This window comes from Platalea leucorodia (assembly GCF_965183815.1).
Source record: "Platalea leucorodia genome assembly, chromosome: 1".
Taxonomy (NCBI): Eukaryota; Metazoa; Chordata; class Aves; order Pelecaniformes; family Threskiornithidae; genus Platalea; species Platalea leucorodia.
The window spans coordinates 92160451-92232539 of NC_138823.1; the positions used below are offsets into that span (position 1 = coordinate 92160451).

Below are 72089 nucleotides of genomic sequence, written 5' to 3' on the forward strand. Positions count from 1 at the left end.
TTACAGCAGAGAAAATAAGTTAACTCATAATGAATCCAAAGGTAATTGCCTTTGCTTTTTAAAGGTTAGTTTCATAAAGCTAGCTGATGAGAGTGACAGCACGAGACATACATGGATCTCGACTGCTCTTTCTATTGATACTGCCTGTTGAGTGAGCAGCCACCACAGGGGATGTCCACTGTTTCTGACCAGGGATCTGATATCATGGGCTGGACAGTAGGTAAGTTTTGCAGCTTGAAGGAAGCTGAGCTATCAGTATGTTTCTTCTGGAGAAGATAATACATCCTTTGTAAAACTTCTACCGCCCAACAGGCCAGGCAGCTTTGGGGCTCTTCTCCACAACTCTTTTAAAGATCTTTTAATCAATGCAGTTTCCCTTTCTCACTGAAATTACACTTACTGTATTTTTAGTATGTTCTGATGGAGCGAAAGGTGTTACTTACATCCAATTTTCCATATAACCACTTCTGATGACTGTCCCTTTCAAGTCTTTTCAGCCTATCCATCCTGAATTAACTTTTTTGTAAGAAAAGGCCTTTCGTGGTTTATAAATTTTAATACAGGATGCTAGCTGCCAGAAAGTTTTGGATTGCAACCAAAGATTTTAACCAGTCTACCCAGCAGATGAAATGAGGTACAGCTCCTGCTGCACCTGGAGACAGTACTTCTTTCATTGCTCTGTTTCAGAGTTATGACACCTCTGCTTTAGCCTCAGAAAGTCAGGAATTTTCCTTTAAACAGGCTTCCTGGAAATAGAGTTTTAGGCTATTAATGGGTAATTTATCACACAGTATTTTTCAGCCTTAAGAAACTCTGGGTTTTGAGGTTTGTTTTGTTTTTAGTATAGTAAATTGGGGACAGCTAAGCAGAGGTGAGACTCTTGATGTGATATCTTGCCAGCAGGAGATGATGATAGTGGAGACCAACCCTCAGTGAAAGAACATCGTGCACTTTGATGGTGAAGTGCTTTGAACTTCAGCTTCAGCTGTTAAGCAGACAGATGCCGATTATGGTGGCTTTTTTATGTGCTGCGCAGTTCTTATTCACCCAAAGAAACCCATTAGCAGTGGGACGCCATGTGTGAGTGAGTTGTGCTTGACCTGGATAAACGCTGCACCGTGCAACTTGCAGTGGATTCTCTCTCCTGTGCAAATGCCTTTCCCCATGAAAGAGATCTGAGTATGCGGAGTATCACCCCCAGAATGTGGATAGTGTCTTCCATTATCATTTTCATCTTCAAAGATCTAGATATTTTCTACAGAGAGATATACAGCTCAGTTAACATTTTTTTTTCCTGCAAAAAGTGGTCATATGAATGCTTACAGAGAGGCTCAAAATTTGAAGGTGATAATATATCTAAAAGGCCAGTACATGGCATCTGCAGATTGATCACTGAACTGTAACCAGGATCTCTCTGTAGAACAGAGACTTGCTCTCTGTTCTTTCAGGGACTTTCAGGGACTTGCTCTCATCATTTATCACTAGGGTATCTCCAGGATACTTAGTTACCAGGGTCATTATAGTAAAGGAAGTCAGAATTCATAATTAATTAACAGGTCGTAGAGTAGTTGTATGCAGAGAGCCCTGTGGAACAGTAAATTCCCTAGTCCTACCTCATGAAGTTCAGTGCCAGACTTTTCTTGCTGTATGCTCCTGCCCTGTGTAAAGCTGTTTCCTTTTCTGACCTTAAGCAGAGTTCCAGACTAGTGTTTTGGGCAGACCCCAGGGGAGCCATAAAGGTATATCACTTATGACACAGTATGTCACTTAAGCATACAGTTATTTCAGCCCCCACGGTGAAAGAGTCCAACATGACTGCTGATGGTAGAAATGTATCGTTTTGGATAAATTCCCTGATCCATGTTGATGTGTCTTTTTTGGTTGGGAAGGATTGGAGGGAGGAGAGGAGGGGGAAGAGAATGGTTTTTCTATTCTGCCATCACGGACATCTGTGAACTCTCAGTAAACAGCATGACTTTCTGAATCTGGTTCATAGCTTTCATGCTTGCTTTTTAATCTCTTTCAGAGCTGTAAGCTTATATTGTTTCTCAGGGAGCTGTTGTTGTGTACTAGAGAAAGAGCAGACATGCTTTAGCTCTCACTTGTGCACTACTGTGTACAGTACTTTCTCTGCTTTGTGACTAGCACATAGCAGTCCTTTAATATTTTCGATAGTGGCTCTCCTCTTCCCAGAAGTCTAAAGTTGTTTCTTATTTGAGGCTTATTGAGATTTGAATCTTACTGTGATTTCTACAGAAATATTCTGTAAATGATATAAAGGTCTTCTTCAAAACACCTTATTTGCAAATGAATAAAGGAGGCGGCCTTCTTTGCTAGGGATGTCTACAGTTTATGACCACTGTCACAAAGAGGAAAAGTACAAAGACGTGACTTATCTGTAAAACACAATTGATGATTCAGATATAAAAGATACTATTGGAACTTCTCTGCTAGGTCCTATGGCCAGTCCAGCCACAAAACGTGCATCTCTCTGGCCAAACAGAATAAAATCTGCATGACTCTTGATCAGAGTTTCAGAAAAAGATTTTTTTTTTTTTTTTTTTTTTTGCTTATTTGTAAAAGGTACAGCATTAGAATGAAGAATTTGAACTAGAACTTCATAGAAGTAGGCTAACATATATTCCCTGCCCTTTCGTAGTTTATGACTGAGTTTTCATTAAGTGGATGAATACAGATCAACCGTAGGATAAAAGCTGAAGACAAGAAAGTGGTCAAGATTGCTGGAGAGAATTAATTTTTAAGGAATGAAGAGGAACATGGTAGTTCCAAATATGTAGGGCAGAGATATATAAGGAATGAAATAGACACTGAAAGGAATAAAAATAAATGAAAAGTCAGCAGAAAAGTAAGAGTGGTAGATAAGGATAATCTTACAAAGGTCTTAATTTAAGTAATTAAAATGTAAAGCAGTAGACAATAATTTTATTATTTGAGCTTCTGAAAAGTTGACTCCTGCTGTGTGTTTATAAATTGATGTTGTTCTTTCATCTGTCCTGAGATTTTATTTTAGGGATTTGAGCAATTTTTTTAATATAAGTGGAAATCAATATGTTCAAAGGAAACCCAAATCTTACATTGTTTTCTGGGCGATACAGCACAACATGTTGACTTGTACCATCTTCACAAAGGAATTTATTATATGTCACAGACACAGGCAGAGTATCTTCAATTTCTTTTCATATAGGAAGGCAACTTCTTCATAAAAATATTCAAGAAAAATTTTCCCCTTTTTTCTCAATACTGATCACTTCTAGAAAAATGTAATGTGTTTTTGTGTGCAATATAACTATATACTTGAGAGAATACTGAGGGGGAGATGCCATAATATACTTCCAATACATAAAAGGTATCAGCAAAGGAGAAGAGAATAAACTGTTCTTGTCATCCATGGATAGGACAAGAAGAAATCAACTTCAGTTGCACCAAAGGAAATTTAGATTATGCTTTAGGAAAACCCCCTAACAGAGAAAATTGTCAGCAGTGCACCAGGTTGCTTAGAGAAGTTATGGAAGCTCCAGCACTGGGAGTTTTTAAGGATAAGCTCAATGTATGAGGCAAACTTTCATACAAGTTCAAGAACTGTATTTGCTCCACGTTGCCTTTTAGCTTCATAAAGACAGCTGACTTTCCTCCAGATCTTCCCACTATTTTAGTAATAAATGTGAAGAAGATTCAGTACAGATATAACTTTAAATACATCATGCCCTATCCACTCTTACCTAGATGGCGCAAAATTTCATATAATGCATCTCTGAATGATCAAGGGAGGTTGTTTTACAATGTCTTTTTTTCTGAAGGTGGAGGTCACAGTGGCCCAGTCTAAATTTCCACGTGTAAGTCAGAGCTAATTGTTCACACTTCCCGCCCCGCCCTTAATATATACCCTATGCAAACCTGGTCCTTGCCAGGACATATGTACAGAAATGTCAGGAGAACATATGCTGCTTACACATACGAGTGAGCAATGGCTGGAATGTGGAGTGTGCATCATACACATGCTGCAAACTCATGCATGGCAGGCGGCCCCATGTTAATTCCAGGGGAAAAACACCCCAAGCCTCCACAGCAGTAAAATGTCAAACCAGACTTGCGAGTTTTGGAGGTATCTTGTCTAGAACGGCTCAAGATTGATGAACATGGTACCGTGTTCTCCAGATAAGGTTCAGTAATAGCCGTCTTCCACAAAGTGCAGTACATCCCAGTGCACTGCTTACAGCTCAAGAAAAGTTGGAATAAGACTCTACGACTCAAACATTTCCACTTGTGCTCTTGTTTATAATATTTGATGCCAGCAGCCATAAATTTACAAGGTGCTCTGTCTGGGCCTTTAGTGGTTAGGAAATATGAAGAACTGAATTGAACTGAACTAAATTGAAAAGACTCGGGCTAAAAAAGTGGGAGGAAAACTTTTAATGTGCGTCCAATAGAAGAAGATAAGGTAAGGCAGGGTAGTTAACATCTCAGCAGTACAATCAGAGGGCAAAGATTTGGTGAAAACTAAACAAACACTTTTCCAAACAGAAAGCAGGCTTTTTTTTTGCACTGATAATTTGTCAAGTGAAATTAAAAAAAGCAAGTATTGCCTCTTTTTACTGATCAGAGACTGTTTGGATGTTTTGGGCTATGGTAATTTTTTTAAAGATGTTTTTCTCTGATACCTATGAGACTGACATCCAAATGCTGTGGAACTTGAGGTCCTCCTGTGCTTCACAGGCTTTGGGTCAGAACATGCTGAAAGTTTGGTCCGGACATCTCTGAACCAGAGGCTTGCTGTTCAGAAGCAGACAGCTAACAGAGCTGGGGTAGCAAACAGACTTGTCTGTGTTCATTTCCTAACGCTAGCCAGCTTTCCATACTTGTGTGTGCAGAGAAAATAACACTGACCGCAGTTTGAGTTCAAGAGAGAATGCAAAAGGAAGACTTTACTTCTCTAGTCTGTCCAGTCTTCACCTTTAGCCCCTTTATCTGTGTCTATACAAAGTATGGAGTTTTATCACATTTCTTACAGACTCATTATATCATGTCTGCAGACATTAAAAATATGAAAGTCACAGTAGCAGCAACTTATCCATTGCTACTTTGTTGCTATTTCTGCCAAATTTTAGATGCCTCCATACTTTGAAAATTACACATGCTGCTTTAAGGCCTTTTTCAACTGAACATGAAATAAAAAAGAAATACCGGTTAATTTTTTTATATAAAAGCCACTTAAAAGAATTCAACATCAATGGAGCAGCAATTGTATGGAAGAAATAAAAGTCTTTTGGCAGATTATTAAATACCATCCATCTTCACAGTTGATTAGCGCTGTATTATATAGTGCAGGTGTTTGTTACACCTGTTTGCAAAAATTCTCAGGGTTCAGTGTCAGCCTTTGGGCTGATACTGTCACCACCATGGTGCAGTGGCCTAGTGTTAATATTTTGAAATATAACATTAGGCAAAGTTAGGCATATGGGGAATTGTGTCATCTTCAAAACTAGTGGAATTATTTTCTTTCTACAGTATTTCAGTCGGTTGTGTTTCTTTATTTTCAGTTCATGAAGGGTAACCATTGCTGTAGCTCATACTGTTAATCTCCAACAGACTTTTTAGCAGTTTTGGTGCTGGGCAAATCCAATGACTAGTCATCACTAAAATTTGTGAGATTACAATAAGAAAGCTGTTATATGGGCTTATTTTTTGTGTTAATGATAGGTACAGTTGCTAAGAGATTCTTTCAGTGACTAGGAAAAGTGTATGCAGGTATTTGGCTATTAAAAATATCTCAAATTATTTATGTATTATTGAATTCCATAAAGTAGCTATGGTAATAATCCACCCCACGAAGAAAGAAATGTTCAAATACAGACTTTCCCTTAAGTAATGCATTTTCACTGAATTCTTGAAAGGTATCTGAATATGTAAGATTATTTCCAGTTTACAGAGCAAGAGGCAGGGATCACAGATTGCCAGCTGCGAAGAAGTTACTGGCAAGAGCTTTCTGAGCCCAGAAAGCAAGCCGATGTTAGCTTTCTTTCATTTATTCCTCTTTTCTAGCCGCTACACAGCTGTTCTCTCTTCAAGCTCACTTCAGCTTCAGACAGAACTGCTAACACATACTGATGAGGTTTTAATGAAGCATTTTTATAGTTTGCTTTCTACGTTTTAAAAGTGTCTGGCATTTTTGTATGTCATGGCATAATATTAAATCAATAGGACTTTACAGATGATACTTGATAATAGGATCTTGCCTCACAGAGCTTAAAATTTTTATTAGTGTTTATAGTATTGGTTTGAGGTATTTCATTTAACGTTTCCCTGGGCAACTGTTAGGAGAGATTTAAATGTTTAACATATGTGGCTGTGTGCACTAATATAACACATGATTTTACCATTACTATCTGTATGTCCTTTTTTTTTTTTTTTTATCATTTCCTTGCTTTTACAAAATAATGTTCCTTTTGGAGAGGATCCTTGCAGCTGACAGGCTTTGCTTATGAAATCCCCCAGAGCAGGAGTCCTAGCTGGATGGGTGGCAAGGTCTAATAAACCTTTAATCTTTTTTTTGTGCAGGGGGTGTGGGTGACAGGGGTGAAGCTCACTGTGAACTCCTGCAGGGATGTTTCATCCAAGATAAATGGCTTTTCAAACCTGGCCATTTTACAGACATGTGAACATCTCTCTTGGAAGTTTGTGTCTAATAGGGGCTTCTGCAGATGTGAAACTCTCAGGAGGGTTTAGTTTATGTTTCTAACAGAGAGGAATAGAAGGCGGCAAAGGGGTTCAAACATAACTGCTCTCTGCTGGAACCAAAGTGATGTTCTTTCTTTGGTATTCTTTTCTTTTTTTAACTGTTGTCCTGTATATTATTTTTTCCATGAAATAGGGATCCCTAAACTCCCTCTCTTTTTTTTTTTTTTCCCCTATCCTGTTTCCTATTTTAAAATTGTTTAACCTTCTCTATCTGCTCAGTGAATATGCTATGCACAATAACACATGGTGGTCACCTCTTGGTAATGTCTGTTATGTAAAGAAGAGATTTCAATCCATGTTTTAGGGTCATGCATGGACATAGTTCACCTTTCACTCACAGTAACACGCTGCTCTCAGAAGGTGACAAATGTACCTTGGAAGTTTTTTCCTTTATTAACCTGTGGTAACCGGAGAACAAGCTCCTGAATTAGCTTATCAACACTGACTACATGTTGATTCATAAATGACTGTAGGAGAATGCCTTTGGAAACTTTTGAAAACTTCAGCAATGATTGACTCTAAAATACATCTTTGGCACCTAAAAATAAAGAGAAGACCTTTCATATTCTTCATTTTGTGAACAGATGAAATTTTGAAAGGCTATCTTTAGTGTGTTAGATATTCAGAACTTGCTATGTGCTTTACCTAATTATCCCTCACGCTCCCCATTTAAAGGGTGGAGAAACTGAGATTGGCAAAAGAAATAATTCACTGGGATCACAAAAGAAGCTCTTGATCCTTTGAGTAGAGCAGCAGTCTGGCTGTTTTGCAACCAGCTGGCTGACTTTACCTGTTGATTTCTGTAAGACGTATGGCACAAGTGCAGACTGACCTATGTGTGGCCAATCTATGACAGTCATTTGTCCAAGGTAGTCTTTTCTTTGTATTTCAGAGGCAGCCTTTCTCCATCAGGGTGATCCATACTGGTTTGCTTCTTGCTCATGTGGAATATAGTTGACTAGAAATGAGAAGTTCTGGGTTTATTCTTTCTTTTTAATTCTGTTTTTATTTTTCTAACCAACATGAAAAATGTTCAGCAATTCAGACCTACATCTAGGGGAATCCTGTTCCCAGTCGTGATGTTTCTTCTTTGTGCAATGGTGTCTGTCTGAAAGAAATGAAGGCCTTTTGCAAAAGCAAAACTTAAACAAACTGCTTGAGTTATGAATACTAATCACTGGTTTTGAGATGTTTACTGGCAGGCAAACAAAGCAAAGGACTGAGTCTCTCTATCAAACTTTGTATTTTGGAATTTGTATGACAAGATCGTAGTAAAACCTAAGAGCCTTTTCGTTTGTGGCAAATTAGTACAGTCTTGATAAATACAGAAGTAAATTAAGATATTGGCTATGAAGAGAATTGCTTGCTTATAAGGAGCTAGCTATGTGGTAGCTGAAATACGGGGTAGAGAAATGGGCTCTGATTTTTTCAAATATCTGCATTCCAGTGTCTCCTTCTTCTTTACTTCCTTTCATGTATTTGTTTTTTAACAACCCTATTGACTTCCTGCCTGGCATAACAGGCTTTTCAAGCAATAAAGGTTTTCATCTGAAAAGCTCACCTTAAGACCTAGTAATTTCAAGCAGCCACATGTAAGGTCCCTGTAAGGACCCTTATTCTCTTCAGAGCTGGGGTCACGTTACATACTAGGCTTTTGAAAAGCAACAACACCACTGCCAAAGTGTCTCTACCCTTAGAGACTTCTCACGTATCGCGTAGCCTTTTTGCTGTCAAATTCCATTGGAGTGCAAATAGTTCAGTCCGTGCTAGGGCTGATGTCACTGAACCGAGTGCATTTAGGATGCGCATCTCTATACTCACTTCATTTGGAAACATATATATATATATATATATGAAGAATGGATCAAGGCATTTTTCTTCCTATATAATTTGGGTGTCTCTTTCCTGTGTTTTAGTCAAATATGTGAGAGTAGTTTATAAATTAGTTGAGCTGGAGTTGCCAAACCTGGCTGTATATCTGAGCAGTCTGGATGGGAAGCCTTTGCAACTGATATTGTCCTCAAGCGGCTGATCATCAGAGCATTTTCCTCCCTTACCCAAACCAGCAAAATGACCACATCCAGCAGGCAGAGCTCTTCTACGTCTATGGTCAACAACTTGGCCAAAATATTCGATCCAAACGCATTGCAAAACCAAGGGCCTGATAATGGAATGGAACCCCACAAAATTCTTCATGTTGCAAGCAGTGATGTCAGCACATCTGAAAGTTTTAACGTCATGGATATGAAGTTTGCCTCCCTTGAACAGAAAATAGATAAGCTGTTGACTCTGCAAGACAATGTCCTTAAGAAGCTTAACAGCGTTTCCCAAGAAATCTCTTGCATTGAAAAAGACATTGAGATTGTAAAGGCGGAAACATCTGAACCTGGATCAAGGATGGAAAGAAACAAAAATATGAGAAGTAACGAAATGAAGAGACTTTGCCTTAAAATGAAAAAATCTCTTTCTGATATAAACAGGAATGCAGAGCGGCAGGTTAAAAGACTAGATGGAATGGAACAAAGTGTTTCAGGATTACAGAAGCTTGTAGGGCCTCTGGTTGAGAAGGTTAAAACATTAGTAATTCATAATTCAAGTGTAAAGCACCATGTTCAAAAACGTAAACTTTGCAAGGCAGATGATTGTACAAAAGAAGCTGGACATCTTTTTAGGATGCACATTTTCTCAGAGACAACAGCTGATGCCCTGCTCAAGAAGAAAAGTGAAAAGGTGAGCCCAGGTTTGTGTTTCATCTTGTCAGGAATCATTGCAAGCTACAGATATGTTCTGCTATATGCTTAGCTTTTTCATTTTGTTAACATTTAAGAGAGAACAACCGATATACTCTAAAAATGAGAAGTATTGGAACAAACTGAGCAAGTTTCAGTGGAAACGATATAGAAAATCTACTGAGTGATAAATACCTTCATTTTTTTTCTGATGATTTCTGTACAGTTGTGAAACATAACTAAGGGTCACTGACATGGGTGACAAAGATTGACACAGACTTCAGGAGGCTTGGGTCCTGGCCATACATTTTACTATCATCTTCTCTGGATTTATAATTATCTGGGGGAATCAAGTTGCAGCAGTCATGTTATATGCAGTGGGGTCTAGAGCTTAGTGAAACTGGTAAAAATCCTTCTTGGGTCAGGGCAGGTACATATGTATGTCCTTTATTTCAAAGAACATCTTAAGTGTGCTGTTCCGATCTGGTATTTCTGCTGACATTGGGGGGGAGGGGGAGACTTCTAAACTGGGATCTGAGGTAAGGTTACCGTAACTGGAGCTGTGGCTTGTGTAAACTTCCTCAGGGGAAAAAATGCCTGTGTCACTGTAACGGGAGTTCTGTTATGTTCTTTACAGGTCAGATTAAAAGACCACAATAACCTCTTGAAAGGCTGCATTGATTATAATAGGGTCTTGTAAGGTAGTTTAACTATTCTTTGTTAAAGAAGCCCAGTAGCATTAGAAAATTAAGGAATTTCTTCTGACAAAATGTGTTGATATTTAATTAACCTACAGTGAACCAAAAACGTTGCCTTTCATACTTTTTTCTGCTTTTTTTTTTTGTCCAAAATAGTTACATACAGGCTTTACTTTTTGACACATTTAAAGAGTAGTTCTTGGGTTTGTTTTTCTAAAGTTTTTGAGCAGGAGAAACATCGTGTGAAGGTATTATTGCAAATGCCATTCCTTGAAAAAAGAAGCACCCAGTATTACTCAGACTGGTCTGGTCAGCAAACCAGGTGTTTTTCAGCTTGGTTGCTCTTACACAACCCCACTTCACAGGTAGACAAGAAGCGTTTGAGCCATCTTAGGAAACTATAAAAATAACAGACAGTGCTGAGTAGCAGCAGCAGAACATCTTGTAAAGCTCTGTCAGCTGAACTGGCTGATCTGCTACTATGTAAGGATATAAAATGTGCAGCCCTGTTTCCAGAGCATCGTTAACTGAAGGGAAAAGTTGCTGCCCTGCTGAAGGAGACTGACAACAAAAGTGTGTTTTGCAGGCCCTTCTTGAACATCAGGTTGGACTGGTTTCAATAAAGGAGTTTTAACAAAAGAGAAGTTTTCTTCTTTTGTACCATTACTTCAATGAGAAAAGAGTGCTTATTTTGAGCATCTGAGTTTAGGGCTTCTTTTACTTTTCAAAACATCAATGAAAACATCTGTTGTAAAAGCGCCATCGCAGTGACACCAACAGGTCATCTCTGTAATGCTGTGATCATTGCAGTTTGTGGCAGAGCTCTACCTGTCTTGGTGAAATTACATATTCATCTAAAGTATTTATAAACAGAATCAGGCCTAGGATGTTAATGAACTGGCAGCTCCTGGAGGCCCGAGTAGGTGCGAGGCGCTCTGCGCTAGAAATGCAGGGTAAGAGAGAGGAGGGGACCGTGTGGGCTTTGCTGGTGAGTTTGTGGGAGCCGGTGGGTGTAGTGGAAGGGGCAGGTCAGAGGAGGAGGCCGTGCTCCCAGCAGGCCAGAGGGGAGCCGGGATGGCAGAGACGCAGGTGCCCAGTGGAGAGTTCAGAGCTGGAAGTGGAGGGTAGGGGGCTTGAACATGATGGCAACAGAGGCAGCCTACTGACAAAGACCCAAAGAGGAGAGTGGTGAGTGGAGTCTCTGTCTTTTTCCAACAGCAGCTCCATTTGTAATCCTCTCCCTGATTAATTTTTGTTTAGGCAGACTCTTGACGATGTTGAATGGACTTGGTAGGAGCTCGTCTAGCATGAGGGCTTAGGAAAGGCGGCACGAGCATGTCTGGAATCATGCTGGTGATATTATTACGTTGTTAATATTTTGTTTGTTTTATGAGATAGCATACATATGTTAGCTTGTCATTACCTTCCTCTCTGTGTGTTTGATTTATTAGTAAAGAACCATCATAAAATTATCAAGCTATCCTGTGAACAACAGCTGGCTTTAGTAAACACTTAGTCATCTTGGGTTTAAGTAAAAACAGACTTGAATTCAGCCCTGCATTAAGAATAATAGAACATAGTATGATATCCTTCAGCAGACTGCTGAGCTTGGCTGTCAGCTTAGTAGGAGCCAGTATTTACCAGTGTTCAGGGACGACTCTCCTTTGCCTGAGGGGTTAGGAACAGCATCTCTGAGCAAGTTAGGGAAAAGACTGGTCTATGAGACACTGTAAAGTTGGTTGCATGTGCCTCTGTCTGCCGTGTATTCAAACTGGGTTTACAAGTGATGTTTCAAATTGTTGTGACAAAAGCAAAAAGAAAAGCAAAGGAATAGAGAAATAGGGGATCTCACCCTTGCAGAGTTTTATAGCTAAAATGTACCACTGATACCTGGTGGCATAGCAATGAACAAACCTACCTGATTATGCAGAAATCAATCTTTGCTTCTGTAAACACAATCCTTATCACTGTCTCTGGTCCTCACCTGATGACAATTTTGAACAATGCTGACTTTGCAGAAGTGCTGGCTGCCAGACAGTAAGACCAACATCTCTTTTATCCTGGGTGGATTCTGTATGGCAACACTGAGCAACCCTGCAATCACTTTAGACATACAGAGTCCTATTCTGTTTCCTTACGGCTATGAGCAAGGTGATCCATTCACTACAGCTAATTTGGAAGGACAGTACCCGCTTTTGTGCACTGCTGGAGATGGTCAGATGTTTTGGATGATGTGCCTATTTATCATCCACCCTGCCCTAGCTACAAGTAAATGCCACCTCTTAGTTCTAACTGCTGAGCTGTCTGACAAATACTTGTCTGCCCCCAGCCTGGTTCTGCAAAATAATCCAATCATTCTTAATTACTCCTAGGTGGTGCAATAGGTGGCCATGGATACATCTGGATAAGGCAATGGATTGTGTTTAGATACTGCTTAATCACCTGCCTTCCCATCCTTCCCTCTTTAGAGGGAATAAAGCTCTTTGCTTTATTAATTGTAGGATTGTTTTTTCATTTTTCATAACTGGCTCATTTTACAGAACCAGATTAAGCAGAGAGCAGTGGAAAAGGCAGAACAACAGGGAAGGAAGAGGGGGAATGGGAAAAAGGTAAAGAGGGGGTGATAAGCAGCTGGGGTGTGTAATCCCTCTTCTGGCTTCAGCAGCAGCTGGAACAGTTTCCAGATCACAGGCTCCACAGGGACGTTTTTGTGCTCTGCAAAATACAGGGATTGCTCTCCTCTGAAGCAAAATTTCTGCTTTCCTGCCTTTTATTGCCATCCTGAAATACCTCCGCTGCCTCATACAGGAGGTTAGTTTATTTCTGTTTTGGGTTGGAGTTATAATATTGTGTAGCCTGCAGACACTTCATGCTTTGTCAGTGCTGCCAAATGTCTTGCAGCCGTTTTCCTCTGAGTGCAGCGTGACCCTATCACCACATGGCTGAGAGGAGTAGCCTGTATTACTTGTCATTTTAAGTTATTTTCTCACTACTACCACCCAGGGAAATCAGCAGTTCTACAGTAAGGGTCTTTAAAAGTCTTGAGGTTTTCCTCAAATTCACCTTTCTAAGTAGTCCGTGATAATCCTGTTGCGGAATGACTCTGTAACTCCATTTTCTGTCCTATTCCTTCCACTTGTAAAGAAAGGGAGTAAAATAATATTTCACTTATTTCCTCCAAATTAAACAGTTTAGAGATTCTATACTATTAACCTGTGAATACTCACCTGGAGAGTCAGAAAATCCCTTTTGTTGCCATCATATGGTGGTGTTGAACTTTCTGCAGTTGCCTGTAGGTTGCCGTAACTTCAATCTCCTGCCATTTCTACAGGCTTTGCCATAGGACTAATAACTATTAGCAGTTTGTGGCAGTTTTCCACACTAAAAACATGCCAGCAGTGGGAGCTGTGCTTTCTGTTTGAACCCTCTGTCCCTCCCGTGCAGGTATCGCACTGCAATCGCAACCCACTGGCTGCTTTAGTAGGAGTCTGCAATGAAACTGTTGTTTGCCATGTGTGTTTTAAGATCCATTCAGCCTCAGTCTATAACCATTCTTCTGATTCCTTCATTTTGCCTACAAATACTAATAGGTCCCTTATGCATTATTTAAATTCTCCCCAGATTGGCCATGTTCTGTGAATTTTTCATATTCCAGACGAATTGTTTCATTTTCTTTTCTTCATCTGTCTGCAAGAGTTTCTGCTGTCCTGGGTGGTTTTGAGGGTGGAGGCTTCCTGCAGAATCTCAGGAGGTGGGTTGTCCGCTGCTTGGGCCAGTCAGCGCCTTTGTCTGCTGTTATACTGGGGAATGTTCTTCTTCCCCTCGGGACTGATGCCTATACCTAAATATGTTCTTGGTAGAGGTATTCCAGTTTTTCAGTGAGCTATATTAGAGTTATAATTCTCTCTCTGACTTTCTCTGTCTACAAAACCGGTATCTTTTCTCCAGACAAGACATTTTCACCTTGTTTTGCCCCATTTTCTCCCTTACTGACAGCCATAGGAGGTTTTTCATGCCCTTCCAATTCAGAATGCTGTTTAATTATGCTTTAATTTAGCCTCTGAAGTTGCTGTCTGCTCTACAGTGTTCCCTGGGTAGGATCCTGCCCTGGGTACTGTTGTCGTGGGTTTGCTCTCTCTACGACTCTGAGGAACACGTGGAATCAAAGCAGGCGCATGAAACCTTGGATGGCTTATGGGCATGACATTAACGCCTGGGTGTTACAGTGACCGTTTCAGGAATCCATTACAATTCCTTTGCAAAACTAGAGAGACCGCATGATGAAGATGAAGAGGTAACTGGTAAGTGTAGGAGAGCAAGACAAGTCAGGTCATCAGAGAGCAGTCCTGTAAAAGAAGAAGGCTCCTTGAAGAGGTGAGACAGTGGTAGGAGGGATTTGCTCAGGCAAGAGGCCCATTCCAGTCATCTAAAATCCACCTTTTGTCATCAGATATCCTAGCCATTTAGTCAGTTTTCAGGTGAGGACTCCTCTCAGCTCCTATCACAAGTCAGATACATCTCCCAGTAATAAGGGTACCGTGATTGAATGCCTCCTCCGGTAGCAGAGTGCCATTGCAACTAAATGTGGGATCTCCACCACACTTTTGATGACAAGGGCAGCCGCTCTGGAACACAATTAATTTGGTGCCATCCTGGCAGCACCCTGGATTTTGCGCACATGTGCACCAGCGAGCAGGAGCAGTGATGGGCGGCGGGGCAGCAGCCCCAGCAGAGCCTGGGAGGAGTCCCACCACATTACGTTCGCTGGGTGCTGCCTGCATGGTGAGGTGCTGCAGGAGAACGTCTGTCTATAAAGGGGAAGTAAAGAGATCCCAGGTCTTTCCCCTCCACCCAAACCCCTTTCATGTTAAATGAAGTGCGTTATTAGGAAACCTGCATTTCTGGAGTCCAATTCAATGTGAGGCATCAAAGCTGTAGGGGATGATTTCTGAAGTTCGTAACCCTTTGGAAATCTCCCAACAGCGTGATTTCCAAAAAGCAGCTTAGGAAGGGCAGTTGAAGAAGTCTGAAGATATCTGCCATTCATATCATTGCATGCTTAGCTCAGACAAGTTAGTAAAGCTGAGAAATACTCTCTTAACAATGAGGCTACTTAACTGATATTGTAGCAATAAATTGCCTGAGTAGTTTGACAAATGGGTGGTTTATGCATGCAGTTAAAAAGATCTGCCACTATTTGGCTTTCAAGCTGGATTTTTTTCCTCCTTTCTCACGCTGTGACAATAGCGGAGCCTGCTTGAGAGGATGAGCCATTTAATGGTGACGGGGAAAATGTGGAGAATAGCACCTAGAAAATTCTGGGGTTGTGGCGCAGGTGCGTGTGAGGCACAGGTGCGCCTGTGAAGCACATGGGACCCTGTCAGTCATCACATATGTGAGGGCATTGAGCAGTATAGAGAAGGGGTGGGTGTGAGGCGTCAGCTATGTTGGTAAGACAAGCAGCCAGAGTCTCCAGTGGCTGTGCATGCCCAATGTTGCCCCTGATTTGTTCAGGTGAGAAACCTAAAAGTGATAGTAACAGGTTGGTTTGATTTTCCAGATGCAGTGAAAGGACATGTGTCCAAGCCAGAGAATGCTGAATGCTCTGCTCTTAGCAGGTGGATTGGTAGCCTCAGATTTGTCGGTCTATTACAGGCCTCTGTGTATTCCAGAGACATTAAAATCATACCAATCAATTGGAGGTAAAAAATCTGCCTCCAAAGCTCTTCTTATGCTGACTCTGTTAAATGACAGTGACTAGACCTCAAGGCAGGAGTGAAGATGTTTAAAAGCAACCTGTTACTATTAGTGCAATATGCTGTGTCTTCACCGTAGCAGATGACATGCTCGAGGCCATGGGCTCTGTCAGGAGCCTGGTTGCATGAAAGCCTCTTCTACTCTTCACTATAATTCTCCCTGTTTTGAGAAGAACGGCCTGGCAGGAGGGAGCATCCATCTGAAACACGACAGCCACTGCTTCTCCAGTGCAGTGGGTGGGAAGTCGGAAAACTGAATTGGGGAGTGGACAAGGCTTTGGCTTCACTGATCTGCAGCTTCTCACCTAGCATGCTGTTATTCCAAGGGATTTTTCAGTGTTTAGTATGTCTTCATGCAAAGGTTGTTACCTCATTACCAATGTATTTTCAAGGCAGCAGGTCACATAGAAATTCTCTTGTATTTCCTAGTGGGGGAATCACGATTCTCATGGCTCAGAGGTTATTTTTGTGTGTGATTAAAAGGTACTTGTGACTTGAGTTTGGTTTATACAGAAGAATTATTTCTTTATCTAGTTCAAGAAGCTCTATAGAGATCATGGAAGAGTCAAAATCTTTGCCTGAAGGTGCCAGCAGTTTGTGTAGCGTAGCAAAAATTAATGACACGGAAGCAGATGTACCGCCTGCCAGTAAAAGCAGAATTCCCATGTGTACGTTTTGTATCATTTATAAGTTTGTATCAGAAATACATTCACTGAATATTTTACATTGCTGGGGGGAAAAAAAGGTGTGTATTGAAGAGGAACACAAAAGGGAAGGAGGGGATGGATTCCAGCTTTGGGGGATAGCACAGGAGGCATCACCACTCATGCTGTTGCCCCAGGGTCTCTGTCGTATGTGATGCATTCTCCCGCCTACCAATGTGGAGATACTGGGAGCGTCCACAGTACCATGCTGAGGTGGCAAAGCCTATGGCTGATTTCTGGCTGTTAGTGAAATGAATTTATCGCAAAGCTCAATTAACTTAAGCATGTTGATAAATGGGTGGTGATCGGGTCTTACACAAAACCAGGATATCTCGCCATAATAAAGCTCTGCAAAGCATCTTAAGGACATGAGAAAGAGACACAGAGTAAGAAATGTGGTTTAGGCATATATGAAGTTTTGTGTCTCGATATCGGCTGATTGAAGTTGAGAATAATGTCTTGACATCGAATGAAATGTGATGGGGTGGTAAACGACCTCTAAACAAAAGTTGGGGCTGCTTCATGAGGCCATTCATTACAAAAATTTTTGCAGTAGGGAAAAAAAAAAGAGTTTTATTAGGTGAATAAAAGGAATTTGAAAGTTACCTAGGAAAACATTCCAAGGGTAGGACTGCTACAGTATAAAGAAGGAATTTAACTAAGTACAGCTCATTAAAAAGGAGTCAGATGTCTATAAAAAACATTAATTTCTCACTGCATTTGAAATTTCTGTTAAACTATTTTATATTTTTATATATAATTGCTTAGTGCTTCATTTCTGCAGTTTTCTAAAGTAGATTTAAATAATTTCTGAAAGTGTTTTGTTTTTTTTTCTCCATTGAGCTATACTGAAGTTTTAGCCTCTGGAATATCTTGCATTATTCTGTTGTCATCACATGGGCTTTTATTCTGTCTCTGTTACTTAGGGTCTAGCAATACTCTGTATGTAAGACTATTTTTAAGTCTGGAAAATGTATTTTTGAAGACACAGTACCAACTTGTGTAGGTACAGACACCTTTTTCCTTTGGTATATTTTGCAGGGTCGCAATGCAACCTTTCATATTTAAACTTTTGTGGAATTAAAATGCAAACTTCATTGAAAGCTTTCGGCTTGTACAAATAGGGAAAATGACTGTAGTGCCATTAACATCATTGTGCATATTCAAGTCATTAAAGAAAGGGGAAAAAATAAGGTGGAGACATAATTCCCACTAAGAAATACTGATTCCTATAATTTTAGAAATTACAGACGGGAAAAAGTCACATGTCACCGAAGTTCAGGAAGAATAATACATAAATAAATAAAATCCCATTAGGGATTAAGTTAGAGAGACCCTTAAGAAACACTGCTAACAGACTGAAGGAAGAGGAGTGTTATGAAGAGTAGTCGGGTGGGATGGATGTCGTTAAACCACCACACCTTTTGGATGAGATTTTCAGAGGAGCGTGACGGCCTTGGGCGCTCACGACCTGTGGGCTCTCGGAGCAGCTGGCTTGACTGCATGGGGTTGGACATTGCGAGGGTGCGTACCCCGACAAACTACAGGGAGGTCTTTGTGCCTCCCGTGGCATGCAGCCGGCCGGGAGGGGCACGTTGACTTCCGTCAGCTCCAGGGAACCCGGCACAATCCCACCCTTTACAGGGAAGAAATAATGAGCAAAGGTTTGTGCTTTTATTGCCAAGTCAAGATTTGGCAAGTCGAAGTCACATGTCGCTACAAATAGCAAAACATGGAGAAAACTGGGATGCTCGTGTATAGACTACTCATGTGTCTATCCAATATTTAGTCCTTATATTTGTATTTCTTATTCTAGTGCACTACTGATCCTGTATTTATTGCAAATAGCTACATTTATTGATTCTGAAGAATACCAGTAAATGTTTCATTTGTATTCTTTTTTTTTTTCTCATTTAAATTAGTATGAGCTCCTCATCTGCTGTTAAAATATAGGAGATCAGAAATGATGCTTGAATAAACACTGTAGTAATTTATGTAACACCCTGGCAGTTTCAGATACTCGGCATCATCCAGTGTTCCACTAGATGGATTTTCAAAAGCTGGCTTCTGTATTTCACACCTGCAAACTGCAGCAATATTTAGTAGGAAGCAGTGTGTGCCTGCAATTAATTCTGAATGCAGAAGTGAAATCTGGCCCCGTGCATCAAAGAGCTTGGAGGCCGTTTCTTCGGTTATTTGCTCAGCTGACTGTATTTGATCAGAGCTGATGTCCTCAGCAGTACGGTGAGGTTGACATGCTTACAGGAATCCAATCGCATTATGAATTGCAGTCACATTGCAGAATGAATAAGTCCGAGGCTTTACCCTACTTCTTTTAGTGCTTTTCACCATTAAAAAAAAACAGAGTGAGCATTCGTTGAGTCTCTGTGATCCGTCTGGAATCATGACATTTATATTTAAGTTCCATGTGAACAAGGCTCCAATTTATATTTCAAGAGTACTTACCTAGTTGTATTTAGACCTTTTTCATTTTGTAGCTTGCAACTTCCTGGGACCAACTGCATCCCAAATAGTTGTCAATCACAGTTCTTATGCTCATATTACAGTTTCTTTGACTGTTGCAGATCAAGATTTTCTGAACAAGTCCTGCTGAAATCCTTTCATGCAGTTTCATCCAGTTTTTCTCAACTCTTTGCTTCTCATGGAGTTCCCTTTCCCTTGAACTCAGTTTTTATAGCGGATACGCATTGCTTTAATTTCATGCCTATTTTCTATATAGCCTGATGAAATTAAAACAAAAAAAATAAAGCATAAAAAAATGCAGAAGGCTTACCAGAACAAATGTTTAGTAATGGGCCTGATTCATGCGCAGAGTACAAAAAGAATAAGCAGTGGGACTGCTTGCATGATTAAGACATTCAATATTAAGTGCCTGGCCCTGTATATTTTGTTGAAATATGTATTACACTGCTTCAGCTCGTAGCTCAAAGACCAAAAGTAGTCTCTCTGGAAAATATTTGGAGGTATCTGCATTTTTCACACCCTGTGGATCTACTAATAATGATAGTGCCAGTTTCATAGTACTGTGAGAGGAAGAAGGCAGGTGGAGAAGGAGCACCGAGCAACAGCAAGCACCATGGTTTACTGTGGTCACTGTCTTACCACACGTCTAGGAGTGGCCGATGAAAAAAGACACTGAGCAAATGGCATAGGAATATGAGTAAACAGCCATAAAGGTAACAGTAATAGCAGTTTTTGTGAGGAGCTGGCCTGGTGTAAAGCACCTCTAGATGTCACTGTAACATTGTAAAATGTAGATAAGAGAAAGCTACAAAAGCTGACATTATGGTTTATATGCTCTGATTCCTGGTAACTGTTTTGGTCAGCCTGTAATAAATTATTGGATCATTAAAGATGCTGTTACCAGATGTTGATTAACAGCAAAAAACTTTCTGAAATCTGTCAGTAAGATTGTTACCGAACATTTTACTAGAATATTAAATATTCCTAGATTTGGTTTAACTAACCTAGTTTTTAACAGCAAGAGCTAGTGCAGGCCAACCGCATTTTTGGATGTTTTTTTCTTTTAGTCGCTGAGGCTCAATCCTGATCTTTTCTGGGCTGTGTTTATGCAAACACTGATGTTGATTTCAACTGAGATCATTTCTCTTGCTTTACACTGGTACCAATCTGATCAGCTTGGTAGTGATTAAAATAAGGACTATCATTTATAGAAAAAGTGTGAGTTAGAACACAGAGTACTTGGATTTGACCAAAAAAATAAGGCTGCAATTTCATGAGGAACAATACAGCATGAACACCATATACACTAATACATCAATTGCCTTCTCCACAGGTCATCAAAGAAAAGTCACGCTTGAACGAGACAGGAACAAAAGAGAAGAAGCCACCTGATTCAACAGGTTAGAATTTTTTTTTTTTGATCAGTTTCCAGTTCCTAAGGGTACAACTGCACAGAAATAGCCATGACTCTCCTGAGCAGCTCCAGTGAAGTTGGTTGTATTATGTGTGTGTTCATCAGCATGAATGAGAATTGTCCGAGCAACCGACTTTTCACGTGCCTGTGCACATGGTGGCAAACTGCTCAAAAAAGTGCTTTGTATGAGGAGTTTATTAACCTTGACTTGGCTGACAATAACTTTGAGTGAAAAAAACGTTTTCCAGCGCTATGTCTGAAAGGAAGAGTTTGTGACCCATGATATCCCTGTTTGAAAGAAGTACTCTGCACTTGCTTAGGAGACATTTATACTGACCTTGAAAGTGGGAGAGGAAATCAAGTGCCTAGTTCAAAATGCAACACAAGTTATGCTAAGTGTGCAACTGTACTTTAATATTGTTACTGACTATGAGAGAATTACTGATGGATTCCTTGGTAATCTGTTTACTTACAGAGGGGGTCACCGAGAAAAGCCAGTCCTGCTCTCAGGAAGAAGTTGTTGATAAGCTCAACAAGGAAAATGCCGAGAGGGAAAGCTCTGTTCTGCTTCAGATGGATCCTCCCAAATTTCATACTGAAGGGCCAGAGGAGAAAGGACAAAGTTTGGCTTTTGAAAGCTATTACAAATACAGGAGAAGCTCTGTTCAGAAATCCTTCACTGCAGAAAAGCAGCAAGAAGAATATGCTGTTGATGATGCTTGTCAAAGGATAACTGGGCAGGAAATAGAGAGTGAGCCCCCAGGAGATGGGGAGAGGAAGGAGGAACATCAGGTGCCTGGAGATGAAAGACAAGAGGAGAGGGAGAATGAAGGGGAGCGAAATGCTGATAAGAGTGAAAAAGAAGTTGAGGAACCACCAGCTTCTTCCCAAAATGAAGATGAGGCAGGACGAAGCCATGATCAAGAGGAACCAGAGGGAAGGTAAGGTCTGAAGCTCAGGCTGCACATTCTTAAGAGACCCATGCTTTAGAAAAATGGGTAGTTCAAGTTTCAAGTCAAAGTGGTTAATGTAAATACTGGTGAAAATCCAGCCCAATACAAAAGTGTAAAATGAGTTTATCTCTCTGATCTGAGCTCTAAGCTGAAATTATACCCTTAAAAAGGACAGGCAAACAGTCTACCATACATGGTACTAGCAGTGTGCTTTGGTTGTTTGCTTGGGAAGTAGGTTAGGAACATGGGAATTATGTTTGGCTGTTCTTCATCTCTGAGGAGAATTCTCCTGTTGTTATGTTTATATACTGCAGCATCATATCACCTATGAGCAAAGTAAGGTTAGGTTGGGCCATGTACCAATTGGGAATTAAGTTACTGCAAAATGTAGTAACTTAAGGGATAACATAAAACTGTGAAACTTTGCCCAGGCAATTAAACTGATAAATTTGTTTACTGCAATTCTTTCTTTGCTGCATTGATATATAGCCCTTCAGGGATAAACCAGTTTAAGCTTTCAGGAACCTATATGAACAGAGTGAAATCCCAATGCTCTCCCATTGCTTTAAAGGTGAGATTGATAGCCAAATGTTAAATTTAGAAGAACTCAGGCGAGGATTTCAGTAATGGAGAAACATTTGGCTGTCATGATTAACTTAGGGGTCATTTTTATTTCTCAAAGTGAATATTAAAAGAGTTTATTTTACACCATGAAGCAAAATAACCTAATGTTATTTGAATGCAATATATGCGTAGGCATTTTTCACCTATGTTTCTAAAATTGCACTGCTTTAAGTGTACCCTGCTCTAATGCCATGTTTTGTCCTTGCAGGTGTAAAGGCTGCGAAAAAGGTACAGGAAATTATAGTTCAGTCACTGAGTAGACCTGCCAATTTGAGCACAGCGGTAGCAGTAAGCATCGAGTGAATGATGAAGGCCTAGTCAAAGATGACAACAAAAAGAGCAGGCTAGATGCAGAAAGTGCTGATGGTATATGTAAAACTAAAAAAGCTCTTACAGGAAGTATTCCTAAAGGCAAAGCATTTGATTACACCGGTATTACAGTGGCGATCAGAGAGAGACGTCCATAGAAGAGAATGATTTCATGATTGTAATTAGTAGGGGGAAAAGGTGTGCATGGTAGCTCTGATGGGAAGCAGTTGTTCATGGGCCACATCCTAAGCTGATGGGAAATAACACGGTTGTGTTTGCTTCCATCTTAGAGGCTTCTGTTCTGGCAGAAATTAGTCACAACTAATTTGCTTCTGCCACAACTACTCCACTAATATGATCCTCTTTCCCTCTCGTTTTAACAACAGAGCTAAAACTCCTAAGTATACAGTAGTGGGAGAAATTATATCGTGTGTGGCAAAATTAGTTGACTTGTGGAAGTGCTGAGAACGCATGTTAACACAGAATCTGCAGTGCTCTGGATGTAGCCTGTAAAACCAGCTTGCTCATATTTGTACCATTGCAATCTGAAGCGAGAACAACTGCAGCCTATAAAATAGATATAGATTTTTGTGTGGATGCCTGACTGATGCTGTTGATGTTTTTTCTAATATTAGACCTACAGCTTGAGAATTTCAGTGCCTACCCCTGTGTATGAAATGATGGCACATGAGAGGATGGCCTGAAGGATTTGAAGATACATGTGTGTGCGTGTGCATGCATAGGACTCAGAATGAATTTCTTTGCTTTGGGAATGGGGGAAGAGTGGGAAAGTGAAACATTTATTAAATGTTTGTGCTAGGCTCTTGTAGCAGGAAACAGGAGATAGTGTACTAAAACTTCAAACTCTATAACCTGTCCTGAGCTCTAGCAGATTGTTAGGGATGACATTAAGGTTAGAGTGTCTCTCTTGGAGCATCTTTGTTCTGTAATGGGAGATCGTTCTTGAATACGAAGAAATCTTCTCTGGTGTGCAGGAAAAGAAAAATAGAAGGTCTGTCACTTGGAAAATCTTGAAGGCTAAAACTTAGGCATATTTTTAAAGAGGCACCCCGGCCTCTGTAAAAGAACACTTCCTTGCCCACAGTTTGGTAACATTTGGGAGCTGAGCTTTCAGAAAGATACTTTCTTCTGTCACTTACATGCTGGGGCCCTTGGAGTTTGTGTTCTTAGAGTCAAATTCTGCCTTTAGGGTAGAGGTTTTCTTGGCATTTTGTGGGTCTCGGTAACATGCAAAGGCCCATACTTAAGGACGTGCAATTCAAACTCTGCAGAATCCCAAGTAGGTGGCAAACTTCCAGAAGCACCGGCTTTTCACAATTCCTTGACCATGAACTAACTTCCTGACCATGTAAGTTATTAAGACTGTCAAAAAAGAAATCTAGGTACACAGCTGGTGTCCTGGAAAAATGGACATTCACTGTGAATAAGGACAATCTACTGCTACATTAATGACCAAAGTGTTCCTGCCAGCTACATGCTGTCATGGGTTTTTTTTTGTTTGTGTTTTTAATCATTTTCACTGGAGTAATGAACGGTTTTAAAATTGCTCAACAAGCCTCACACAAAAGGGAGCCGGCATTCCAAACCAGAGAGCTCATGTTGAAACGCTGGGGCTCTAGCCCTCCCAACCAGTTGAAGAAGTATTTGTCACTTTGGTCAGCCAAAGGTCACTCTCGGGCTTATCAATCAAATGAAAAACAACGTGGGTATGAAATTGAAGTTGCAACACCCTGCAAAAAATCCAAAGAGAAATTAGGCATGCAGGGCTGGTCTCCAGCAGGGATTTTGACATCAGGATGGCAGAGTGGTCCAGCATGTGGAGGTCCGGACAGTAATACCAGAGACCTGCATTTGTGCCGAAACTCCATAGCTGCTGCAGTGTGATGTTGGGAACACATCCCTTCTCTGTGCCCCTCTTTACCTTTTATCTGCCATCTTTTTTTAAGGACAGAAATTCTTCAGAGCAGCACGTGACAGTTACCATGTGTCCTACCACACCGGGTCCTGAGCCATACTGGAAATCCCAGGTGCTGCCTGCCAGGGTGAAACTCCCTCATGTGCACAAGCTCTAAATGTGATCTTTAAAGGTGATGACCACACTGTGGAGAATGACAAGTTGTGTCAATCAGTAGAGAAGGGGATTCTTCACTATGAACAGCAAAAGCTGGGAAATAACTTCTTCTAGCTGGGCCTAGAGGAGATCTCAGCATCTCTTCCTACTCCACTGGAGAGTTACAGTACATACTCACCTATTAACAGTCCCTGAGGGGAAAAAAAATCAGAGAAAAAGCTGAATTCCTTCCAAACAAATTGCTGAGGCCCTTTGTGGGCATGAAGCTACATTGGTTTAGTCTAGCAGTCTTCACTTTGCCTCTTGCTACTGTTGTGCAGAAGATGCTAACTTAATAAAGGAGTCCTTGTCTTAGTAGTGTAGCTCCCCAACAACACCCTGTTTTCTGAGCCAGAGCTCCTGGAATAAAACCCTTCTTAAATAACAGAGAAAGACCTTTCTATAAAACTTATAGTAGGTGTATTCAGTTCTTAAATGAGCTTATCTGGGGAAAAGAGGGACTAAAATGCGAGACAGACAAGCCCTGCATGTGACCACTCATATGCTATCTCTCTGTTTTGTCTTTTGTAGATAATAGTACTACTCCACCGGCACCATTTGATCACCGGATTGTCTCAGCCAAAAGGGTGGGGATCAGCAGTTACTATAATGTCAGCGAGAATGAAATCCTGGGAGGGTAAGTCAGGTGAACCAAATCAACATGGAAAGCAAGGCACAAATTTACAGCCAAGCACGCCGGGAGGTGAATGGAAGCAACATGCCTTGCTAGAGCTGAAGTCATGAAAGTCTAAGCTCTAACAGTGCTTTAGAGAGGGATGAAGACAGGAGGCTGATTTTACTGTGCGAATGAATTTTGGCTTAAGGTTTGGTATCAGCAGACTTGGCTTGTATTGTTCTAGGTCAGCCAGCTGCCCTCAGGCTTTATGACAGGGCTCCTAGGATGCTGTAATACTTTACCTCACATTGAAGCCAGCAGGACATAGAGACATGTTGTAGCCTTCTTTCTCTCAGTGGGTCCCATCCCTGAAAACATATGCATGTTTTCAGATAGATCAGCAGGCTAATCTGACAGGCCATGTAGTTACTTGATCTCTCACACTGACATGGTTTAGGAGAGAGTGATATTGTCATTTTTGATGGCAGTATGGTCTTGGGTAAGGCTTTGTTTCATCACGAAATCACAGCCTCCCTTGGAGGAGAATGATGAGATGGAGAGTGGCAGATTGCGCACATAAGTGAGTTATTATCCTTACAGTATGTGGGCTTCCCTGGGATTAGTCATTGCATGTTATGAGGTGAGTATAGTGAATCATGCAAGTGGGATAATATCAGCTAGAACAGCGTGTGATTTTGGTGTGCCTAAATCAGTAGTAACAAGTCTAATCTACAGAACAAAATAGCAGCAATAGAGCAACTGAAATGGAACCCAGTAGGGAGAGGATAATTTCTGTTGTTTATAACCTAGTTTGCATTCAGTACCACTGGATGATTTTTTTTCTCCTTTTTTTACCTAGAGGGCGATTTGGTCAAGTGCACAAATGTGAAGAGAAAGCAACAGGTCTCAAGCTAGCAGCCAAAATTATAAAAGCGAGAGGTCCTAAACAGAAGGTTGGTAGAATGTGATATTAGTCTTTTGTTCCCCAATGGATCCCACACTGTTCTTCAGCTGCACAGCAGACCATAGCCAAGTGGCTCACAAGTCACCACACTCATAGGACCTGGACTACCATTGGCTACCATTGGTAGTCCAGGTTCTGGACTAGTTCTATTTCCCTTCTCCTCCAGAACTTCTAGTTAACTCATCAAAGTCCTCTTTTTGGATTTTCTCTTTTTTAAAAAAAAAATCTTAATTTTTCCAACTTTCTTTTCAGCTCTTTGTGTTTCTTTGGCTTTCCATTTTTTCTTTCTGCTGTTAATTCTATTAGTGTTTTCTTTAATGGTAAAAGCATTTGTCAGGCCTGTGACATAGCATATTCCCTCCCAAGCACACTGTAGCCTTTGCTGCAATGACTTGATGTCACTGTGAGGAATGCTGTTAACAGGCATGATCTGGGCTCCTGACATCAACACAAATACGGGTGAGAAGAATTAGTCTGGCCTGTTTTACAGACCTCATGGCCATCTGGGGCTTGCTTTCACAGGAAAGACATGCATCGCATCCTTTGTGCGACAGTGGTGTCATTAAAGGCATTCAAGGGTGGGATTTGTCTCAGCTAACTGGGGTTGCTAAGGTATAGCTGTGGCCAAGCTGATCACCAAGAATCCCCTTACAGTCAATGGAGAGAGATTGGCACCACCAGAGAATGATTCAGCCCATCCTAAACTGCACGTTTAAAATAGTTGGGCTGAATGGAGGTACCAGTCTCTCTCTCCTGACTGCAAAGGGAGGTTTTGAGGACTGTCCTGGACTTTTCTTACACAGCTTGATTTTGTATACCTACAGGTGGTTGAACCAAGTCCTATTCTGCTTCTCTCTTTTCTTTACATCCCTGTGAACTTACCACTTGTCCATGTGGGCTCTCCCCTTCCTTTTCCCCCAAAATAGCTCATTACTGAAGCAGTCCCCTACAGTCCATCTGCCACTGCAGGAGCAATCAAAGGAGAAGCCTGTGTTTGGTTGCCACAAGTGAAAACGTGAAGATGATGTAGATGTCTGGTTCAAACTATGTCCTGTTTCATGTATCTTTCTTACAGAAAAGGCTTTTGTAACAATACTAATGACTCTTTACAGGATGAAGTAAAGAATGAAATCAGTGTCATGAACCAGCTGAATCACGTGAACCTCATCCAGCTATATGATGCCTTTGAATCAAAAAATGACATTGTACTAGTCATGGAATAGTAAGTGTGTTCTTTTCTTTCCCTTTCTGTTTTTACCACTTTTGCTAGAATTGTCCATTTTCTTCTTCCTTTCTCCTGAAATTAGAAATAGAGCTTCTTACAGGTGGAAAGAACATGAGAAAGATATTCTCAGGAACAAAAAAAAAAAAAAAATGGAATTAAGAGAAAAGTTTTCCCATGCAGCCATTTATGCATTTTTTTCCAGTGATGTGCCACATTCCTCGTGCTGTAAAGCCACAGCTTCATTTGAAGATAGACCTGTGTTATAAATCTTCTCTTTAATTTCAGATTTTAATTTGTGTCAGCTAAGAAACAGAATATCTCCAGTTCTGTGAGGCAAATGAGAAGACATCTTACACCAAAGAGGAGCCAGCTGTAGGTGTTGTACCTCATCCCTATACTGGGTGCCTGAATGGATAAACCCGTTTTTTATGCTGGGTTATTGGGCTAATTAGGCACAAAATAGCTTCCTTAAAGCCAAGTTATGCAGATGTTGTCTTAAGGAAGCCGAAAAGGGCATAACTAAAACATCAAAAGGCATGGCAGAAGATTCAAAGTTACGTGAGTTTGGCTGTTCTGGACATTCTCAGATAGTCCTCTGAATTTGGTTTACGTGATTAGCATATCACATAAGGTAAATATCTGGGTAGCTATGAATGGGTAAGCTGGAGGCATTCTGAAATGTGATGAGAAATTAAGAAGTCATTTTTGTTGACTTCAGATAGTTTCAGGTTGAAATTTTGGATCATGGCACTCTTAAACTCTGAGGGAGGAGACCGTGGATTTAAATGCAGATTCTCCAGCATGTTGTCTTGGTTTTCCATGTGACTTCATTAATTTCACTGGTACAAAATGATGACTGAAGACAACATAAGGTTCACATCTCAAGACTTCTGTACTTATCAATGGATGGGAGACTGGACTCTCAGGCCTTGAAGAAGTTCAGGCCAGTAGGCATCAGAACCCAGTTCTTGGAAAGCTCGGATCAGAGTACAAGCTCATATTGTAGAGCCACCTTACTGAACTTGACTGTGAATGATTAAAATAGTCAATAGCATAAATTCTGTATTACTCTAACTGCATGGGATTGGATTTGGATTTGGTTACCACTTTATTGTCTTTCTCTCATCAGTGTGGAAGGAGGAGAGTTATTTGACCGAATTATTGATGAAAACTGCAATTTGACAGAGATGGATACCATCTTGTTCATAAAACAGATCTGCGAGGGAATTCAGTACATGCACCAAATGTACATTCTTCATTTGGATCTCAAGGTAGAGAATTGAGATGTATGTTTTGTGCAATGACAGCTGTGAGAACTCTTATTCTTAATGGTAGGCCATACAGCTTAGCAGATTCCCATGGCAGAAACAACAAAGGGCCTTATTCTGCTTTCCTTAGACCAATGTGTATTGACTTTAACCACCCTGAGATGTGTTAAATTACTACAGGAGTAAGTAAATTAGATGAGAATTGTGGTCGTATGTCATCAAGCCTCATAGTGCTTGAATTTTTCACAGACTGATTTTACAGAAAGTCAGCAGCTGACTACAAATATCTTGCTATTTTCAATTTTGGTATTTGGATCTCAAGATATTGTGCAAATATTATTTAATTCAACTGCACAAGATCTATGTTTTACACATCAGCTATGGGGTAGCAGTTATCCTCTTTTTTTACCATGCAGACACCAAGGCATGAGTGAGTGGAACTAAATTCAAGGGTCATTCAGGATCAGTGGAAATCCTGCACATCTTTCTGAGGACTACACTACACTGCCATGGTCATGAAAAGGCATCAATAGATAGCCAGCTTAAGGGAAAATATATTAAAATGTACTTGCTAAAATGAAAGAAATAAAAATAGTCAGTGGCTGATGTAACAAATACAGTATGTCTGTGGTGTCTTAGGCAATAGCTGCTAGTATAGCTGAAAGCCCAGAGAAGAGTGGCACAGAATCTGCCATGTATTTGCTTAGTTACCTGAACTATTCAACTATATACACAAAAAGTCCCCTCACTTCTTTTTAAAAACAAATCCACCAATTGCACATTCTTACTCTGGTTGACTGCTAATGGTTAACTGTCACATTTGATGAACATTTGTTGTAAAGGTATTTTTCATTACACTGTACATTTGAGCCTGCTTCTTCTCCCTTAACCCAAGTTTTTATCAAATAATGTTTCTTACCTCTGTTTAGTGCAGGAATAAAACGGGATGATGTCTTTAGTTTTATGACTGGCTGTAAAGCTTCCTAGTGACCCCTGAGCTTTGCAACAAAGCAAAAAGAAACAAAAAGTGCACAAGACAGTTTTCTCTTTGGTGAGATATTTATTACGGCTGCTGTTTTTGGCTTGTAATAACTGAGTTAATATAGTACATCTTTAAGGTTGTTAGCATATATATATTATTGCAGTGGTTAAGCAAATGAGCAGAAGCTTGCTGGGACCTGCTTCACTTGCTAATCAATGACCAGACTCACTTTTCTCTTTATAAACATCCAGTTACCCAGAAACCTGTCAAGTAGAAGTTTGCACGGTTCTGTGGGACACATTAATTATGCTCTTGGAGATGGCACAGTTTTAATATGAGGTCAAATTGCTGACAAAAAGATACATATACAGTCCAAGAAATTCTTCCCAGAGACCTGTTTTCATGTGCTTGCCAGCTATGGCTTCTCCCTTCTGTTTTGCTTGTTTATAGACTGCTGTCAGTAACAAATGAGTTTGGGAAAGAAAGCTTGAAATTGAAAGAAAATCTTTCTGACCATAATCATCCAGGACCTCAGAAACTATGGACGTGGTGTTTAAAAGTCCTATGGCGTTTAAAAGTCCTACATGTAAAATGAATTAGTAATGGTGACAAAGGTTAACTAATGTTTTAAGTGGTGAGGGCTGTTTTGTTTCAAACAGGACTCAATGAGCAACAAGATGGAGTAGCTATAAAACTGCTGGCAGTGAATATGAGACTGTATTTTAGGTATTTACATTTCAAAGACAATTGGCCAAATTCTGTTCTCAGTCCCTTCTGTATGAACTGGGAGTAATTCTAGGAAGTTAATGGATTCCTGTCAGGGAAGTGAAGAACAGCATTTGGCCCTATGAAAATCCAGAGGGATTTAACCTGTGAATCCTACCTTTTGCTAAAATACCTGAGAAAAGCATAAAGTTGATGTGACTAGCTTAATCTGTCAGTATTCAATCAGACAGTTACTGCCAGAACATTTGTGAACTCAGAAACTTAAAGCTGTGAGATATACTTCAAAGCCCAACAAATTCATTTTGGTTGTTGTTTTTGGTTTTGTTTTTGTTTTTTTTTTAAATCAGTGTCAGTTTATTAAGGTCTGTAAAATCACAGTGCCAGCATCCTAAAACCCCTCTTTGGAAGTCTGCATTCTCTGTCCCCCTCCCCCTAATGAGTTCTTTATCTGAACCGCTGCCTTATGTCAAATTGAAAAGCGAAGGAGAAGAAAAAGCATTTGCAAGGCACAGAAAACATGACCCCAACTGCTGTGTGGTAGCAGGGGGGGTACCCATGCAGAGAAATCTGAACAAGGAGGAAAGCAGAAGGTGCTTATGAGATGATTGCTGTGTTTTTAGTGTTTCTCTCCCTAGAGTTTGCTAAAAGCCCAGTTTTTCATACTTGTTTCTCATTAAAGTGTTTTTTGGTTTCTCTTGGCAGCCTGAGAATATCCTGTGTGTGAACCGAGCAGCAAATCAAATAAAAATTATTGATTTTGGATTGGCAAGAAGGTACGTGCATGTGTTCTTGCTAATCGTAAATGAATTAGGAAACAATGAAAACAGTATTACATCTCTACAATGACATATTAGATACATAATGGTCTCCTACTGTTCTTCGGACAAATTTAATGTGGGTCTTTTAACCAGGGATATCTTTTAATAAGGAATGTTTGGAATTGAGTAAAAAAGATTTGTTCAGAAGCCTTTTTTCTGGTAGAAGGGCTGATTCTGACTGAACATGCACATAAGTAGATTGGAACAGCTAAAATGGACAAAACCAGTGGTGCATCTTGTCTGGTCTCATCTCATATGTTACAAGATTCTTCAAAAGAGAGTGTAAGAGACCATCAAGAGCTGTTATAGTATATCCCACGCTATATCACTTTCTAGTTTAATTAGGTACCATAATCTCAGTGAAGGATTTACTGGTTAAAAATTCCATGCCTATGATATGGAGAAGTCCCAAAAGGATGATAACAGCTGCTCTGACAAGTCCTTGAAATCTGAATGTCTTCCTTTGTATAGCAGTTGGGTTTTGCCCTGAAGTATGATATAAAGCTTGCAAACATTTTTCATTCTATATATGGGTGTATTTATTTTTACTTTGTACCTCTGTCTGTCCTTGTTTTCTTACTGAATTTCCTGTATGCTTCTGAAATCCCTCTATGTGCTAAACAACTTATGATACAATTTTAATTAGAGCTATAATTGATGTTTTCTGTTAATGTTTCCATTTCCTAGATATAAACCCAGGGAAAAACTTCGAGTTAACTTCGGGACTCCAGAATTTCTTGCTCCTGAAGTTGTGAATTATGAGTTTGTCTCCTTTCCTACAGACATGTGGAGTGTAGGAGTCATTGCTTATATGCTGTAAGTAGGATTCAGTCTCTGCTTTGTAAGCTGTTTCTAGGTTGAACTGTGTCAGTCATCCAAATTTGTTGTTATACTGGAAGGCTGACAAAATCTGTACCCACAATAGAAAATGTAGGCTTCTTTCCAAATTCCATATTCAGTAATCTCTCCGCTTTTCCAATCACCATGAACTTTTCTTCCTTTTTTCACTGCACATTTCTCATGAGTGTTTGAGCATCACAGTTTCAGAATAATGTAGACTGCTTGGTAAGTTCCTAGTAGGTATGTGCAAGCGTGGTCAGAGGTCTAGAAAATACGACCTGCCATGAAAGACAGTAATGCTTGGTTTGTTGGGGAAGAAGGGCGATTATTTAAACATGTAAATAGAAGAGAGAATGGGAATGGTCTGGAGACTTTGTTGGACAATAACGTGTTGCAAATTAGGCCAGGAGTAACAGAACAATAATAGGTAGCACATTGGAGACAGCGTATAGGAAGGGGAAAAAACAGGAGGATTGAACATATTTTTTTTTTTACTTTAGCCTCAGTGGATTGTCTCCTTTTTTGGGTGATGATGACAATGAGACCCTCAACAATATCCTGTCCTGTAGCTGGGATTTTGAAGATGAGGAATTTCGAGATGTTTCTGATCAGGCCAAAGATTTCATCTCAAAGCTTCTCATCAAGGAAAAATGGTATATAATCCCTGTATCTTTGAAATGTGTGTTCCATGCCATTATGTCACAGTTGTGTCACTTGTGCTGCTCCATTGCAGAACTATCATGACTTATCAGTGGTTTATGTCCGCATAGAATATTATAATGCCACTTCACTGATGTTGTTCATTAGGTCCATAAAGTGATCTGAAGTTACCTGAATGTATTTTTGCTGTGAAACTGAACTTAACTTTATGGATTAGCTGCCATCTGGTGTAGTGTCCTGAAATGACAGCATTGCATGATGGCACAACACATGACCTGTAGGAGATAATTGTCAAATTGTAAGATTCTAGGAAAAACACTTAATAGCATTCTGGTTTTCCTTTAGCTGGAGAATAAGTGCAACTGCTGCCTTAAAACACCCATGGTTATCAGACCACAAGCTCCACTGCAGACTCCAGGTCCCTAAATTTAAATATCCTTGTGCATTGTAGATCTGCCGTTGCCTTCTTGTGTTGTCATATTGCTATTTGCTTTGACTTTTTTTTATCTGTTTTTGAGTCCTCCTTGCTGCTGTATTTCTTGCCACTGTGAGCCACGTGTGTCCCTTTGCTTTTATTTAGCTGTTATAATTTGCATGCTTACACTTGCTCATCAGTTCTTGCATGTCTGGGAAGAAATACATGGTCATGCAGTTGCTGTGTGTTGCGGAGTGGATCCATTTCTTAGCAAAGTGAGACTATTTACAAAATGAGCACTGAATTACCATATGAAAAGAGTTTTCCAGTGGGGGATGGTTCTGCTTCCTGCTTTGAAAACCCTTTCAGGCTCTCCTGAAGTCCCCTACGAGTGCTGTTAGATTTCATCCTACCTCTTCCCAAGGGATACCTTTCCCAACAGAGCCTGGAACCTCAGCCAGTGCACATCTTTGTACTTAAGCACCTTCTTGCCCTTGGAGGGTAGCCAGCTTAGTGGCCAATGCAAAAGAAGCAGTTGTTTGTTCACACGAACAATTCCACTGGGCTGAGTTGGAGGATCAACAAGATTTTAAATCGTTTTGAATATTCCTCTGTTAAGTAGTCAGTGACTTCGGGAGATTCACACTGTTGATGAGCTTGCTGTTAGCTGAATCTAAGTGAGTCCACTCTGTGGGTCAGTGGTTCATGAGGGGATAACTTTAAGCAGGTTTCATAATTTTTACAGCATTTGAAGTGCAATATTCACTTCTTCCTTTGCAGGCAAAGCACATCTATGTTAAATAAAATGGCTGCTGTATTGCCTAGGATGTATATGTCAAGGTGCCTTTTGAACTATAGCCAGCATTAAGAATTAAAAGACCATATTATTAATTAAAATAATCTCATTAAAATAAGAGTAAAGATTATGATGATAAGAAAGCAGCAGTAGCTCTGCTGATGAGATGGTGTGGGTTCTGGGCAGGATGTACTGTGTAGTGTCCTGACAGCTCTGTCCTTGCAAGGTGTTCCTGTTATACAGAGTAAGGATAACAAGAAGCAGTATAAAATAGGAAATAATAACAATCGAATAAATTATTATAATTTTCATTGAAATTTAGTTTTCATTATAATCTCCCAGAACAGCAATGCCCATGAAATTATTAGAAGATTTATAAGTGTGCATACATACTAAAAATAAGAGAGTTTGTCAGAGGAAAGTATCTCTTTAGAGGGTTTCATAGGATACAATTTGACTCCTTTAGTTGGGCTGCAGTGAAGCTCCGATTCTGCAACCTGGGGAACAGTCTGTCTTTTCCAAATGCTACAAGAACACGGGCTGCTTACCTGCTGTGCTGCTTCCTATCACCAGTTTTCTTCTGGGGAAACCCTACCCTAATAGAAACCTTACAACTCGTGTCATCCTTTGTAGCTCCTTCCCCAGTACTTTCTGTTCACACTTCTTGTGCTTTACAAAAATAGCTTCACTAAACACGCTGATGTTGTGGTGTTCTGCCATTACCTTAACTAGAGGTAAGATATGATTGAGCTTCAATTAATGCTCCAATAATGTCATCTGCTTTCTTTTTTTGTTTTTCTTTTCCCCTAGAAGAAGGCTAAAGGTGTGTCCCAGGCACCCCTGGTTCAGTAATCTCTCTGAAAGAGCTGCCAAACAGAAGGTTTGTTTCGCGTCCCAAGTGTTTCTTCAGACATAAGTACTGTAGCCTCTGCGGAAGCAGGGCAGCCGAAAACCTTGCATAGTCCAAAGTGCGCGGTTCAAACTGTGTTCACCACCACCATCCCTGCAGTTGTTTGGAAAGCATTCAAAATGCAAACTGGCCCTATCACTTATACCAAGTCACAGCAATGTGAAAAAAAAATCATATATATGAAACCATACATGCTGCAAACCCTGGCCAATTTAGAGGGAATAGTTATGCTCCCACTGGCTCTCATGGGGCAGGATTTCACCCAATAATTTTTCAGTGTTGAAAGCTTTCAGGTTTTCATGCTGTGGTTAAGAGTACCGTTTAAAAAGGGTAGAAATATGAAAAGTAATTACTTTTTAGCAAAGGCACGGGCCAGACCCTCAGGGCTGCTCCACTAACTGTAATGAAATGAAAGTGAGGTGTCCCCTAAAAGAAGCTGCTCCACACTTCTGAGGACCCAGTTCTGACAGGGCACTTCTCTGCCCTTTTAGCCTGTAGCAACCCAAACAATTTTAACAGAGCATCTCTCAATGTCCTTTTTTTCTGGCTCCCTGTCTTTGCCCTTTCATTAACAAACACTTCATTAGTGGTTCCCAAGCTGGCTTGGTTGCCTTCCCCGGGGATCAGGGAGACTCAAGTCTGCTCTCATGTTCTGTCTCTGGTCTTTGACCAAAGCATGCTCACTCAGCCACTTTGAAATCAGGCTGCCTCAGGCAGTACAGTATCTCCATAGACCAGTACACCAATTCCCACAGCCCCTTTTACCAGCTACCACAGAAGTTGGTGCCTCTGTTGAAGGACCATGGGAACCACTCAAAGGTTCTGGGGGCATCTCTGGGCACAACTCAGTGGAGGGTCAAGATGTGAATGAGGCTGAGAACACACACACTGTAAAACCACTTCCTTTTAGTTGTGCGTCATGAATAACAACCAGGATGCCAAAATAAAAGTAGTCCTCTTTTCACCACAAGCAAGTTTTCAATGCTGCCCTCACGCATCATCTGCTTGGTAGGGCAAGTGATGTACGGGGTTTTGTTTGCAACAGGTTTTGTCCAGAAACATGTGAAAAAGAGAGTATTGTGAGAGGTTGAAATTTTTTTTCTGTTTTGACTAAGTAAAATTAGAACAGATTTTATACGGTGGAGTGTAGTAACACAGAAGTCAGTGATCTTTAAATGAGCTATCTTGGGGACTTGAAGCTGCCTTTCCACGCTATACTGGAAGTCAGTGAGGGCTCAGGTACCATTACCATATCCTACTTGCTCTCTGAAGCCACGTAACTTCCTCCTGATATGGTAATGTCTCAGCATCAACTTCTGTAGTGGGAATCCAGTGGGAATGAATACCTCTTTGTGATCCTCAGCATTCATTCCCGCTTCACTGGTGCTGGGACAGGTTACATGAAGCTTCGGTCCACTCACCTGCGTGCTTCTACATAGTAGTTTTCTAAACAGGTTTTCCTGACCTGTTACAGGACTGGTGTTTTTATCTGTATTTCCCATTTCAAGCCACTAACTGCACAGCAACAAAATGGTGAAAACTGTCCCTCTCTAATGCAGGAAGTACTGTATTACACAATTTTCTATTACAACCAAAATCAACTCTGAGATAAATTGACTGTCCAACGGCAGTCAAAATTATTTTTAAATAAACTTTTTATAGCTTTGTAACATAGTAACATACCCATGATCTAACCTGCAGGAAAACCTCGTTTTGGCTTTTGCAGTGTTATTTCCTCTGCGTGTGTTTTTCTTTTTGGAGTTTATTTGAGTTTACTTAATGAGTGGATCTAAAGTCATAGCAGTGCTTTGTTTTTAAAGAATCCCTTTAGCTATTTTTATCAGGCAAGTAGTATGGTTACCACATTTAACCCAAAATAATACACTCAAGTGCCAGTTGATTTAGACCTGGCATTATAAATGCTTGCAGTGGTAACACAAATAAATGGAGAGGTTTGCAGCGTGCCTTTTTATGCTGTGATCTGTATGACAAGAGAGGCAAAAAAGCAGAGTAGCTGCATTTCAAGAGAGACCTCCAGGACCATCTCTCCACTTAACAAAGAGGCCTTGTCTTTTTAATATTGTATAAAACATCTCACAAGTAAGGTAGCTGCAAGAACCCGTTGTAAGCAAGAACCTTCAGTGCTTTCTTTTCCTTATGCACAAAGAAACCACCATGTGGTTGTCCTAGAACACTTAACCAAATAAAAAAATATACTGCTGAATTAACTAGATTCTTGTTTTGTTTATTTTGCAGAAAAACTGCTGTGTGGTTACTGCTGCTAAGAGATTGAAAATATCAGCAGTCTTGGTGCTTTACCCCCCTGCTGTGACCGAGACTTCTACTAAATGGACCAACAGCACTTTAGCTGCAGGACAAGTCCCAGCATTGCTAAGCTGCTGCTTCTCTATTCAGCTGTTGAAAGAAGGAAAGTAGTTCTCCAGGTTGCAGGAAGGTGTTTCTTCTGGAGCACCATGTTCTCCATGTCTGGGAGTGCTACATTAGCTTAGATTCATAACGAACTTTTCTCTGTCTTGTCTTACATCCTCATTTACTTATCAAAGGCTCCTTAAAGTTCAAATTATCAGGTTAAATTGACTGTTTCTCATCTCAGCCCAGAACGCAGTCTGTCACTGTGTTATATCTGTAGCCAAGGTCGATTTGACACTGGAGTCAAATAATTTAAAAACAAAAAAAATTACAGCCAATTTAAAGCTGCCTTATGTACAAGATTAGAAGTTTGTTTTTCCTGTCACACTGAAATGAGCTAAGGATTAGCTCAACCAAAGTTAGAGCCATGTTAATGTAACACCAGTGGAAGTGAGAAATGAGGCTTTCCTTGCACGTAGGTGAATTTGCTGTAACCGTGATATGATACATTTTAGGATTTTTTAGCCTGATGGATTACTGTTTGCTTTAAATACCCTTGGATTAATTAAATAAGGAAGAAAACAAGGCACTATTCACTTGTAGCCATGCAGACTCTGTTCTCCAACCTGCAAGTATAATTCAGTTATTTTAACAGAGAGTGACTTTACACCAACTAATTTGTTTAATGCTAATAGGACTGATTAAGACCATTGGCAAAGAGGAGAATCAGTCCTCTGTTCATTATAACCTCTGGGTACAGGCCCAAATGAAAATCCTCTGTTTTTCTAAAGTTTTCTTTTCTTACCTTGCTCCCAAGCCTTTCTGATTCTTTATTAAAGAAAAAACTGGGAGTCAGAACAGCTGAATTCTTTACCTGAGATTGTTTGAGTATGGCTTGTCATTAAGTGAATCTGAATCTTAGTTGCCTAGGATGTGAGGTTAAAATAATGAGACTTATTTTCTGCTGTATATGGCTTTCTGACTGCTTGGTTTCAGAACTACATAAACGCAAAGTATAGTGAGTATTTTATTCAGTGATGCTGACATATTGTGGTGCCTTTAGGTTTTCTTTGATTAATCCAGTTCTGATCAAACTACATGTTAACATAGCTATCTCTATATATTTATCTATACATATCTATTATCGATTTAAATTATGTCTTTTTTTTAAAGGGGATCAACATAAAGACAAAACAGTATTATTCATCATCACCCAATGAATTGTTTTTCATACCTTTGTCCTTTCTGGATAGCATTCATTTTGAAATAAAAGGGGCCCATTAATGGGACATCATGGCCATGACATTCTCTACAGCCAGTTTGATCCAATGTTTTAAAGCCATTGTAGTAGATCTCTTCAGACTGCTCCTGTAAACGAACACGGCTTCTTACAGCTGTGAAATCTAAGAAATACTGATGTGTTGTATTAGTTGTTGAAAATACATGACACCCATTACTCCTATCACACAATGACTCACCATGTAACTATGACACCGTGTAGCGCACTGCCACCTTCAAATCCTTATCTGTAGTCTTAACTAAAGTAAACTTTGACTAGCAGAAATGGAAGTTTCTTTGGGAAAGGACTAAGCAGTCTCAAAGCAAGAAAATGAGTGTATGGCTTTTACATAGAAACTGGGCTGCTTATTTTTAGTCACCATTTATGTTTGCCTCTGCAAAATCAATAGGAAAGCTACCTTCTGTTAGGGCTGGAGTTCGCACTCCTGATCCGACTGCCTTTAAGGTATGGTAGCTTTTTGTACAGTAAACAACTCAATGATCAGACTAAGATGCAGCAGACCACTTTGGAATGACAAGATCTCATTATGTACTTTAGTGCCAGTATTGTAGGATTGGGTTCGGAGTTTTGTTTTTCCTGTGGTAGATTTTACATGGGTATGAATACATTGCATGCCATTTTGGATCTTATTAACTATACTAAAATAACAGTGTGACTACAGTCTTATTTGCTTTGTTGCTCAGTTGAATTAAGAGGATTTATCATTTGTGGATATATACATCTGAGTAGTAATTAAGAGCTTGGTGCCATAAAGATCAGCCCTGTGTTAGAGTGTGTTGCGCTGAGTCAGCCACAAATCCTCCAGGAGCCGCAGGAGAACGTGGCCTCTGTTATGCGCTTCCACGGAGCTCATCTGTGCAGTGCTCTGTCAGAAATACGCACATGTGGATTACTAGGGAGGGCGGCAGAGCTTGACACATTTCACACGCTTTGGGAGGCTAGGCTCTTTCAGAAGGCACGAGTTGAGGAGGGGGCACCTCACTAGCCCCTTGCTTGCGCAACAGGGCGATGTGCTAATATACTCAAGGGATTTAGCTTTCATTCTTACTCACATGAATAACGATGGTCACACTCTTGAGTCTTACCTGTAAACTGCTCCGCAGTTTCATCCTTGGAACAGCTCCTGCAGTGGGGGATGAGGTTGAGGTGGGGACAGCTGGAGGAGGTTGGACTGAGCGAGTCTCTGCAGTGACTGAAGGTGCCATTTGGTGCCCAGGGTTGAGCACAAGCGTGGGCCTGCGGGTGTCCAGTGGAGGAGGAAAAAATCCTAAACATACTTCTTGTTACTGCCACATAGACTCTAGCTCTGCAGCGCCGAGTCAAAAGGGAGGCACGTTACCGAGATCATTATCGTTATCAAGGGTAAAAAAATCATGCTGCTGTGTAATTATCACATGTATAGCGATGTGCCATAGAAAAATGTCTCCAGAGGTGTGTGTTTGTATCTTTTTGGGCTGTTGTAATTTTAGTTAAATAATAACTTGACACAGCTTCTTTTTAGTGGCTTTCTAATTCTGTCTCATTGCACTTTGAGCAGCATGCTGTTTTGTGTGTGTGTGTGTGTGTGCGCCTGCAAGTTTGGTTTTGGTCCTGTTTTCCTTAAATACATTCTGTAATGACTAATAGTAGAGACTGCTATATTAAATTATTGTTTTGATGCATCATTATTTATTTTCTACTAGGTAAAAATAATAAGTTGACTAGATTCTAATAAGTCAACTGCATCTATGTGAGTTTGCTTATTATCATTTTTGTTGCGTATTGGTTTAAGCGATTGCATTTGGAAACCATGAATTACTGTGCTTGAGAGCAGGTTTGGGTGTGAAAGGCACTGTGCTAGCTGTTGTTACTCCATTTAGCTGTATACGCACAGTCAGAGGTGGCTGCAGGTACTACAAGTGTGATATAGAAACATCAGTTGTGCTTGAAAGGATAAAGTGTCGAGATGCAGTATTTGGTCTGTGTACACCGTTGTATTCTTCCTGACATGTAAAAATTAAAGGCTATATCATGGGAACATAGTGATTTATATACTAGGTGGTGATTTGACCCCCAGGTTTGCATACAGACTCCCTGCTGGACTGCAAAAAGGCAGAGGGCTTTCTGTTCAGAAAGGCAGCTTTAGTGGTAATGTTACACAGGGGCTGTTTTGCAGGGACGACCTGCGGGAAGTCGCTGGAAGTTGAAGGCACTCAGTAACTGACAGATTTTCCCAGGATGTCAGATGTAACTGTACTCAGAAAAGCATGACTTTGCTTGTCAGGCACTGAAAGACAGCTATCACCTGGCACTTACAAGAATTAGGATGCTGTTATTCCCATTCCTGTAGGTGCAGCGGCGAGATTCAGCTAGAGAAAAATCTCAGGCAGTTTTGCCCAAGATATACCAGAGTAGTCTAACAGTAGCATCAGGATTAGAAGCAAATTTAGTTGGCTCAAGGTGGGACACTAGTGGCTTTCCAGCTCTTTTTACATGTTGAACATCCTGGAGGCTATGGAATGGGTAAAAACCTTTACTGCAGAAAGATGTCCGTACTATCATATCCATGTTTGTGAGCACCTGCAGCCAGTTGCTCCCCTGAGTACCCTCACAGCATAAGCAGTTGGCAATCTGTGATAATCCACTCTGGAGATTACAACAGAAGCTACTTTTTAATTTCTTTTTCATATTCCTTCTAATGTCAGAAGCTGAATAAAGTTAAAGCCTAAGCTGAATTCTGCTATAACTTGATTCCAATCAGCAATAACAGTGCAGCTCCACAGAATGAAATAAGGGAAGTGCTTGGTCCACTTTTTGTGATGTGAGAAGCACAAGAGCCTAGTTTAACCCTCCCCAGCCCCCACCAAAAAAATCTACTTTGCACCAGTCCTGACCAGTAAAAATAAAAAGAACCTTAATTTTTTAACAGTTAAGGAATCTCAATTAAGATACAGTTTTTCTGCAATGGTTAAATTGCCACAGCAAGTGTGAAGGTATTTTAGCATCTTCCATTTAATGCTGGCATTACAAATCACTGACAGCCTCTTTCAGCAAAATGGCTCCCACCAGCAGGGGTTGTGAGAAAAGCAGGTGTTTGTCAGCTCTTCTCCGCTGATGGGGACCTGAAAACATCCCATCCCCTTCCCCGGCCCCACCAGTGAGCAGGGCAATTCTTAGCTTGTGGACTCTTTATATGTAATAACGATTAAAGTTTTGCTTAGTGTCAAAACCACAGCAGTGATGAATGAATGATCATCGATGCTCCAAACTCCTTCCAGGAGGATGCCGCATCTTCACATACTACTTTTATCGTCACTGATAGATACTTGTCCTTGTGTCTCATGTGAATAAAACTAAACGCTGCATGAATCCGTTTAGGGACGTTAGACTGTTTCATCTTCCATGAAGGCTTGGTAGCTGAACAACTAATTACCTGTTTCAAATCTTAGATGAAGACTGGTAGAGATAACACTTTGTAAATACGCTGTTTAGCTATGTCCATAGAGTTAGTGGTCACTAACAGTTGGTGCGGCAGAAATAATGTTTGTGTACCCCACAGCAGCTTCTAAGAGAAGAATTTAAATTTAAGAAATTTAGATGACAGGCGTGTGAGAACTAAATTATGAAGCGTGTGGATTTTCACATACCATACCACTTTGGCTTGCATATCTGATTTTGTAGATCAACTCATGCATCTCTGGTACGTGTTCTTTTGTGAAAAACATGAAGCGATCTTGTAAAAAGATGACTGAGGAATAAACGCTGATTTTGTTTACTCCAGGGTTTTTGTTTGCTGTATTTAATGTGGCTGTCATTTATACTTGCAATAGAAAGAATCATGGCCTTTTTCCTAACTACTGTCTCTAGATACATGAAGATAAAAGAAGAGTAATTTCCATTGAAACAAATATACCTAAGTCGAAGGTTTGCTCAGGCTCACAGCTTGCACTCACCCCTTGTAAGAAAGCCTCAGCTCTCTCTGCAAATAACTAGGACTTGAGGTGCTGTCAGCTGCGATCTTGCTGCGAGTCCTTAGACCAGGTCACTAGGGAGGAAAGAAGAGATTACTGAAATTTCTGGTGCTCGGTCACTCAAGGGACCTGGTGCCACTCTTTTCTCCCCAAATTGTCACACTTGGACTGTTGCCTTGTTATTCAGTATTGCTGTCTGGGGAACGCACTTTAACCTTACCGCAGCTAGGAGTTCACTGACTAATAAAACAGCCTGAAATCAGAAGGAATGTTTCCTGCAGAGTTAAATCAACCTTAAATTGGGCTGGCTAGTGAAAAGACGAAGAGCAAGAGCAAAAACTGAGAAAAAAGTTACAGGGTGAGAAAGCCGGAAGGAGCCTCTGACTGGCGCTGGCCTACACGCAGTAAGCAGCACTTCTGCGTGGTTTATCCGCAATTCTGGTTGCAGCACTTGAGACATTTGCCATACTTGAGGAGCAACTTTGGCTTCTTACGCTGGAAGGCTCCCATTTAATATCAGCCTGTATTTGACAAGCCTGAGCTTTGCAGGTGTGTAAGATCTAAGCGTACAACAAGACACCCTCCTGATTAAGCTGTAAGTTAAATCAACCAAAGAGTTGCACTCATCCCCCGGAGAGCTCAGCACTCCTGGCCAACACGGAGCAAAGCCATCGCAACCCGGCTGTCAGAGTTTGGGGGCTGGAGGAAGTGAAGAGGCCAGAGAACAATTTTACAACAGCTGAGTGCAGGACACGCAGCTGCTGCCTCTTTACACCCGCTCAAGACAGCCCCAAGACCACCAATCATTTCAACAGCGCCGTGCCGGTTAGCCCAGGCAAAGCCTCTTTCTTGGCGTCCTTCCTATGCGAGGAGGTGAGAGATTCCCCTTCCAAGGTAGCGGGCTGTACAGCCTTCACACAAAGGCTTTGTTTCCCCTTTCTCCTGAAAAATGTCTTTTAGCGGGGTCCCTAATGGGATCAGCGCTGGTAGCGGCGCTGCGCTGGTGGGAACATGGAGGTACCGCAGCCGCATCTTGCGCCTCTGCTCAGGGTCCAGCGTGCGTCCGCACGGGGCCCTGGTGAGTTCAGTAGGTGCCCAAAAATCCTTCGGGGTGAAACCCCAGAGTGAGTTCCTATGCATGACCAGGCCTTATACATTTGCTCTTCATTTGCCTTTTGCTGTGTTTCAGTTTTCAGTGCCTTTGACCCTGGCGTAGTAGTTTTTGTCGTGAAAATATTAGCATCCGTGCTTTATAGCTGATGAGGAAGACTTTGCCATAGTACCTCGGTCCTCTCAACGGCTCCTGCTAAATGCATGCCACTGGCGAAAATAAAATAAATGGGGATAAAATAACACTCGGCTCCCTGTATGTGTCTGTAAAGCAACTCCACACTTTTAAAATGTGTTTGCTAAGTTCATGTGGTTAAAAATATGTTGACTACAGGAAAAAAATCCAACACGGGACACTCATAATTCTTCATTAATTAATAGTCAACCCTTTTTCTCCCCCAATTATTTCAAACACCTGCTCACAGTAAATTTCCTTTGCAATTTTTTAATGCTACTTTAATACTACCCAGAACTTGGAAACATACACTAAGCTTCTCTTATTTTTAATTATTTTCAAATTAATTTTCATTTTCTGAATATTTTCAGCGCTGCCCATTTGTTCAATAAAACTGAATTTTAATTTTAATTTTTTTTCTTAAAAGCCTCCTAAAGTTTCCAGAGACTGCTTTTATGGGCTGTTTTAATGAAAGCTTTTGGAAAGGGACTGGAGACTTCCAAATTCCTCTCTTGAAGCCTCCTCATCCAAAAAAAGGGGGGGGGGGGGGGAAAATCACTTCATCAGGGGTGACTCACATCTCTTGCATACAGCAGGTATTCATCCGGGAGCTAAGCCATCTCGTACTCGGAGTGCAGGCTGGCAACGTATATGGGGGCACGGGGCCAGACCCCCCTCGGCTCTGGGTGACTGCAGCGAGAAGCGAGGGTGCCTGGCCATGGGCAGGACCGACCTCTCACAGCTCCAGGCTGTGCCATTTGAGGGCCTGCTATAAAGCTTCCAGAAAGCGAGGAGCGCCTTTACCCTCTTTGGACCAGGTCCTAAATCAATGAAAACCTTGGCAGGGAGCGCAGCGCGCGGGGGTCTGCCCCCACCGCCGAGGATGGGGCTGAGGGCAGAGGGCGGCGGTGCTGGAGGGTTTGCTCCGCGAGCCGCAGTTTTCAGGCTCTTCTGGGTGCAGCTGGGCCAGCACCCTCAGCAAGGCCGCCCCCGTGCTGAGCTGGCCGTGTCTGCCCTCAGGCTCCCAGCTTGCACCCATCGCCAGGGGGTGCGTGGTGAACATCGTCACTGCCACCAGCAACTCAGATGCGAAGCTGTCTCCAGGGCACAGCGTACTGTTGTCCGTTGTGGACGCAGGGCCGTGACTGTGGCAGAGATGAGGGAGAGAAAGGGAAGGTGGAAGTTGTCCTTTTCCAGAGCCGTCCACTCCTCACCGGCTAATTTAAATGCACCTCCCCGCTTCGCTTCAGGTGTCCAGCCACTGGTTCAGAACTCTTATCTTCGGCCGTCTCCATAACAGAGGCAGGGTGTGACATATGACCACTGAAAACAGGTCATGGCAAGCGACCTTCAAGGTGACCTTGGTCCTTCGGAAACACAAGTACTTTCATGGAGAGAGTAGCAAGACCCCCAGCTCTGAAGCAGAGACAAGTCCTTGAACGTATCAACACCATTTCAGACTGTGTGGTCTCAGGGGTTGGAGATGATCTGAGAGACATGTAGCCGAGTCCTGCCTCGTTAAAATGTGATGGCCTCGATGCGGCAACTGCACGTTCCCGCTGCAGCGCCGTGTCGCCCGCCACTTGGTACCCCTCTGCGCTGTCAGGCGGCTCATAACGGGTTTCTGATCCCTCACCAACAAAGCTCACTTCGTGGGTAACACTTACATGAGCCAAACCACCAGACTGCTGAAAGGAGATATTTAACTGGCACCAACATTTGCTAGGTTTCTTCATTTTGCTTTTAGCTTTATTTTTTGTTATGGTTCACTCATGCAGACTTAAGAAATATCCATTGTGAGGAGCTTTCATCTACTCCGTTCTTAATCTCTGCAGATGCCCATGTTTCAGGGGCTGGAAGAAGATCTCTAATTGTAGGAGGTCTTTTTTTTTTTTTTTTTGTTTCTGGTGAAAGTGCTGTCTAAGAGCTATTCAGAGGGCCTGAAATGTTAGCCTTAGTCCCACAGGCATTAGTAGGCAGAGAAAAAAGCAAAGTTCAGAAGCAAATTAAAAATGTGGTATGTCACAAAAAGCTGCGGTTTGTTGTTTGGGTGGCACTGCCACATATAAATGACCAAGAAAATTTTCTGTGATGTGTTTTACATTAACTCATGGTGAAATTTCGTCTTGTTATAACCTGTTGTCCCAATGCTTTTTCTGCTATTGCTGTGGCATTGCAATCGTTCGTTGAGCTTCAGCTGCCCTTGGCCGTGCTCCCTAATCGCCCTCCTTCAGATGGGTCACTGTTCTGCAGACAAGCAAATGTGTGCGGCCAGTTTGATTTCCGTGCAGCAGCAGCAAGTTGGGTCCTGACCATGGATGCCTTCCTGAGCTGGGGCCAAAACTAGCAGTCGGTCAGTACCACTGGGTCGGAGCTGGTAGCAATGGGAAGGTGATGTCCCCATTATGAGGAGCATCTCAAGGGATGGTGTGTGGGTCGGGTGCCGGTTCCCTTCGCTCCTCCTCCCCAGGGCCAGGGAGCCTCAGCCGTGCTGGTACCCAGCAGAGCCTGGTAGCTGTGTGCAGCTGATGCGCAATGATGCCGCTTGTGACACCCTGCTGCAAACGGCTGGTGTGGCCACGAGAGGTCAGCATTGTTGTTTCTGATTTAATAAAATGGTCACTTCCATCTCTGTTGAGGGGCTGCCTTGGAAAGTAAAGTTACATACAGCACTGCCAGCGCCGGCTGGGTATGTAGTGCTGTGGCACTCCCAAACCCCAGTTAGAGACCACCTTGCCAGCCCGCGCATGTGGAGACAAGTGACCTTTACGATATCTCTGACTAACGTAACACTACTTATTTTCAGGCACAAACTACGCTAAATACAGCTTTTAACCTCTCCCCACGCCACGCCAAGTAGAATGACCCAGGGAAGTGCCTGAGGTATGATATCAGAAAAGGATCAGAGAGTTTGTGCAACGTGGAGACTGGCCAAGGCAAATGTGGGGAAATGAACGACGGAGCTGGGAGTGCTTCTTGCTTACTGCCATTTTACAGCGTTCTCCCTTTAGCAATAGCACTATTTGAGGTCCTCTGCAGAACCTGAACAGAAAATAGGTGATTTAGGATAAATCAGCTGACATGAGTAGAAAAGCATGAAGAAACTTGCACACTCCTGTTATAAATAGAAATCTCCACACCATGTGGTTTTATATGTTGAGAAAGAGATTCTGTAGGAAGTTAAACACATCAAATGAGATGACGAGTACTCTTCTACTGGCTTGAATGGGATGTGAAGGCATTAAGCAATTACTAGGGTTGGTCCTTTTTGTACTAAAACACCTATTCTTTCTTTGCTCTGTGCACAGAAGTCCTGTTCCTGTCCTTAAAGAAAGGACAAGAAAGGAGGTCTCAAGTTCCATATATTATCTCTTTCTCTATTTGTATGAAAGCTGAATGATTATCCTTAAAATAGAACCAGAACTATAGTTCAATATATGGTCAGAGGAGACTGCTGTGATGGCCTTGTCTGATCTTCAGTACATTAGATGACATAAGACATCCCCAAATTAATTGCTTTTTGAACTATAGCACATTTTAAAAAAAATCTTACTTTTTGTCTGATTTTGTTCACCTTCTAGCCATTGTATCTTGCTTTACATTTACCAGGATGAACAAATCCCTACTAGTAAATGTCTCCTCCTTACCAAAATACTTACAGACTGACTGTCCACCCCCCCCCGACCTTCTCTTTAAGATAAGCAGGGTTGCTCTTTCCTGTCTTTCACCACAAAACATTTGGATCATTCTCATGACTCTCTTTTGTATGTATGTGTTGGTTTCCCGAGGCCATTCTTATACTGTAGGCACTGTAATACAGCACAGCATACCAGTATCTGTCATCTCAGTGTCAGGTATAACAGGAGCATGGAGTCCTTCCTATTCATTCCCCTGGTTCCCGTTTCCACACTCTTGGCTACCATTAGCCTCGCTGGTCATTAGGTCACTAACTTTAGGCTATGACCTGCAAGTTCCCAGAGCCTGGCTTTCACTGTTGCCAGGACAGAAACTCCCAGTTCTGCCAGACAGAAACTCCACGATCAGGACTTGTGTTCCTTTGGCATCTGGTTAACAACATTGACACGTAAGTAGCAGTCACTGGGCTCCAGAAATAATGTCAGTTTGCTGTGAGTGGCCTTGCCCTCTCTCTGTGTACCAGCTGAAGAACCCATGTGACAACAGTGTCTCAGGTCATTCCAAAGGTTTTCATCCCAGCCACCAATGTCTGGAGCTATATATTCTTTCAGTTAAAGCTCAAATTCCAGAGAAACCAATAGGGTCAACAGAGGAGACCTGTTATGGAAATATGGCATAAATCAAGAAAGGCCTTGTTTGTGAGGGTCAAGGGAAGGAAGACATCCACAGGTAGTATAGGAGCGAGGTAGAAATAATCCAGCCTTAAGAAAAGTCAGAAATCTGGCTCACTGTAAGCACATGATGGTGATGGGGCTAGGCGTGAGGAACTACAGCAGTATTATATTTGCCAGTGAGGAAAAAAAATACTCTTGAGGGTTTAGCAGAATGTTTTACAGTAAGGCCTAAAAGAACTGAGAGCAAATTCATCTGCTACTGTTCCTTTTGGTCTTCCAACCCATAGCTAAGAGAGAGTCCCTTGCCTGCACAGTTTACAATCCAAGCAGATAAGCAAGCCAAAGGCAGCAAGGAGAGCAGAGGTGCAAAGTGGCTTGACCGGAGTCCACTCCTGTTCCAGGCTTGGTCACACATCTCCTCTCGAGTCCTGCCTAAACAAGCTGCATCCCCAGCTGCTGGCCACCACCCATCCGTACTGCCACAAACCCCCGCCACCCAGGTGTGCTGCTTCACCACTAGTGTGAGTGTTCCCCAGCCTTTCCTAAGTAAAAACTGAGCTCAGGCTGTAGATCATTGCTAACCCAGCTCATGCTGACAGAGAGCAGTTAATAAATACTCGCAAAAGCAGCTCTGGCAGCAGTTCTGGCAGAGGGAAGACAACGAACAGCCAGGGGTGGGGTGAAGCTCCTCATGTCCACAGCCAGCTCGGCTGCAGCCTGGTGGACCGGTCAGCACGTTCTGTGGAAGAGCTTCAACTCGAGTCTCTGGTGCTTATCCCAGCTGCAGCTCATGCTGCCTGCACGAGCCCCCAGCATAGACAGGGAATGTGGCTAGCTCACTTGAGAAAGTCAATGTGAGCCCCAGCAGCCCAGTCTGTCAGTGACAAATCTGTTAGTCGTTTGGAGGATAAAATGGGTAGAGGAGGGCAAAAGGCTGCAGAAAGCAATTTGTTACAAATAGGCAAAACCAGAGAGCAGAAGGTAGAGGACACATGGATCATCCCACTCACACTCTGCTTTCTGCCATGGAGATCACCATTGAAGTTATGGCAATGTTACTGGTGATTTTGCTAGACAGGGTCAGGGCCTTTGGTTGCGCTGGTTTGCGGGCAAGGCTCTCACCCCAGGACAGTGGGAGATCAGCCATTGGCCTCATTCTCCTGTGAACCCCAACCCTGTGTGCCTGTGTTCCCATTTGAATAAGAAAAAAGCTCCACATTGTACAGCGTGTGCTGACACCAGCTTTCTTGTAAGCAGTGAGATGTCACAAGTGTCTAACTAGCAAAGGCATGAGGGATGGGCAATCTCAAAAGGCAGCAAAGGTGAGATGGGCAGTGTCTTCTCTCTTTGCCGCTACTTGAACCAAGAGAATAAGAAACAAGCTGAAAGGGCTGACAAAGCAGATGGAGGGAGTCCTTACTGTTAGTTTCTTGAGCAAAAACTCGTGCATGGTGGCACACTCAACATAAAGGCAGCATTGTCAATTTTGAGCATCAAAGCATCACGCCTTCCAAAATCCTGAGAACAGCTTAAAGATCCTGAGACTTCTTAAAAACAACAAATGTCAATTTCCTTTTATTTTCCTTTGGGTTTTGGAGCCTTTTGGGGAGAATTTGCTTCCTCTTTGTTGCAAAAGTAAAAGTTTACCTTTTGCTCTGAATGAATGCAAAGGGCTTTATGGACTCCCTTGATTCCAGCTTCTGGGTCTTTAAGGGAAACACCAAAAGTCATTAAGATGTGCAATTAAATCACGACCGTGGCTAACACAGCAAATATAAATGCAAACCCTGCCCTAGAGAACAAAGACCCATTCATTCTGCTTAAATTGGTCTTGAGACTTGATTGCTGCTTCTTTTTTTTTTTTTTTTTTCCCCTGTCCTTATTTCTTCAGAAGGAGGGGAAACTTTCTTGGCTTATGCCACATCCTGGATAGTCAGAAAAGCCCGTGCTCAGCTGCCTGAGTCTGTCTTGCCTCCTGTCTGCCAGCCCTCTAGAAAAGTGAGGTTACAGGCAAACATCAGCAATGAGTGAGCAGAAATAAAGAGCCTTGATAACTGAGGTAAAGTGGCCCTTATGCAACTACGAATGATAGGGGTAGAAAAATAGGAGCCGGAAATGTCAAGAGGCAGCTGAGGCTGCATTCCTTATTGGAAGTAAGAGGTGAGGGAAGATCAGTCGGCGGCAAGCGTTCTTGCTCCATACATCGAGAGGGATTTGCCAGCAAAGGATATTAATGATCTGAGAGGGAATTGCAAGTCCACAAGGGAAATCTGAACTGAAAATGGAAAAGACAGAAAGCTAGGCAGGGGGATTTGTATCAGGTTAAAGTGTCAGCATTTAGAGATAGATGGATCACTGGAGCTCAGACTAGGAGGAACAAAAAAAAAAACCCAACCACAATCTCAACAAAGAAACCAAAGAAAACAGCAAAACATAACATCAGTGTCTTCCTTTATCTTTATCCCAAAGTTAAGGCTCTGCCAGCCTGAACTTTTTTGGTTGGTCATATTTGTTCAACAGGGTTGGCTCAGAGGTGAAAAGTGGTAGTCTACAGAAGGGGGCAGATAGATTGCCTCTGCCAACTTTCAGAAACTGGTTTTGTCCCCCCCCCCCTTTTTTAACTATCAAAAGGCACCTCTGTCTCTGTGGTATTCAGTGAGATTTACCTGACCAAATCTCTGTTACCAGATGAAGTGCGTTCAGAAGTTAATCCATCTAAAGGGATTGTTGGCTAGGAAAGCGGAAAGGCCCGTGGTGCGATATTTGGGGATTCAGTTTTTTAGAGACCACAGTTTGTATTGGACTGCTCTGTTTTATAATCCTATCTCTGTTCCTGTCAAGAATATATTACAAGATGCAATCTGTGAAAAACATCTCCTATATTTTTTGCTCATCGAAAGAGCTCTTTTTAAACATGAGGACCACACATTTGAAATTTTAAGTAAGTAAGTTCTGTGCTAGTGCTGCAATTTACAGGATGGGCTGGGGCTTTGATTTTTTTTTTTTTTTTTTCCTTCTTAGGAGTCAGTTGAGTTCCAGGCATTTCCAGGACTATTTATGCCCGTTAATCCCTAGAAACTGGCTGAGAGCCTTGGATTTGTCTTCCTCTTTCTGAAATGAGGCATGGTCCACTCGGGCCCTGTAGCTTGCTAATGAAAAAAGTGGCGGGGCGTGAGCCAGGAGACGGGCCAGCAGGGAGGACAGGGAGGTCTGCGCTCCCCCCCTCCACTCTGCCTCGGCACAGAGCAGGTCACAGAAGAGCCTCTCCTGAAGAGACAATTAAGTGCCGATCCAAAGAACAACATAAAACTGGCACAAAATTCCTTTCTCCTTCAAACCACAGGATTTTTCAATCAAATACAGATTTTAGCAGCAAGATGTGAATTTTGGCTGCTCCTCAGGCTTAATTTATTAACAGTTTAATCCAAACTTTCAGGCGATTAGCCAAATTTGTTACTTTGTATGTCCAAACTAGAAACTGGTCCTCATTTCATTGGAGAACGAGAGTCCTTACAAGTTCCCCAGGATGTCTTGGTTTTGGATATCTGAGAAGCGTAGATCCACCAAAACCTATTCGCCCCCCCGGTTTGACTCTCTCTTCTTTCACTTCTAAATGTAAGATATGCTGAAGTGTGTGAAAAACATTTACATGCATTTCCCACACTTTCCCAAAGCCCAGCCTGTATTCCAGGGGAACATGTGAGCTAACTTTTTCCCAAAGTCATCCAGCCTCCACTAAATAACATAAAAGAAGGAGTCAGACTACTTCAGGATCTCACAACGTGGCATTACGATTGTTGATTTTCATATTAGCTGGGAAATGGTCAAAACTTCCTTCATGTTACCTTTCTGATGACACATTCCCTGAAATCCTTAGTTGTCTCCCAGAAGCATTGCCCCATGATTTTTTCCTGACAGCTTTTCTAAGGTTGCTAATTGCCTTATGGAGCTGGTCAAAAATGTTCTACAGCATCTGGATTTGTGGACTGCTTAAAATAAAACTAAAAATTCAATGTAAGTAGTAAAAGTGTTCTGAAATCCTATATATTTTTGTTGCATTTAAGCAAATAGGTTGATTAGATAAAGCACTTAAACCAGGTAGAATTTGAACATGCCCATTCCCTGGTTCTCACAAGAAAGGCTTAAGACATTAAGTCATCAAATCTATGATGAAGGCTCTCAACTTTCATCACGTAGCTCAGTGAATTGTCAATTAAATCTCCATGGACTGAAGCGATTGCCCTGCTTGCTTCTATTTTATGGCAGAACAGTAGCAGCCATGTCTTTTCCAGGACACCCAGAGAGACTGGCTCATTTCTGGAGCATTTCTTCCATCAGGGCATGAGAAAGAACAGAATATGTGCAATGGGTGGGATTCAAGAAGAGGGGAATATATTTATTAGCTGGCAACCATAGCAGAAGGCCAGAGGAGTGAACAGGGAAAGGAGGTGGGCTTACGCTCTGAGGAAATTCCCCTCTCCAATATTGTGGTGGAGATATCTGCCGCTGAGCTCTCTCTCTCTCTCTTTCTTTTGTTTAATCTGACTTGTAAGGAAGAATTGGTTTTTCACTGGTCTAGAAACTGCCAGCCACTACTTAAAATACACCTGAGGTCAAGAGAGAGCAAAGCCCAGATGCACACAGGCTTTTAGACACCTCATTTGAAATGAAGTACCTGCGTACGCCTGCAGACCTGGCTTCCAGGTTGTGCAAACCAGGCACGGGAGCTGGGGAGGGGCTGCTGCTTCTCACCCCAGGGGCCAGAAATCTCCTGCCACAAAGAGGGGCCACACAGCTGGACTCCACAGCAAACGAGGAGCCACAGGGCACAGCCACAGGAAGGCCAGGTGGGTAGACCCTGGAAAACCATGCTCCTGCACCTGGAGTGAGAGGTATAAAGGCAGGAGCTCTCCCAAGGCACCTGGTGTGGAAGTGCCAGGGGGGCTGTCACATCCAGCCAGGGCTGCCTCTTCACTTTTGGTGATACTGGCCGAGTCACTGCTCGCAAATGGTGTCCCAAGGAAGTCACTGAGACTGCCTCGTATGAGTAATTGCTCGCTGGTGCAGACCTCCCAGCCTGTCTCTCCTGTGCTCTTGGCAATGGTGCTTAGAGTAAAAACAAATAAATAAACCCAAAAAACCTCCCTCAACCCCTCAGCTAGTGTTTTCCAACGTGTTCGAAGCCTTTAACAAAATATTTGGAACCTATTTTCAGAAAAAGTTCCAAAGGTTTCCCAAAGCCCAGATTTGTCTAGACTCTCCCATCCTCAGTGCAGGGAAACAGGGTGAATGGATAGGGTGTGATACAGATTTTTTTGAAAGTTTGTTTGGATTTCAGGAAGTGAACAAGATAAGCCAAATGGCCCTTTCCTGCTTTTGCTCTTTTTGTATTTTTTTTCCTCAGTAAGTCCTGACAAGAAATGCTTGAACTACAGAAAACTCATCTGAGTTTGTTGAGTTGCCCCTGCCTCACCTCTCTGCTAAAAAAACACCCACACCTGAAACTGGGAGGTAGCACCAAATCAGTCTTTACAATGTGAGCCCCTGGACACATATGAAAGCTATTTCCTCTGTCATTTCTGCAACATAGAAAGCTGTATTCCCTCTTTTTCCATCTCATTCAGAACTTGCAGGGAGACAGTGGGAAATAAGATGCACCAGAGGCATGGAGGGTCTGATCTGGAAGGGAAGAAAGGAAATAATCCTCATTGCATTAAGAGTCCCAGGTGCTGGCATGTGAAGGAGCCATTTATGTCACATCAGTCTTGCTGACAGAAAAGCCTGAGCAAAGACAAGCGGAAGAGGCAGGTCTCCAGCCCAGCCACCCCATGCCCAATGAAGGGGTCTGCATAATGGCCAGAAATCACTTCTCCTCCATATAGGTTTGTTCCTAAGGGCACTCATCTGCTTGGAATAAGGTTTGGTGAAGGTAGGTTCATGATCCCTCCATTTTTACATAGTTTAATATATCCATGGATGTTCAGCTTGCCCATAGATGCCTGACCTGAACACAGCCCTTTGTGTCCTAAGTCAGACCGACCTCTGAATTTTAGGTGTTAGAAATCTGGATTTCATACTGATGCACCTGTATCCACAAACTGGTTTCTCTGAGTGTCTCCTTCTAGAACAGCACATTTGTAAGAAAGAGGAAATCAGGTGTCCCAGTATAAATTAATTTTCCTTCCCCACTACCCAACTCCAGCACTACCATGTCACTCTCCTTTCTTCCAGCTCTCTGGCCTTGCTCGTGTACAAAATACAAACATTTGCCAACCCTGCTTTGTAGAAAGCAGAGTTTTAATATTTGATCAGAAAAATCTCTGGAACCCTGAATATTATTGTAACTTTGAGGCTGGGGAAATAAATTCTGCTCCTCTGCTGGAACATGCTGACCTTCCTCCCCTCTTGTTTATTTGCATGATCTGAACCAATTTCTTATTTGAAATCTACACCACCTAAAAGCATTTCCTAGAACTATTTTTTTAAAGCAGCTTGCTAAACTGACTCTAGAAGTTGCTTAGTGGTTGTTGGGTATTTCACGGTCATTTACTGTAGTAGATACTTTTCCGCCAGCAGATGTTACCATAGCGTAACAGGAAGATGGAGAAGGACCACAATAGGCAGGATATTAACACAACTAAAGGGATGTAAAGGGTTAATGCACCAGATGATAGATAGATAGCCTTTGAAAAGATACACGATAAATGCTGAGAACAATTTGAAATCTGTAGCAGCCAAGTGAGCAGCATGTCATATAGGATCTGTAATGACAAGACATTGTACCAAAGCAGTGTTTCTCTTTGCAATATCAGAAAATCTGTACCATTCCTATAAGAGTTTCTGAATTTATTTTTTTTTTTTTTTGTACAGGCCACTAAGTCATTTGCAGAGAGTCGGTGGTCCTTTCTTTGAAGATACATCCCTGTTGTGACAAATATAAGTACTGAAAAAATCTTAATAAAGCACACATAGCAGTATAAACATCTGCCCTTCCAAGGGGCTTCATCTCAGCTTTGGAGACCTCTAAAATGGGGGAAGAACAGTTTATTTTCTACATTTCTTAAGTCCTTAGCCTTTTTGATGAGGCTGTCAACAGTGAATTATGACAGATGTTATCTAGGCTCCAAAAAGACTCAGCTTCTCTGTAGTTGCCTAAGTACCTTTCCGTATTTGTACCTGTCAACCTAGCCCTTTTCTTCTAACCTGTCCCTAATTCACGAGGCTTACTGGCTCTGAATCTCTTAATCTGTAAAACAGAACTAATTCTGTGCTATAAGGGTGCCATAAATTCAAGAAATGGCAATATGAAATCATTCCAAGACTTCCAGGTAAAACGCACGCTAGCCGCGGTGTTCCCGCAGTGCCAGGTAATGCCAGCCGCGCTGCAGGACGTGCGCGTGTGCGTGCGTGCCTGCCTGTGTGGCTGCATGGTGCTGGTACCTCTTCACCAGGAGGTCTCCCATGACAGAACTGCCGTCAGATTATAAAGCTGTGACCTCCCCAGCAGTCCAGTCCTTCGCAGGCTCAAACTGCGTTACTATAAAGCCCTTTCTGACAAAGTGTTTTTAAAAAACAGTATGTATGTTTCATCACTCATTCTGCTGCAGCTGCTATTTTTGCCTTTTCCATCATTTTGTTGCTTTCAACTATTCATTTGTCTCCCTGGTGGGAAAAGAGATGAGACACTAATGTACAGAAATTGTAAACGGCCTCGCTTTTAGGATATCTGGAAGAAAGAGAGACGATGTCATTTGGACAGACTGGGGAGCTCTAAAGAAAGAGAGTCCCCAAGAAATTTTCACCTAAGAGTCAAATGAAGGAAATGTTATTACTCCAACTAGCTTGTTTTCATGTATTTTGGGCTGCCCCATTGCTAATAACATAGGCTTGGGTCAAAATTTCAAAAAATAAGTGCACAAAGTGTGCGCACAGGACACCGCAAAAACATCTTCCTTATCATTTACATATCTCATTATAAGTGCCCAGATTTGACCAGTACCTCTTGGAAATAGACATCATCTTTAAAGATTTGACTGCTCCAACTGTACCTAAAACATCTGAGGGGCCAAGGACGCTCTTTTCAGTGTGGGTGGCTATGCAGAACTCAAACCTGACTGGCAGGCAGTTAGACGGCAAGTCTTAATCTGTCATGCCTAATTTCACCATTTATGGCTGCAATACATAATGTTTGGAGAGGGAGTATCAGCAGCATGCCATACATTAATCTGAAGGCTGAATTCCTTAATAGATTAAATAGCCTTCGTCTCTGATAAGTGATTGCATTTCTGGTGCATGAATGGTGCTGTGAAGCACATAACACTCTTAATAGCTGGGAAAGAATACGGCATGAGAAAGTCCCTTTCCAGACGCACTTCCTCAGGATGTCGTTTGGATTTAGAAATATCTGTGGGCTGCAAAGCTTCCACCCACGTTTCTAACTTCAATCTTTCCTGGATGCTTGAGTTCCCTTAGGACCAACATATCATGGTATACCAAAAAATATTATATATAGCTTTGCCCTCTAGATCAGCAGTGCCCTCTGGAAGAACCCTTTGCTTTACTGGCAGCACCAAAGTTGCAAGACCAGCAGAAATGGGGAGCTTTTCTCTTTGAGAGCAGCTGTAGTTGTCTGGTCTAAAATACCTCAGATTAGAATGACAGTTTACCACAAAATATCACCATCCTGCCAAAGGAGATTGCCCCAAACATGCCCTTTCTCTCCTTACCTTCCAAACTTGGCAGTGGGCGAATGCTTATTTTCCCAGTCTATCACATAAGAAGCTCTGAAGAAATGTTCCTTCCTCAGTCATTTCTGCTAACTCTGTAACAAAAGGTTAAAATGCAAGCGGACAAAACTACAGAAAACTATTTCTCAAGGGAACAGAGCAAATTATGTTTCTACAGCACAGAAGCAATAAAGAGCAGTCTATAACCAGAGGTTGAAGCCAATGCTGCTTTTAGATCTGAGATAATCACCAAAGTATTTAGCAGAACAGAATGCTATACTTTATGGCACGCTCTCTGCCTGAAAATTGTTACTTAATGGACTGGGGTGACAGTAAAAGAAAAGACACGTTTCTAAGAATTTGCACAGCACAATTATACTCTGAAAAGTAAGACATGCCTTTGTACTCCAAAAACTGAAATAAATGTGGAATTAAAATTATTGTTTAACAAATAAAAAGATAATTTGCTCTAGCTTCACTGTTGTATCTAAAAAACCAAACTACGCTCTTGCTGGCTTCTGAGACATTATTAATAGTAACAATTCTGAAAATCAAATTCTGCACTCTGTTTTCTGTCACACCCTCCAGTTCCAGATATAACTGAAGGAGCAATTTGGTCTTTTCGCCTGAACTTAGAAATCCTGTTGGTGATGTAAGAACTGGAAGAGACCATAGGTCATTCTTCTGGAGCTGCATAGTGTCTCAGAAATATTTTATCAGGAATAGAAAGTAGTCACAAATTATTGATGAGTCATTAGATTAATTCTCCACATCCAAGAAATTTAACATACTGCTTACTGCTTACTGCTCATCCACAAGCTAACTTCGCAGGGCCTCTGATTGCATTGCCTTGGCAATACTGTATACTAGGGTGCTGTTTTACGTCTATATTTGACAGAAGCACCCTCTTTAAGAATCATGTGCATCTATGAAGGCAGGGACAAAGACTTGTTTCCTTTGTTCCCTCCCACAGCTTGCTGCAAAGGAGTATACTTCTATCTGGAGAGCACAAATGTAGTCATTGATACAACTATGTCTTGTGACTCGATGAATTGGTCCTGAAGGTCATTCTTAACATTCGCTTGATCCCTTTTTTCACTGACTGCAGTCTCTGGGGCCATGTTCCAGGGAGTCTTGCCTAAAAGTCAGTTCTTTAGAAGGTTAGGTAAGTAGGCATGGGGTGAAAAATGAAATCTCAGTTCTTCTCTTGCTGACACAGTCTTCTTGCTCTGAAGATACCATGGTTATGTGCTGGTTTGGGCTGGGGTAGAGTTAATTTTCTTCGTAGTAGCTAGTATGGGGCTATGGTTTGGACTGGTGCTGAAAACAGTGTTTGTTGATAATGCAGAGATGTTTTCGTTGTTGCTGAGCAGTGCTTACACAGAGTCAAGGCCTTTTCTGCTTCTCACCCCACCCCACCAGCGAGCTGGCTGGGGGCGCACAAGAAGTTGGGAGGGGACACAGCTGGGACAGCTGACCCCAACTGACCAAAGGGATATTCCGTACCGTATGATGTGATGTTCAGCATATAAAGCTGGGGGAAGAAGAAGGAAGGAGCAGATGTTCAGAGTGATGGTGATTTTTCTTCCCAAGTAATCATTACGTGTGATGGAGCCCTGCTTTCCTGGAGATGGCTGGACACCTGCCTGCTGATGGGAAGTAGTGAATGAATTCCTTGTTTCGCATTGCTTGCGTGCGCGGTTTTTGCTTTACTTACTAAACTGCCTTTATCTCAACCCAGGAGTTTTCTCATTTTTACTCTTCTGATTCTCTCCCCCTTCCCACTGGGGGAGAGTGAGTGAGTGGCTCTGTGGTGCTTAGTTGCTGGCTGGGGTTAAACCACAACAGTTAAATTAGAAGAAAATAAAGGATTCTGAGGTTAAAACTCACAGCTAGTAATTAGTCCAGAGAAGCCATGAACCTTTCCTGTTTTGCTGTGAACTACTTAGCTTACCAGAGGCAGTGAACACAGAAAATACAAAAGCTCTTTAGGAGCAATATTACATGTAAAAAACCCAAGCCTTTGGATTTCAGTTTGGGGAAGTTCACCCCTGGTTAGCTTTTCTTCCATGTAGGTTTGGTTGTCATTTTGCATTAATCTGTGAAACGATGTCATACTAAAAAACTACACTCTGAATTTTAAGCATTCAGGAGGTTGAAATCTATCACTCACCATGGTCCAAAAATAAAAATGAGATTGTCCCCTTTAATATCACTTGACAATGTTCGCACAACCGTCCTCACAACACACTTACTGGTCAGGAGGAAAATGTCCATTTGCAAAAGGATTATACTTTTAAAAGGGTTTGTGTATACACACATAAATATTCTTCTTTACTACACAAAAAAACTTGAACTTCAGGGTTTTCCTCATAGTCAAGAATGATTACAGCTGTATTTATATCTGACCCTCACCAGGAGATGCTGGATGCTCACACAAAATGGATATAGCTAGATGTATCTACATGGGACACAAATAGCCTGTGTGAGTGCATAGGCATGCCCACCAGACTCAGACTGTGGTAATGGTGACTCTGGCATCACACTTTTTATAGATCTGGCCATAATCACCCAAGCCAGGCCTTTCTTACAGCTGGTAAGGATGGTAGTCCCTACTTGCTTCTTGGGTAGTCAATGGCCGGTAAGCACACTTGTCTGTAGGATGTTATGGCATTTGTTACAGGGCTTGTGCAGGCATTTTTAACACTAAATGTTGTGATGAGTCTCCCAGCCATGGCCTTGAGGCATAGATGGGATCACTGAAAAGTACTCTGGGATGTGTAAGGTCTTAGCTTAATTCTTGTTTCTGTTTGAGGGGATCTGAATGCACATCTTCTACTTCCAGTGTAGGTGCATGTGAGCCGTGACCATGCTGTACATGGTATTCCAGGTTGGGCCTTTCCCACCACCGAAGCTCTTTCACTTTGTCCGTAATAATTCTTCATCAGACTCGAGAAGGTGAGGTCTGGAGGTCAGGGCATTTATGTGGGAATATGGAGATCTGCGTCATCTGTCCCAAGGGGAGGCTTTGTGTGTGGCCTGTGACATTATCACTCACTTTCTCTCTGGCACACCGGCTATTTATGCAGGTTCAAATTACTGCAGTGAGAGGAAAGATCTGAACCAGGGTCTCCCAGATCCTCAGTGACTGCTTTAACTTTTCAGCTCCTGGGGGAAAACAGTGAGGGGGGAACACCTTCCCTGGCTGTGTTTTCTGTAGGCAGCAATCCAGTTGGAGTGTCCAAGATCAACTTCACAAGTGAAACGTGCAAGGGACAAGTGTTTTGTGGATCATGGCAAACCCTAAGTGTGGAGGACTTGCTCTGCAACCCAGAATGGTAAATGAGAGAGGTAAACAATGCTGAGACTACCTAAAAGCCTGAGCTTTAGGTGGCTAGACAAGGACAGTGTTATAAAGACATGTGACAAGGGACTTCACACACACCTCTAGAACTAGGGGGTAGCTGAGCAAGGGCTTTAGGCACTCTTAGGTTATTTAAGCCTCTGGAGCCCTTTGAAATTGAGACCAGTGTGTTTTCTTCGGGCAGAGCCTTCGGAGATTGAGTCCCAGGACTTCACCAGAGGCCGTATCATGCAAAGCTAAATCCTCAGTGCCAGCTACAATTCTGGTAGTATCCAAAATGAGTCCATCCTTTTCTCCAGTCCCATACACACTCCCTTGGTGCTTGGCGTGCATTTGGAGAAAGGGTTTTACTGGCTACAATGCCCACCTTTACAGGAGTCAGGGAGATTTCTGGCCATCTTTACTGCTAGTGGAAGGAAAGGTTCCAGGCGATCCCATACCATAACGAACCTAAATCCCTGGATTAGCTTCCCCTGGCCCTGGCTTCAGTGGAGTCATTACATAAGTATGATAGCTATATAATATGTAGGTCAGACAAAGAGCTCATAAGACGGCATAGCAGGGAGCAGAGCTAGAAATGGTAAAGTATGTTTTTCCCTCTTGCTGGAAAAAGAGAGGCACATTGGCTGAGGTCTGTCAGAAACAAACGTAGGTATTGAGACCCATGCTCTCCTGCAGAGTTCGGTGCTGGCTAAGTCAGCTCTACTGGAGTCTGGCAAAGAGCGGTGCAAGTGAAGAGACTGACAGGGAGCGATTATTTAGTGCCAGCAGGTCTGTGAGTTTCCGCAGCAGAAGGTTAACCTGCGATATGCCAGCAAATCATGGCATAACACTGACTCTGCCACTTTGGATTCAGTGAATCTCAGTTGCAGCAGTTATGCAAGCACAGCTATAATCAGAGCTCTGCTGTTACTATCTATAGACGGCCAAATTTGCCAGGGAAGCCCTGAGTGTCCCAAGCATGGACATGTTGCTCCTTCTGAGTCAAAGGTCTTCATGGGTTTTACTCAGAAGTGGACTGTGCAAACTACAGCAAGATAGGTGAGCAGTTACTCACAGCATTCATCCCAGTGTGTCTAAGCATTTGCGTAAGTGCTCACAAGCATGTACAAAGGTTATGAAAACTAGCTTATAGCATTTGCTCCGTTCTCATGTACGGAAATTCTCATTGAAGGCAATGGGAGATTTTTGCCAAAGTAAAGACTGAATTAATACCCAAACATTTGCTCATTACAGCCTGTTTCTTATTTACACTAATGTCCTTTTGCACGGTTGTGATATCTCAAAAGAGCCTGCGACCCAACTTACTCAGCATACGGTCCGTCTAAACTGGCAGCATAAGGTAAAAAAGTCACAGCATAAATGGGGATCTGTCCCTTTGCAGTTTCCATTGACAGATTTAGTTAAGAACACTGGAAAAAGCATATTCCTTCAGGAAAAAAAGAAATCATTTTAAGGGCACTGAAGCTTTCTCGAAACATCCAAATATTAATCAGCTTAGAAACTCAAAATTAAGATTCTTCTTGAAAGAGAGAGAGCAAATATCAAAGCAGGAATGCACAAGGCATTATGCACAAGGGCTAAATCCTGTGGGGACATAAGTGTGTCCTGACTGGAAATCTGTGGTGGCGGAAAAGCAGACAAACCCCACTCAGCCACTAGCCGCCACAGTGCTTTCATTAAAGGCTCCCTGGGGGAACGGGGAGAGGACGTAGGCGCAGGATGCAGACAGAGTTATCGAATCACCAACCTCACTGATGTCAGGGGATGAGACCAGCAACTGGAAACTCCTGCAGAACCAGCCCACCCATTTGGCTTCCTCTGCCCCTGTGCCACCCCTGAGGCAATCCCTGAGAAAGCAGGCACCTGCTCTGACAGGGGCCGAGGAGAGGGTTTGTGGTCTCTTTCGTAGCATAGCATGGCTGGAGGAGCAAAGCCCTGGAGGATACAGCCTCCTGGCTGGTTGGGAAAGGCAAAGGAGAAGCCCAGGCACCGAAGGAAGGAGGTTGCAGGGACACAAGACAGCAAGCCCAGCAAGGGCTAAAGAGTGGGCAGGCTACAAAAGGCTGAAATTCAGGGACGAGGAGGTAGTGATGTGGATAAGAAATGGCGGACGAAAAGGGTCGGCTCCGCAGAGCCTACCTCCAGCCCGTGCTCTGGGGCCCATCTGGATATTGTTAGGCCCCCTGCCCACCCACCCACCATGCCTGGAACGTGCAAGTACCTTATCTTGCATTTCTTGTAATGCAGAACACCAACTTCTTTTTATGCTTCTTGGCACAGTTTATGACCTTTTTACAACTCCTTCCCTGTCAGGATATAGGCCATAAAGATATTTTAAATGGCTTCTCTTGGTGGTGATCTATTAGTTGGAATAATGGCTCCATATGCAAAATATGAACCCATAACCACTGTAAGCTAGCCCTATACCTTCACGTCGTTCAAATCCTGCTTTGAGAGCCACTTGTGCTTTGAAGCTATAAGAAAATAGCCAGCAAATAATTAAGTAGAAGGACTGTTGAGCATAATTTATGTAACCTTTCCCATTTTCAAACTGCAATTACCTACACAGGGACTGGATGAATAGTGGGTTTTCAGTTCAGTTGCTGAGCAGAAGTATCAGAGGTAAAAACATTTGCTTTAAACCAAAGCAGAATTTTTCAGATTTTCTTGAAATGCAAAAAGACAGGAATTATTTATTTTCTGTTTCAAATTACTTAATCCTTTTAAAATGCTTTAGAAGCTGTAGATTGCCTGTGAAGTGAAAAATGTCATTTCAGAGTGAAAAGTCACGGTGTCACTTCTGCCTTCAAACAAAGAGGTTTGCCTTCGCAAAACTTATTGCTTTAGAAGACTATCAGGACAAACTCCTTCAACGATTTAAAATCTTCCCATAGGCACGTTATTTTTTGTTCCAAATTTGCAAAAAGCCTCCTTACTATCTTTCTACCCAGCACTGTCCACCCATTCGCACCCTTTGTATCACAAGCCTCTGCGGTTGTGCTGGTTGTTAGCCCGGAGCACAGCCATCACTCTGTGGGTATTCCCACCACCAATGCCTGAGCAGAGAACCGTGTTTTCTGCCCAGGTACAAGTATACAGCACCATGAGTCAAGAGTTTGCACCCATATTCTGGAGAAGAAAAGTTTGTCCCATGGTATGTAAGGGGTGCGGAAGAGAATTAACAGCAGCAAAACTTTGTCCATTCATCTAGATAACTTGATCAAGGTGCAGTCAACATGAACTTGGATATTTCCTAAATTCCTACAGGTCTTTGAACTGCAAGAGGAAGAAAAGTGCCCAAACTTGGATCCCTTCACACAGCCTGGCATACCAGTGGTCTCCCTGGTCTCTCTGGTTCATCACGCTTCTTCACTGCTGCTGACATGCTTGACGTGTTGCACGACACACCGGCTAGCCAGAAAAGGAATATATGAATCCAGCAACATGAAAGACAAAAGCTATCAAAGGCCTGTGGAACAGCCAGGGCAGAAAATGGCTGTTTCGTCAATCTTTTGTGGGCTTCCTCTGGCAATTTGTAGCACTGTCATGTTTTGGGGTAGAGGGATAGAGGGATTTCTGCTCCTAACTGCTTGTGCTATTCATTCAACCGCTACACAAAACATACTGTTACATATTCAGAAAGAGACGATTGCAAACTGGTATACGTATATTTTATATGCGTATATGTATATGTATATGTGTTTAAAAATCAATACAAGATTATTGCTGTGGGTTATCTGCCTCAAAGTTCAATAAAAATATGCCACTTATTAAGTGTCAGACACTGATGTTATAGAAGAAACACTTGTCAAAAGCCCTTATGTAGTTCAGTGGCACTACTGAGAAAATGAGCGTCTATATCGTGGGGTGACAGACTCTGATCACAAACAGTTGTTGGTGTGACAAGGTATTTCAGGTGTATCAGACTGTGAGCTGGGTTCACAACAGATATAAACTCATACCCAGTACATGCATTTAAGTAAATCTGCACCAGCTTTCACCCTGTTGCCTCTAAAGCGTATGTGTCTATAACCATAGCTCCAAAGCTGTCATTACAGTGATTTCTTCAAGTGTTCAGAAACACAGAGATTATAAGATGTCTTGTTAATGATGACTGTCCATAAAGGTGTGCTACATGCAGCACTTCGGCAGCAGAGTCGTCCCTGGGAGCTGCAGCATGGATGCGGCCTGAAGGAGCAGGTGGGTGTGCATGTGACAGTGCCAGCAACACACACACAGCAACACACAACACACACACAGCATCACACCACAACACGCAGCAGCCACAGAGGGCCAACGTCCTGTTGCGCACCAAGGAGACACGGTCATGCGGCAGATTTGAGCAGGAGAGGGTGATGGATGCCATGGCCACACATGGCACAGCTGTTGCAGCTGTAAACTTGGACAGTAACTATGAATGTCTCCTGTAAGATGGTGAAATGCCTTTTATCCCTTCATTTTCAAACCCACGAAGGTAATTCCCATCGCAGGAGTCCAGCCGATATTAATGGTAGTCACACGCCTTGAACGTGCTTGCATGGCACCTTGAAAGTTTAGTTAGCAATTTGTTGGACTTCCCCCAGCTTTCTTCACCTGCTTACCTGGGAGATAAGGAGGAGCTAACCAGAAGGGCAGGAGTTTAAAAACAAAGGCAGTCTATTATATCCCATCAGGTCTCCATCACCTGCTCAACCTTCCCATACAGCGTGTGGGACCCCGTGGGGGTCTCATGTCGTTACAGCCGGTTTCTCCCTGAGCTACCCCCCTCCCCTCAGGGAAGTGGTTGTGAGGTTAAAATTTACAAAGTGGTTCTCTGCAGCTAAAAGACGTGCGGTTTTACCCTAACCGTAAAATATCTCAAATTGTTGGGATTAGCCCTTTTCTGCTTTCCCGTGTGCCTTCAATTAGCCGCATGAAAGTGAACCCACGGCTTTAGGACTGAAAATAGCTGGAGCGAAGTGACGCAGGCTTCGCCCGAGATGAAAGAGCGGCTTCCAGAAGCCTAATTAAAAGCAACTGAGAAACCAGTACTTGATACAGCCTCTACTCACCTGAAAAAATAAACGGAGAGCTGCAGCCAGGCTTCGGCGCGGCGTTGTGGGAAAGCGGCTGGAGGGTTTCGCCCGGGTCACGGGAAGGCCCAGCTCTGCCGGAGCACAAAATCTTTCTGTTTCTGACTGCCCCGAGTCAGGGGGAGGTCAGCCAGCCAGCCGAGGCCACCGCCACACCGGCGGTCCTTCGCCCTACCTTGGGTGAAAGCACGGCGGCATCCGCCATCACGACAGCTCCCCGTTGGCCCTCTCCCTCCTCCGCATTCCGGCCATGGGTTAAGGCAGAAAAGGAGCTTCAGGCGGGTTTTCCAAATTTTCCTGCGGACTCGTGCTCATAAGCAACCCTACCCCCGCTGTAAAATAGCATATGGATATAGGTGTCATTTAGAAAACAGCCAGGCAAGCTGACAAGTTACTGAAAAACATCATTTCTCTTTTAAACTTCACTGTCATGGGGGTCATCCCTGTGAAGCCCTGCTCTGTCCCTGTGAGATGCCACTGGTTTTTTCAATTTTGTTCTTCAATTTGACACCTTTTTTTCCATCCAATATCCCTCTTTTAGCTTACCTGCACTCTAAATTATAGGGGCGGTGGTAGTGCAAAAAGTCCTGCAGGAAGGTTTAACCACAGCTTAAAAGTACTTGCTGTGGCCATGGTCCAGATCCTTGGTGTTTGGTCTGTTTCCTGATTTTGGTGAAGGATCTTGACAGGGAAAAAAAAGCCCCTCCACAGAATGTGAGAGAGCTTCACAATACTGATTTGACACTCTCAAACTAAAATGGCTCAGCTTTTCTTCTGAAAATGAAAATATTTCAAGATATAATTTACTGAAATAAAATTTTAATTGGCAAGGCAATCCAGGAAATGAAATGTCTTGAATAAAATATTTGGTTCACAATAAAATTTTTATTTTGATAGGGGTGGAAAAATATTATTTGCAGGATAAGGTGAAAATGATGAAAGAATTATTGTGGTTTTACCAATGACCTGAAAAATCAAATAGCTTTATGGTTACATGTTAATTAGGATTACTATATCTGCACTAACATAGGTATGAATCAACAATTTATACCTTAATGTAAAGAAGTGAGCAGCTATTTGTAATATGCAGTTATCATCCTATGACACAGGCACAGGAATGGGACAGCATAGTTTGAATAGATTTTAAATTAAGGGAGGTAAAACTGGAAGCAGAAGAAGCGAAGAGAGCAAGACAAAACAATGTCACATTTATTTGCCGTGGACTTTTCTCATTCTTAGATGAAACATTTGGTTTTGGTCAGAAATATTCATGGGTCTTGTTAATTTTCGTCTTTGGGGAAAAGAGAGGCTAGTTGATCCCTACAGCACACTTCTGTGCGTTTCACAGGTAGCCTGAATTAGGAGCTGAGAAGCTGGCAGGAAACCCCACTAGAAGCAGCAGTATGCAGCAAAGAAAAACACAGTGCTCATAATTTTTAAGCCTGATTTAAAATCTGATAAAGTTGATAGAAGTCGCTTAGAAGTTGTAGCTCAGACCCCTAAGCAGAGACCCACAACACACTGAAAGGGATCGTCATGCGCGGCACAGAGGTTTCTTATATTATATAGCAAGGTGAGACACAAAACCTTTTTGTCTTCCAACAGGATAGATCAAATAGCTTGGACAAAATTAAAACCTAAGCAGGCAATTGACAATTTTTGCAGTAGGGATTTTCTGTAATGTTCCCTGTAAACTACCGCTTAAACTGTAAGTTAATAAGAAAGGACCTTTTTGATCCGTGTATTCTTATTCATGCCCAGTGGGAACAGATGTATGTGTGATCTGTGACTACGGTGCATATTCTGCTATTCTGATGGAGCTGTGAATTCAAAATTGAGAGAAACAGGAAATGTTTAAAAAAACACAAACCCCAAAAAACCAACAAAAACCCAAACCAAGCAAAAACCAGAAAAGAAGTGTTGAGAGTTTTGAGAAATACTTTGGGAGGGGGATGAGGGTGGAACCAGCAAAAACTGAAAGCAGTAATAAAATCATAGGCACATATGTGACTAGGGTGACTTAAGAGACCGAAGAATACAGGTAATTAATTCACACTGAAGGAAACACAGTCATATGGAGGCAAAGCTTGACAGAAAGCACTGCTGTACTTTATGAGGCTCTGTGAGGAACTCTTTTCCTTAGAAATCGTTGGAGTAACATATTCTCCTTTCTTGAGTTAGCTGAAGTGTGAAACATTATCCTGAAAGCTGTTTATTTATGAGCCCTCCGTAAGGCACGTAGAATTCTCAAGGACAAATCTCTCCGTTTCTTGTAAAAACATTTGAAAAGCATTTCAGAGGCCTCACTGCACCTCTGAATCCACCACTACTGACTCAACGGCCGTACTTATGGGGCAGGATCATCTCGGGGGCTCCTTTGAAGAGTCACACCAGAGACGTGGGCTTTTTTGCCTGCTTTTTTCTGTGCAGCACTCAACACGAAACAGGCTCAGCCTATGCAATGAAGTCTGAAATGAACATAGAGCATTAGACATTCAATTTTAAAGTCTAACTTTTATGTTTACAGGTATCATTTCTAGAAGCACGCCTAGGAATAAAGTACAACTGGTCCTCAGTAGGATCAGGAAAGACTGACAAACAGAATTATGAAGGGATAGTCTTATAGATTTTTCTTGAGGCAATTACTTTTTTTCTCTTAGTAAAAAAAAAATTTATTAACTACTGAAAGGTTTCATTGTGAATTACCCAAATTTTCAGGAAATGTTCTCTAGAAAACATAAATAATTTCAGTTAGTACTCAAATGTGAAATAATGTTGTGTTTAAATGTGAGTAATTTAAATGCCTTTATTTCTAAAATATTGGGACATTTAAAGGATAAATTTAATTACATTCCTTAGTGAGAATTTTTAAAATGCTTTTTACTCTTGACATCAGGAAAGAGCCTGCTTTGCTATTTCTCTACAATGGGGAAAGAGAAATAAATGGATATGGGATGAGGCACATGTTCAAAAGGTAAAGTTTCTTAGGAAGACAAAATTGCTAATAATTCTGTAAAGGCAGGAGTTATTAGCAGTCTTAATGTTTTAAAAATACGTGTAGAGATTCAGGTAAGGAGGAAAGTGTATTATTATCAACACTTTCTGAATTGCATTACAGAAAAAGAATTATCATTGCCCAACAAACTTACATCTTCTAGTTTACAAATTTGGAGATCAATATGTGTGCTTTATAATATAGCTGCCACTTGAGTGTTTTCCAGTCCTTTGATGATAGCAGTACTAGTAGAAGCACATCACTGCATTTCAACTCTCAGGTACTAGTTTTCTTAATGTAATTGCCGTTCTTTAACAGATTTTAACAGAATTTTTGCACATTAATCCTTCATCAGCTTTTTCTAAAGCTGTATTGTCATTTGCTTATGAAGTGTCACTGTATGTTTTGAAAAATAAAAATGAATATGGGAACAATAGGTGCTGTTCCATGTTCCTAACATCTTTGTGACACAAAGTTCACATTGATGTCAGCTGCAGTCAACAGATTTTTCTGTGCAAAGCATAAGAAAGGGGATCTGAATAGGATCCAGAAAAGTAACTTATAATAGTATAAATCCCCTTAAAACTCCAGTCCTTCTGTGAAGAAGCAGTGGATGGATGGCTCTGTTGCTCTTTTTGCTTGCTCCTCCAGACCTGTGGCCCCCCGTGCACAGACCCTGATTTTCAGAAACATTAAACCCCATCCATCACAGCAGAGATTAGCACAAGATTTGGGCACTTAGCAGCATCTCCAGACTGTAAACTTCCAGGAAAATGTGCAAATCTCAGTGAAATTATTAACTTTGAATGGCTACAGACCAAGCCTGTCTGGAGGAGCAGGATTTGTGTGAGGACAACCAGTTACCCACATGATTTCTCTGTGCTGGTGGGGACAGTGTGGTCAGGACCTCTCTGTTTGCTGCACGGGGGCTTACTGGGGAGCTGGCACTGCTGAGGACGGTGGAAAGGGATGGAAGAAGGGTTCGGTGTCAGGGGAACAGGAGACAGGACCTAAATAGGAGAGAGGTAAAACTAAATAGCCCAAGTCAGCCAACCAATGCTATTCTTCTGCATTTGGAGGCCAGTGGTGTGGCAGGGAACAAGCAGATCTGCCTCTCCACCTGGCTCTTCACAGCCCCACTGCCTTCCCAGGTGAAGCCAAGAAAGAGGGGAACATATACCCATGCCTCGGTCTACCCAATTTAATGCTAAAAGGGGGCACAGGGTGCTGTATTTCCAAGACTGATAAAAGATACCTTCTCTGTTTGTTTTATTCCTCACGACTTGATCTGTGTAGCAGAAGCCTGGTGGCAGCAGGAAGATCTTGCTTTTGATTACATGCTGGGGTGTCAAGATTAACCTGTATTTTTCTTAGCCTACTCTTAATTCTCTGAATTAGGATCCAAACATGAAAAGATTAATTTTTTCCAACTCACCTCTTACTTCCTTCCTCCCCAGTGTCTTCTCCACTAAGGAAAAACAGGAGAGAAATTTACCCCTCCCAGGAGGCAATTTATTCATTACACACCTCAGCATGGGGGGAAAAACTGAAGTTAAAATTTAATTTTAAAGTCACTAAATTAAGCCACTAAATTATCTTCTTAAAATGAGCCTAGTAATCCAAGAGGGAAAATCTCTCTCTCTAGGCTTAATTGAGAAAACAATTAGATCTAGATAAAGCCAGCTCTTGCCAGATGACACAGTCCAGAGCACACTGAAAGAAACCAAATCCTCAAAAGCAGAAACGAGAAAAGATTATTATAAAAGGTGTCTTTACCAGGTTTCCCTGGCATTTCTCTGGGAGCTCTTGCAACTGCCACGTGGAGCTTCATGAAAGATGGAGGAAACCGACGGTGCCTGTATCACGGACTGGGAGCTCCTGAGCAAACCCCCGATTTGATCAAGACAGAGCCCTGGGACAGAGGTGTGTGTCCCCCGTGGGTGCTGCACTCACCCTGTCATCATGCTCACAAATAAACCAGCTTCACCAGGTGAGGAGCTGGGCAGAGCAGGGAGATGTTCCTATGCAGTAGGGACTCCTAAAATCAGTTCGAGGTCCCTGCTCTTCTGCTGGGCTCGGGGTCAGGCTTTGGTCCCAGGGTGCAGATGTCTTTCAGGGCTACCCAAGAGCTGAAAGCATCAAGCAATCACCGGAGTGGAAAATCAGTTGTGAGGCTTTTTTTTTTTTTGCTAAAACCCTTCAGTTATTCACACTTCTTGTAGGTTTGCCCGGCGCTAGCCGGCAGAGGAGCTCCCCAGGCCGGTCTGGGAGCGGGGAGTGTTGTTCCAGCTGGGCCTGGTGGCCCCGGGCAGCCGGTCCCTGCAACAAGCCAGCGATTGTTCGGTGGCCCCGGGGGCCCTGGGGACCCTCCATGCCCCCAGGCAGGGGGTCGGCAGAGCAGGGCAGGGAGCTCCTGCAGCCTGGTCTAACATCAGTGCCTTCGGTCACACCATGTAACCGCCCTGCCTGTGCTCATTTCTAGTCATCCTCATTTTTTTTTTTTTTCGTCTGACAAGCCTTTTTTTGAAAGATTTTTGAAAACTGTTTGACTTTTGTTTTTCATATAATGAAATAAAATAGCTGTCTCCTTATCTGTTCACTTTGAACAGCTCTAGAGACGTCAGTGGTGAGTGCAGCCCTAGTGGGAATTTACTTCCCCTCTCTCTCTTCCAGCAACAGATCAGAAGCACCACATGCACCTTTTCATACAGCTTTTGTCCGATAAGCTGGCAGCACAAACTACTTTGGTCGTTGTCCTTACTTACCATACATCTCAATGTCATTTTGTATGTCAGCACGATGCTGTTTTCCAGGAAACTGTGACTGCCCCCCAACCCCTAAAAAAAGAACTATAGCCAAGCAACTACATGGCAGTCATCAATATGTTAATGGATGTGTTTATGCACGCGTGTATTTGTGAGAAAGGCAGAGTCCGGAGGGGGTAAGGAAAGGATTAAATACCATACATGCCTATAGCAACAAGAGACTTCTATCTTAATGCCCAGTCAAGGTCTTTGAAGAATATAAGTCACTTAAATTTCAACAAAATAGCAAAAGTTTGTTTGCTTGCAAAGCAGATCTCAAGTAGTACATGTAAGACTTCTTATGTTTATCCTTTATGTTCACCGGTTAGGAAATTCTTTCTTCTTGAGCTGAAGGAAGTGGTCTGCAGGGAATAAAAGGCATCTCTTTCAAGCTATGCAAAGTCTAGTGCATTTTGCAAAGAAAGGTACTTCTTCCAAAAATCACTTCATACTTTCTCATTGCTGCCTGCTGGAATGACTATTGCATAGGCCAACTGGCAACTATTCATATGCATTCTTAATTCAGTGGGGAGTGAAACAAGGAAAACATTTTTATAAGACTGTTTAAAAATTATATGCAAGGGAAACAATTAAAAAAATGTGCAGCCATTTTCTTGATGGTGCAGAAATGCCATATCCAATGTCCAATTCAAATGGGCCAATTTTCTCTAACTAGATTTATGTAGCAAAACCTACTGGCAGACAGAAAGCTAAATAGCGAAGTGTTTCATTTTAATATAACTTTAATTTAACAATAATGCCAGAAATAACCAGACAGGTTTATAGTGCACAAGTTATACTATTCCACCACTTCTCTTCCGGCTGCCCCAAAATGATAGTCAGGTTCTTGTACACCTCTTGAAAAAACTGATTAGTGGGTATCTGGTTGGAACCGGTCTGGATTTAAAATCTTCCAAACCTTCTTAGGATTCCAGTTTTCAACCTTAACACCTCAAATGCTGTGCCTTTGGGCATACTCAGGCCACAACTGCCTCTAACTTTAAGGGGCTCTTTATTGCTTCAAATTATGTACCTCACAGACAATTTTCACTATAGGTCTGTCTATGCTTAATTTTTGCAGCATTTTGACAATGCAAAAATGACAGTAGAAAGAGCTCAGTGCCATAAAATA

At 42.0% G+C, this 72089-nt stretch overlaps 1 protein-coding gene across 1 annotated transcript; it reads left to right on the forward strand.

Annotated features, from left to right (window-relative positions):
* Positions 1–8826: 8826 nt before the first annotated feature.
* Positions 8827–34720, forward strand: MYLK4 (myosin light chain kinase family member 4; the record flags this gene model as incomplete). The annotated part of the gene is made up of 13 exons (XM_082328297.1): positions 8827–9486; positions 20461–20527; positions 21017–21482; positions 22327–22346; positions 25090–25195; positions 26034–26127; positions 27251–27360; positions 28493–28634; positions 31042–31112; positions 31845–31973; positions 32498–32650; positions 33003–33075; positions 34679–34720. The coding sequence occupies 13 exons, from the start codon at positions 8827–8829 to the stop codon at positions 34718–34720; spliced, it is 2133 nt and encodes a 710-aa protein (XP_082184423.1).
* Positions 34721–72089: the final 37369 nt, after the last annotated feature.